The sequence below is a fragment of the Arachis hypogaea genome, chromosome 1 (genome assembly GCF_003086295.3).
Source record: "Arachis hypogaea cultivar Tifrunner chromosome 1, arahy.Tifrunner.gnm2.J5K5, whole genome shotgun sequence".
Taxonomy (NCBI): domain Eukaryota; kingdom Viridiplantae; phylum Streptophyta; class Magnoliopsida; order Fabales; family Fabaceae; genus Arachis; species Arachis hypogaea.
The window spans coordinates 49,933,700-50,005,788 of NC_092036.1; the positions used below are offsets into that span (position 1 = coordinate 49,933,700).

Sequence of the window (72,089 nt, forward strand, 5' to 3'; positions counted from 1 at the left end):
TCCTAGCAATTGGACGAACCCTCATTGATGTCCAAAAAGAGGAGGTGACCCTGAGAGTCAATGAGGATGAGTTTAAGTTGAATGCTGTCAAAGCTATGCAGCATCCAGACACCCCAAACGACTACATGAGCGTTGATATTATTGACTCTCTGGTGGAAGAGGTCAATATGACTGAGAGTCTCGAATCAGAGCTAGAGGACATTTTTAGAGAAGTTCAGCCTGATCTGGAGGAACCAGAGAAAACAAAAGAACCTCTGAAAACTCCTCAGGAAGAGGAGAAACCTCATAAACCCGAGCTCAAACCACTACCACCATCCCTGAGATATGCATTTCTGAGAGAGGATGACACTTTTTCCGTGATCATAAGCTCTACTTTAGAGCCACAGGAAGAGAAAGCACTAATCCAGGTGCTAAGGACACACAAGATAGCTCTTGGGTGGTCCATAAGTGATCTTAAGGGCATTAGTCCAGCCAGATGCATGCACAAGATCCTATTGGAGGATGATGCTAAGCCAGTGGTTCAACCATAGAGGCGGCTAAATCCAGCCATGAAGGAGGTAGTGCAGAAAGATGTCACTAAATTACTAGAGGCTGGGATTATTTATCCTATTTCTGATAGCCCCTGGGTGAGTCTTGTCCTAGTTGTCCCCAAGAAGGGAGGAATGACAGTGGTTCATAATGAAAAGAATGAACTGGTTCCTATAAGAACAGTTACAGGGTGGCGTATGTGTATTGACTACAGAAGGCTCAATACAGCCACCAGAAAGGATCATTTTCCTTTACCATTCATAGACCAGATGCTAGAGAGGCTAGCAGGTCATAAATACTACTACTTTTTGTATGGCTATTCAGGTTACAACCAAATTACAGTAGATCCTCAAGATCAAGAGAAAACAGTATTCACATGTCCATCTGGAGTATTCGCCTACAGGAGAATGCCATTTGGTCTGTGCAATGTACCTGCAACCTTTCAGAGGTGCATACTCTCCATCTTTCTGATATGGTAGAAAAATTTCTGGAAGTCTTCATGGATGACTTCTAAGTGTTTGGAGACTCATTCAACTTTTGTCTTGACCATCTAGCACTTGTTCTGAAAAGGTGCCAAGAGACTAACCTGGTTTTAAATTGAGAGAAATTTCACTTCATGGTGACTGAAGGAATTGTCCTTGGGCACAAAATTTCAAACAAGGGAATAGAGGTGGATCAAACTAAGGTAGAGGTAATTGAAAAATTACCACCACCTGCCAATGTTAAGGCAATCAGAAGTTTTCTGGGGCACGCAGGATTCTATAGGAGGTTTATAAAGGATTTTTAAAAAATTGCAAAACCTCTGAGCAATCTGCTAGCTGCTGACACACCATTTATCTTTGACACAGAGTATTTGCAGCCGTTTGAGACTTTGAAAGCTAAGCTGGTCACAGCACCAGTCATTTCTGCACCAAATTGTACATTACCATTCAAACTAATGTGTGATGCCAGTGACCATGCCATTAGTGTAGTATTGGAACAGAGGCATGACAAGCTTCTGCATGTCATTTATTATGCTAGCCATGTTTTAAATGACGCACAGAAGAATTACACATCCATAGAAAAGGAGTTGCTTGCAGTGGTTTATGCCATTGACAAGTTCAGATCCTATTTAGTAGGATCAAAAGTGATTGTGTACACTGACCATGCTGCTCTAAAATATCTCCTCACAAAGTAGGATTCAAAATCCAGACTCATAAGATGGGTGTTGCTTATGCAAGAGTTTGATATAGAAATAAGAGACAGAAAAGGGACAGAGAACCAAGTAGCTGATCACCTGTCCCGGATAGAACCGATAGCAGGAGCGTCCCTCCCTCCTACTGAGATCTCTGAAACCTTTCCGGATGAGCAACTCTTTGCCATTTAGGAAGTACCATGGTTTATAGACATTGCAAACTATAAAGCTGTGAGATTCATACCCAAAGAGTACAGCAAGCAGCAAACAAAAAAATTGATTTCTGATGCAAAGTACTACTTGTGGGATGAACCATATATCTTTAAGAGGTGTGCAGACGGAGTAATCCGTAGATGTATGCCTAGAGAAGAGGCACAAAAGATCCTATGGCATTGCCCTGGATCACAATATGGAGGACATTTCGGAGGTGAGCGAACAGCCACAAAAGTTCTCCAATGTGGCTTCTACTGGCCTACTCTCTATAGAGACTCCCGAGAGTTTGTACGTAATTGTGGCAGTTACTAGAGAGCTAGTAATCTGCCTCACGGTTATGCCATGCCTCAGCAAGAAATCTTAGAGATTGAGTTGTTTAATGTATGGGGTATTGACTTCATGGGCCTTTCCCACCATCATATTCAAACACTTATATTCTGGTGGCAGTAGACTATGTATCTAAATGGGTAGAGGCAATTGCAACACCCACTAATGATACTAAAATAGTGATGAAGTTCCTCCAGAAGCATATCTTCAGCAGGTTCGGTGCCCTAGGATACTGATCAGTGATGGAGGTACTCATTTCTGCAATAAACAGCTTGACTCTGCTCTTGTCCGATATGGAATTAACACAAAGTGGCAACTCCATATCATCCACAAATAAATGGGTAGGCTGAAGTCTCAAATAGAGAACTAAAACGAATCCTGGAATGGACTGTAAGTATCCGTAGAAAGGATTAGGCAAAAAGTCTGGATGATGCTCTGTGGGCATACAGAACTGCATTCAAGACTCCTATAGGGACCTCTCCATACCAGCTGGTGTATAGAAACGCCTGTCATCTACCAGTGGAACTGGAACACAGGGCCTACTGGGAAACCAGATTCCTAAACCTTGATGCTAAGGTAGCTAGAAAGAAGAGATTACTCCAGTTGAATGAGCTAGAGGAGTTCAGACTCAATGCTTTCGAAAATGCTAAAATTTACAAGGAAAAAGCAAAAAAGTGGCATGACAGAAAGCTGTCATCTAGAGTCTTTGAGCCAGGACAGAAGGTTCTGCTGTTTAACTCTAGGCTCAGATTGTTCCCTGGGAAATTGAAATCCAGGTGGAAGGGACCATATGTAATTACAAGTGTGTTACCATATGGATATGTAGAGCTTCAGGATATTGACTCTGACAAAAAGTTCATTGTTAATGGACAGAGAGTCAAACATTATCTTGAAGGCAACTTTGAGCAAGAGTGCTCAAAATTGAAACTAAATTAAAAGCTCAGTAAAAGTCCAGCTAAAGACAGTAAAGAAGCGCTTATTGGGAGGCAACCCAATCTTATTTATCTATGTTAATTACTTTTTCATTTCATGTCCCATTGTTAGTTTATGTTTTCTTTAGGTTGATGATCATGTGGAGTCATAAAAACAGCTGCAAAATTAAAGCGGAATCAAAAATAGCATCAAAAATAGCACACCCTGGAGAACAGGCTTACTAGCATTCAAATGCCAGTAAGGATAGCAGAATGGGTGTTTAACGCCCATACAGGCAGCATTCTGGGCGTTAAATGCCAGAATGGGCAGCATTCTAGGCGTTTAATGCTAGAAATGGTAGCATTCTAGGTGTTCAGAAAAATGCCCAGTAAAGAAGGATTCCTGGCGTTTAACGCCAGCCAAGGTATCTGGCTGGGGGTTAAACGCCCAAAGAGGTAGTCCAGTGGGTGTTAAACGCCAGAATGGATAGCATTCTGGGCGTTTAATGCCAGGATAACACAAGGGAGGTAATTTTGTTTCTAATTCGATTTTTTTTCAATTTTTCATATTTTAATTCATAATTTTTTTCATCAAACATATTTTAAACGTTCATCTTTCAATTTCTATTTTCAAAAATTAATAATCTTTCTAATTCTTTTTAATTCTTTTTTTTAATTCTTTTCAATTTCTTCCAAAACGTTTTCAAAACTTACATATCTTTTCAACTCTTTTTAATTTTTCTTGCATGAAATAATAAGTGTTCAAAATTATTTGCATCATTCTTCTTTTACTCCCTTCTATCTTATTTTGCTAGAGGACGAGCAAAGCTTTTAAGTTTGGTGTGGAAAAGCTCAGCTTTTTGCTTTCCATAACCATTAATGGCACCTATGGCCAGAGAAACCTCTTGGAAGAGGAGCAACAAAGGCAAGAACTCCATTGGTTCTTCAAGAGGAAGAAGAAGCCACCATCACTAAGGTGGACCCATTCTTTAATCTCCTTGTTTATTTTCTTTTCTGTTTCCGGTTTTTATGCTATGTTTTGACTATGTTTGTGTCTTCATTACATGATCATTAGTATTTAGTGTCTATGTCTTAAAGCTATGAATGTTCCATGAATCTTTCACTTTTCTTAAATGAAAAATGTTTTCTGAAAAAGAAAAAGAAGTACATGGATTTCGAATTCTATCTTGAAAATAGTTTAATTATTTTGATGTGGTGGAAATACTTTTTGTTTTCTGAATGAATGTGATGAGCGGATAATTTATACGCTTTTAGGCATTGTTTTTAGGTAGTTTTTAGTATGATTTGGTTAGTTTTTAGTATATAATTATTAGTTTTTATGCAAAAATCACATTTCTGGACTTTACTATGAGTTTGTGTGTTTTTCTGTGATTTCAAGAATTTTCTGGCTGAAATTGAGGGACCTGAGCAAAAATCTGATTCAGAGGCTGAAAAAGGACTGAAGATGCTGTTAGATTCTGACCTCCCTGCACTCGAAGTAGATTTTCTAGAGCTACAAAAGTCCAATTGGCGCGCTCTCAATTGCGTTGGAAAGTAAACATCTTGGGCTTTCCAGCAATGTATAATAGTTTATACTTTGACTGAGATTTGACGGCCCAAACTAGCGTTCTAAGTCAGCATAAAAATTCTAGCGTAAAACGCCCAAACTGGCACCAGAATTGGAGTTAAACGCCCAAACTGGCACCAAAGCTGGCGTTTAACTCCAGGAAAAGCCTATGCACATGAAAGCTTCAATGCTCAGCCCAAACAGACACCAAGTGGGCTCCGGAAGTGGATTTCCGCATCATTTACTTATTTCTGTAAACCCTAGGTTACTAGTTCACTATAAAAATGACCTTTTACTATAGTATTTTCATCTTTTTATCATCTTTGATCTTGGGATCAGGTCTTTGAACCCTTTTTCGTTTGTTTCATGTTATTTGGGAGGCATGGCCATTCGGCCATGTCTAGACCTTGTTCTTGTGTATTTTCAACGGTGGAATTTCTACACATCATAGATTAAGGTGTGGAGCTCTGCTGTTCCTCATGAACTAATGCAAAGTACTATTATTCTTCTATTCAATTCACACTTATTCTTGTTCCAACATATTCACTCGTACTTCAACCTGATGGATGTGATGATCCGTGACACTCATCATCATCCTCCCTTATGAACGCATGCTTGACAACCACTTCCGTTCTATCTGCGAGAGCTTGACTGTGTATCTCTTGGCCTCTTGGTTCACGACGCATGGTTGCCTCTCCTGACAACAGATTCTTCCATTCCGTGAGATCAAAGTCTTCATGGTATAAGCTAGAATCGATTGGCAGCATTCTTGAGATCCGGAAAGTCTAAACCTTGTCTGTGGTATTTCGAGTAGGATCTGGGATGGGATGGATGTGACGAGCTTCAAACTCGCGAGTGTTGGGTGCAGTGACAGTGCGCAAAAGGATCAATGGATCTTATTCCGACATGATCGAGAACCGATAGATGATTAGCCATGCGGGAAACCGTAGAAGACCATTTTCACTGAGAGGATGGATGGTAGCCATTGACAACGGTGATCCACCTACATACAGCTTGCCATGGAAAGGAGTATGAATGATTGGATGAAGGCAGTAGGAAAGCAGAGATTCAGGAGGAACAAAGCTTCTCCATACGCTTATCTGAAATTCCCACCAATGAATTGCATAAGTATCTCTATCTTATTTTATCTCTTATTCAGCTTTTAATTATTAAAATTCCATAACTATTTGAATCCGCCTGACTGAGATTTACAAGGTGACCATAGCTTGCTTCAAGCCGACAATCTCCGTGGGATCGACCCTTACTCACGTAAGGTATTACTTGGACGACCCAGTGCACTTGCTGGTCAGCTACACGGAGTTGTGTATCACGATTCCGTGTACCAAGTTTTTGGCGCCATTGCCGGGGATTGTTCGAGTTTGGACAACTGACGATTTATCTTGTTGCTTAGATTGGGTAATTTTATTTTATGTTTAAGCTTTTTTTATTTTCTTATTTTTGAAAAATAAAAAAAAACAATATTTTAGTTTGTTCTTCATAATTTTTAAGAATGAATTCTAGAGTTTCAAGATGATTTGTTGAAGTCTGGCTGGCTATTAAGCCATGTCTAATCTTTTGGACCAAGGCTTCAACTTATCATCACAAAGAGCTTGTTGATTTCTATCAATCTTGCTGTTGAATGTAATGATCTGCTAAAGCTTGGCTGGCCATTGGCCAGGTCTAGTGTTTTGGACCGAAGCTTTCACTTAAAGCTTGGCTGGCTAGTAAGCCATGTCTAATTCCTGGACCGGAGCTTTAGACTAACATTGCATGATTCCTGGAATTCTCATTAAGAATTTTGAATTCCTTATTTTCCTTTTCCCAAAATACTTTCAAAAAAAATACAAAAGAATTATAAAATCATAAAATCAAAAATATTTTTGTGTTTCTTATTTGAGTCTAGTGTCAATTTTTATGTTTGGTGTCAATTGCATGTTTTTATTTTTCTTGCAAATTTTCGAAAACTCATGCATGGTGTTCTTCATGATCTTCGAGTTGGTCTTCATGATTTTCTTTGTCTAATCTTTAAAGTCTCTTGTTGTGTGTCTTTTGTTGTTTCTCATGTGCATTTTCAATTTGTTAGTATCTCTAGTATGAAAATTTCTAAGTTTGGTGTCTTACACGTCTTTCTTTTCTTAAAAATTTTTAAAAATATGTTCTTGATGTTCGTCATGATCTTCAAAGTGTTCTGGGTGTTCATCTTGACATTCAAAGTGTTCTTGCATGCATTCTTTATTTTGATCTTAGTTTTTCATGTGTAATTTCATTCTGTTATTTTTTTCTCTCTCATCATTAAAAATTCAAAAAAAAATTCAAAATTATGTCTTTTCAAGTCAATAATACAGAGAATTGAAGATTCAGAACATACAGCAGAAGAATCACAGAGAAAAAGTTGGGCGTTCAAAATGCCCAGTAAGGAAGGATTTCTGGCGTTTAAATGCCAACCAGGGTACCTGGCTGGGCGTTTAACGCCCAAGGAGGTAGCCAAGTGGGCGTTAAATGCCAGAATGGATACCATTCTGGGCGTTTAACGCCAGGATAGCACCAAGGACGTAGTTTTGTTTTCAATTTAAATCTTTTTCAATTAAAATCTTTTTCAACCTTTCAAATTTTAAAATTAATTTTTCAAAATCCTATCTTTTTCATATCCTCTCTTATCAATCATATCTTTTTCAAAATCAAATTTTTTCCTTTTTCTTTTAATATTTTCGAAAATCCTTGCTAACAATTAATGTTGTGATTCAAAAATTTCAAGTTTGTTACTTTTTTGTTAAGAAATGTTCAATATTTGAATTTTAGAATTATATCTTTTAATTTCTTATTAGTCAAGTCATCAATTTTAAAAATCAAATCTTTTTTTAAATTGATTTTCAATCATATCTTTTCAAACAAAACTTTTTCAATCAAATCTTTTTCAAATCATATCTTTTTCAAATTTTGATTTGAAAAATCTTTTCTAACTTCTTATCTTTTCAAAAATTGATTTTCAAATCTTTTCACTATTTCTCATCTTTTTTAAAACCACCTAACTATCTTTCTCTCTCTAATTTTCGAAAATCACTAACCACTTTTTCAAAAATCTTTTTAATTAATTAATCATTTTAATTTTAATATTCGAATTTCTTCTCTCTCCCATCCCTTTCTATTTAATCACTAACACTTATCCTCCTTTGATAATTCGGACCCCTTCTCTCTCTCTATAAGTTCGAATTCTTCTTTATCTACCTCATCCTTCTTCTTTTCCTCTGACACATTAAGGAATCTCTATACTGTGAAATAGAGAATTCCATACTTTTTTTGTTTTCTTCTCTTTCATGAGTAGGAACAAAGATAAAGGCATTCTTGTTGAAGCTGATCCTTAACCTGAAAGAACTCTGAAGAGGAAGTTAAGAAAAGCTAAAGCACAACTCTCTGGAGAGGACTTGACAGAAATTTTTGAAAAAGAAGAAGACATGGCAGCCGAAAATAACAACAATGCCAACAATGCAAGGAAGGGCTTGGTGACTTTATTGCACCTACTCCCGACTTCTATGGGAGAAGCATCTCTATTCCTGCCATTGGAGCAAACAACTTTGAGCTTTAGCCTCAATTAGTTTCTCTGATGCAACAGAATTGTAAGTTTCATGGACTTCCATTAGAAGATCTTCATCAGTTCTTGGCTGAATTTTTGCAAACCTGTGACACTGTTAAGACCAATGGAGTTGATCCTAAGGTCTACAGACTTATGCTTTTCCCTTTTGCTATAAGAGACAGCCTGAACTCTTGGGAAAAGCTTGTCAATGCCTTCTTAGCTAAATTCTTTCCACCTCAAAAGATGAGTAAGCTTAGAGTGGAAGTTCAAACCTTCAAAAAGAAGGAAGGTGAATCCCTCTATGAATCTTGGGAAAGATACAAGCAATTGATTAGAAGGTGTCCTTCTGACATGCTTTCAGAATGGAGCATCGTAGGTATCTTCAATGATGGTCTGTCTGAGTTATCCAATATGTCATTGGACCATTCTGCAGGCAGATCTATTCATCTGAAGAAAACGTTTACAAAAGCCCAGGAACTCATTGAAATGATTACAAATAACCAGTTCATGTACACTTCTGAAAGAAATCCTATGAGCAATGGGATAACTCAAAAGAAAGGAGTTCTTGAGATTGATACTATGAATGCCATATTGGCTCAGAACAAAATATTGACTCAGCAAGTCAATATAATTTCTCAGAATCTGACTGGATTGCAAGCTGCATCCGGCAGGGCTAAAGAAGCATCCTCTGAAGGAGAAGTTTATGACCCTGAGAATCCTACAATGGAAGAGGTGAATTACATGGGAGAACCCTATGGAAACACCTACAATTCTTCATGGAGGAATCTCCCAAAATTCTCATGGAAGGATCAACAGAAGCCTCAACAAGGCTTCAATAACAATAATGGTAGGAGAAACAGGTTTGGCAATAGCAAACCTTTCCCATCATCTTCTCAGCAATAGATAGAGAATTCTGAGCAGAGCCTCTTTAGCTTAGCAAACATAGTCTCTGATCTATCTAAGACCACTGTCAGTTTCATGAATGAAACAAGGTCCTCTACAAGAAATTTGGAGGCACAAGTGGGTCAGCTGAGTAAAAGAGTTACTGAAACTCCTCCTAGCACTCTCCCAAGTAATACAGAAGAGAATCCAAAAAGAGAGTGCAAGGCCATAACCATGACCAACATGGCCAAACCTGTAAAGGAGGGAAAGGCAGTGATCCCAGTGAGGAAGACCTCATGGGACGTCCACTGACCACTAGGGAGTTCCCACTTGAAGAACCAAAGGAATCTGAGGCTCATCTAGAGACCATAGAGATTCCACTTAACTTTCTATTACCATTCATGAGCCCTGAAGAATATTCTTCTTCTGAAGAAGATGAAGTTACTACTGAAGAGCAAATTGCTCAGTATCTAGGAGCAATCATGAAGCTGAATGCCAAATTATTTGGTAATGAGATTTGGGAGGATGAACCTCCATTGCTCATTAATGAACTAAACGCCTTGGCTCAGGTGAAGATACCTCAAAAGAAAGAGGATCCTGGAAGGTTCTTAATACCCTGTACCATAGGCACCATGACCTTTGAGAAGGCTCTATGTTACCTGGGGTCAGGCATAAACCTCATGCCACTCTCTGTAATGGAGAAACTGGGAATCTTTGAGGTACAAGCTGTAAGAATCTCACTAGAGATGGCAGACAAATCAAAGAAACAGTCTTATGGACTTGTAGAGAATGTCTTGGTAAAGGTTGAAGGCCTTTACATCCCTGCTGACTTCATAATCCTGGACACTGGGAAAGATGAGGATGAATCCATCATCCTTGGCAGACCCTTCCTAGCCACAGCAAAAGCTGTGATTGATGTTGACAAAGGAGAGTTGGTCCTTTAAGTGAATGAGGACTACCTTGTGTTTAAGGCTCAATGATCTCCTTCTGTACACATAGAGAAGAAGCATAAAAAGCTTCTCTCAATACAGAGTCAAACAGAGCCCCAACATTCAAACTCTAAGTTTGGTGTTGGGAGGCCTCAACCATGCTCTGAATATCTGTGAGGCTCCATGAGAGCTCACTGTTAAGCTATTGATATTAAAGAAGCGCTTATTGGGAGGTAACCCAATCTTTATTTATCTATGTTAAATTTCCATTTTCCATTTATATTCTATGTTTTCTTTAAGTTGATGATCATGTAGAGTCACAAAAACAACTGCAAAAATCAAAGCAAACTCAAAAGTAACATTAAAAACAGCACACCCTGGAGAAGGAGCTTACTGGCATTTAAACGCTAGTAAGGGTAGCAGAATGGGCATTGGCACCATTCTAGGCATTTAACGCCAGAAAAGGGCACCAAGTTGGCATTCAACACCAGAAAGGGAAGAAAAGCTAGTGTTAAATGCCAGAAATGGGCAGCAACCTGGCGTTTAATGCCAGGATCAGCACTCAGAGGGCGTTTACACGCCAGAATGGTGCAGGGATGAGAAATTCTTGACACCTCAGGATCTGTGGACCCCACAGGATCCCCACCTACCTCAACTCACTCTCTCTCTTCTTCAAACATTCCAATAACACCCTTCCCCAAATACCCCTCACCAATTAGCTCCATCCACTCTTCCCCAAACACCCCACCTACCCCCTCCCCCAATTCAAAATTCAAAAACTTTCCCTCCAAACGCAACCCTCACACATGAACCCTACCCCTCTCTCCACTCCTATATAAACCCCTCATCCCTCCTTCATTTTTACACATCATAAACACTTCTTTCCCCCTTGGCCGAACCACTCTAACCTCTCCATCCCCTCCATTTTCTTCTTCTTCTCCTCCCTTCTTTCTTTTTTTGCTCAAGGACGAGCAAAAATTTTAATTTTGGTGTGGAAAAAGCATTGCTTTTTGTTTTTCCATAACCATTTATGGCACCTAAGGCCGGAGAAACCTCTAAAAAGAAGAAAAGAAAGGCAAAAGCTTCCACCTTTGAGTCATAGGAGATGGAGAGATTCATCTCAAAGGTCCATCAAGACCAATTCTATGAAGTTGTGACCAAGAAGAAGGTGATCCCTGAGGTCCCTTTTATGCTTAAAAGGAATGAGTATTCAGAGATCCGACATGAGATCCGAAGAAGAGGTTGGGAATTTCTCACCAACCCCATTCAACAAGTCAGAATCTTAATGGTTCAAGAGTTCTATGCTAATGCATGGATCACTAGAAACCATGATCAAAGTATGAACCCGAACCCAAAGAATTGGCTTACAATAGTTTGGGGGAAATACTTAGATTTCGGTCCAGAAAATGTAAGGTTGGCATTCAACTTGCCAATGATGCAAGGAGATGTACACCCCTACACTAGAAGGGTCAACTTTGATCAAAGGTTGGACCAAGTCCTCATGGATATATGTGTAGAAGAAGCTCAATGGAAGAGAGACTCCAAAGGCAAGCCGGTTCAACTAAGAAGGCTTGACCTTAAGCCCATGGCTAGAAGATGGTTGGAGTTCATCCAACGCTCTATCATTCCTACTAGAAACCGATCCGAAGTAACTGTGGATCGGGCTATCATGATCCATAGCATCATGATTGGAGAGGAAGTGGAAGTTCATGAGATCATACCTCTAGAACTATACAAGGTTGCTGACAAACCTTCCACTTTAGCAAGGTTAGCCTTCCCTCATCTCATCTGTCACCTATGCAATTTAGCTGGAATTGTCATAGAAGAAGACACCCTCATTGAAGAGGACAAGCCCATCACCAAAAAGAGGATGGAGCAAACAAGAGAGCCCACCTATGGACCTCAACAAGAGCATGAGGAAGTCCCTCATCAAGAAATCCCTGAGATACCTCAAGGGATACATTTTCCTCCACACAACTATTGGGAGCAACTCAACACCTATTTGGGAGATTTGAGTTCCAATATGGAGCAACTAAGGATGGAGCACCAAGAGCACTCCATTATTCTCCATGAAATTAGAGAGGATCAAATAGCCATGAGGGAAGAGCAACAAAGGCAAGGAAGAGACATAGAGGAGCTCAAGCGTTCCATTGGATCTTCAAGAGGAAGAACTAGCCGCCATCACTAAGGTGGACCCGTTCTTTGATTTCCTTGTTCTTATCTTTCTGTTTTTCAATTTTTATGCTTTATGCCTGTCTATATTTGTGTCTTTATTACATGATCATTAGTGTCTAGTGTCTATGCCTTGAAGCTATGAATGTCCTATGAACTCTTCACCTTTCTTAAATGAAAAATGTTCCTAATTACAAAAGAATAAGAAGTACATGAATTTCAAATTTTATCTTGAAATTAGTTTAATTATTTTGATGTAGTGGCAATACTTTTTGTTTTCTGAATGAATGCTTGAACAGTACATATTTTTTATAGTGAAGTTTATGAATATTAAAATTGTTGGCTCTTGAAAGAATGATGAACAAAGAGAAATGTTGTTGATAATCTGAAAAATCATGAAATTGATTCTTGAAGCAAGAAAAAGTAGTGAAAAAGAAAAAGTGAAAAAATAGGCAAAAAAAATAAAAGAAAAAGAAAAAGCAAGCAGAAAAAGCCAATAGCCCTTTAAACCAAAAGACAAGTGTAAAAAGGATCCAAGGCTTTGAGCATTAATGGATAGGAGGGCCCAAAAGAATAAAATCCTGGTCTAAGCGGCTAAACAAAGATGTCCCTAACCATGTGCTTGTGTCATGAAGGTCCAAGTGAAAAGCTTGAGACTGAGTGGTTAAAGTCGTGATCCAAAGCAGAAAGAGTGTGCTTAAGAACTCTGGACACTTCTAATTGGGGACTTTAGCAAAGCTGAGTCACAATCTGAAAAGGTTCACCCAGTTATGTGTCTGTGGCATATATGTATCCAGGGGTAATACTGGAAAACAAGATGCTTAGGGTCACGGCCAAGACTCATAAAGTAGCTGTGTTCAAGAATCAACATACTGAAATAGGAGAATCAATAACACTATCTAAATTCTGAGTTCCTATAGATGCTAATCATTCTGAATTTTAAAGGATAGAGTGAGATGCCAAAACTGTTTAGAAGCAAAAAGCTACTAGCCCCGCTCATCTAATTGGGACTAAGTTTCATTGATATTGTGAGATTCATTGTATATTCTCTTCTTTTTATTCTATTCTATTTTCAGTTGCTTGGGGACAAGCAACAATTTAAGTTTGGTGTTGTGATGAGCGGATAATTTATACGCTTTTTGGCATTATTTTTAGGTAGTTTTTAGTATGATTTAGTTAGTTTTTAGAATATAATTATTAGTTTTTATGCAAAAATCACATTTCAGACTTTACTATGAGTTTGTGTGTTTTTCTGTGATTTTAGGTATTTTCTGGCTGAAATTGAGGGACCTGAGCAAAAATTTGATTCAGAGGCTGAAAAAGGACTTAAGATGCTGTTGGATTCTGACCTCCCTGAACTCAAAGTAGATTTTCTGGAGCTACAGAAGCCCATTTGAGGCGGTCTCAATTGCATTGGAAAGTAGACATCTTGAGCTTTCCAGCAATGTATAATAGTCCATACTTTGCCTGAGATTTGATGGCCCAAACTGGCGTTCCAAGTCAGCATAAAATTTTTTGCGTAAAACGCCCAAACTGGCACCAGAATTGGTGTTAAACGCCCAAACTGGCATCAGAATTGGAGTTAAACGCCCAAACTGGCACCAAAGCTGGTGTTTAACTCCAAGAAAAGCCTATACACGTGAAAGCTTCAATGTTCAGCCCAAGCACACACCAAGTGGGCCCCAGAAGTGGATTTCTGCATCATTTACTTATTTCTGTAAACCCTAGGTTATTAGTTCACTATAAATAGGACCTTTTAATATTATATTTTCATCTTTTGATCATCTTTGATCTTGGGATCAGGTCTTTGAACCCTTTTTTTCGATTGTTTCACGTTATTTGGGAGGCATGGCCATTCGGCCATGTCTAGACCTTGTTCTTGTGTATTTTCAACGGTGGAGTTTCTATACATCATAGATTAAGGTGTGGAGCTCTGCTGTTTCTCATGAACTAATGCAAAGTACTATTGTTCTCTTATTCAATTCACGCTTATTATTGTTCTAAGATATTCACTCGTACTTCAACCTAATGGATGTGATGATCCGTGACACTCATCATCATCCTCCCTTATGAACGCGTGCCTGACAACCACTTCCGTTCTATCTGCAAGAGCTTGAGTGTGTATCTCTTGGCCTCTTGGTTCACGACGCATAGTTGCCTCTCCTGACAACAGAATCTTCCATTCCGTGAGATCAGAGTCTTCGAGGTATAAGCTAGAATCGATTGGAAGCATTCTTGAGATCCAAAAAGTCTAAACCTTGTCTGTGGTATTTCGAGTAGGATATGGGATGGGATGACTGTGACGAGCTTCAAACTCGCGAGTGTTGGGCGTAGTGACAGTGCGTAAAAGGATCAATGGATCTTATTCCGACATGATCAAGAACTGACAGATGATTAGCCATGCGAGAAACCGTAGAGGACCATTTTCACTGAGAGGATGGATGGTAGCCATTGACAACGGTGATCCAAAGGGTTTCTGTCTTTGGAACCGACAGGCCTGCCACGCTTCTGGCGTGAATTTGTTTCAGTGGCAATTTGTTCGATTGGGACATCAATTCGAATTGGGGCATTTTTTGCTGGTATATAAGATTTGGTTATCCTCTTCGTATCAGAAAATTCATCAGGCAATTCATTTGATATTCTTTGCAAATGTATAATCTTTTGAACTTCTAGTTCACATTGCCTTGATCGAGGATCCAAATGCATCAAGGATGATGTATTCCAATTAAGTTCCTTTTCAAGAAACTTATTCTCTCTCCCTAATGCTGGAAATTTTGATTCATCAAAATGACAATCTGCAAACCAAGCTTTAAATACATCTCTAGTTTGTATCTCAAGATACCTTACTATAGAGGGAGAATCATATCCAACATATATCTCCAATTTTCTTTAGGGTTCCATTTTGATATAATATAAAATAAGGAAGATATAATATAAAATAAAATGTAAATAGAAGACTCTAGTTTTAATATTCACTAATATAATTATCTCACTATAATAATAGAAATAACTTTATATATTTACTACTATTATATATTAACAACGTATGAAAAGAGAGGAGAAAAAATTTTATATATAAACAATATAGAGAGAGAAGGAATTGTTATTATTCATGTATTATTCACGGAGACTTAACTTCCTATTTATACACATAAAGAGACTTCATTTTTCAACTCTCAATTAATATAAATTCATCTTTAAAAAATATTATTCTTTCAATTAACTCCCAAATCATAAATAGACATCCACATATTTGTTTTTATCACAACAAAAGCAAATTAGAGGGGTTTATTTGCATTTTGCATCCACATGGTCGGCAAGAGGTTCAAGTTGACGCCGGAGGTAATCTTTGCCGAATGCCGCTTGAATTCGGACACAACAAGTGAGGACAGCCGACTTTCCATGGGAAAATCTAGGACAACCAATCATCGTCACCATTCACAATAATACGAAAAATACAGATAAGACTGAATATATTGTAAACAATTTCTGAAGCTAGCAATTTCCTAACGAGAAAGTTTGAGTGGTCAATCTATTTTTAGTTAATATGTGATTAACAAAGTTATTTTTACTCAATATTATTAATATATTCTTTTGGATAATAAATATATTTATCGTAGAATATTGAAAAAATTGAATAGAAAAGTAATAACAAATAGATAACATCTAACAAGAAGACATGATTATTTAATTATTTTACTATTTCTGATTTGGTTCATGATTATTGTAATTAAGGAGAAATGATAAGATATGATTACGGTACATCATCTCCTAGGAGTTCTTGAGTGCCGTCATTATTCATGAGGTGAGCCTCTACTATTTTATGATACGAGAAAAGAACGAAGATAAAATAATAATCTCTTATCTTGCACTCAGGTTTGATTTTAATTTTATGATTATGAAAAAAAATTCGTTTAAAATTTTATGACTAAGATAGAATTTTAAATAGTGTAAATTATCAAAATCATACCTAAATTTTTAAAACGTTAACAAAATTAACCCTATTTTTTTTAGCGACAAACATGTTCTCAAATTATAAAATGTGATAAAAAAATTAAAAAATATTTTTTTGTAAATAATAAACAATTTTTGTATTTGACAAATTATGTATAATTTGGTTCAAAATTTTATAAGAATATTTGGATAATTATTTAGAGAGCATATACTAAAAATCGGATAAATATTCGATCTCTATACATATTTTTTTTATTTTTTAAAAATATTCTTAGTCAATAATAAAAAAATTATAGAAAATCTATTCAACATAAAAATACTAAATTTTAAGGATAAAATTATCTCAGTTTTCTAATAATGATTGAAAAAAAGTATCAAAATCCAATATATAAAGTATGTTTTGAAATTATATGTTTAACGTTGCACTACAAGAAAAACAGTGAGTACCGCTAGATTTATCGGCAATAAAGGTGCCAAAATCCGTCAGGCTAAATTATTACCAATGGATTTACGTTTCTGACAGTAAATTCGCCGGTAATAATTGGAGGAAAACATAAAAAATATGCACGTAAGTTAGGATCGGATTTACCGTCGGATAAATTCACGGGTAAACTCATTTTGTGAGATGTTGTATTTTGGTGACCCACAATGATTTACCGTCAGATTTATCCCACAGTAAATTTGACGATAATTTTAATTTGTCCTAAATTTAAAGCGTGAATGCTCTCCCCCTTCATTTCGAGTCCGTCTCTCTCTACCCTTTCTTCTTCCACTCTCTCTCTAACCATCTCTCTCCCTGCCGCTCCATCAACCCCACCGTTAGCCCCACCGCTGTCTCCTCATTCTATCTCTCTCTCCCCTTTCTTCTTCTACTATCTCTCTAACCCTCTCCCTCCCCACCGCTCTGTCAGTCGTGCCGTGTGTCAGCCCTGCCGCTGCATCCTCTCCGGCAGCCCCTCTTCTTCTCGCTGCCATCCACTTTTGCCAACCGCTACCAACAACGCTGGCCACCACCAACATTCTCTCATCCACCTCTGTGCAAGTCTGTATTTTTCAGTGAATAAATTTCTATTTTTGTTTTCGTTAAATTTAGGATTAATTTAGGTTTTAGTTGTTAATTAGTATTATGATTTAATTAAAAATAATTTTTTGTTTAGAGAATTTATGTGGTTAAGATATGATTAGATTAGGTTATTAGACTTTTATGAGTTATAATGCTATAATGATGTGATATTGATGTTGTTGTGCTGTTGGTTTTGAATTGAAATTGAATTTAGTAAATTGGTGATGCTCAAACTTAAATGCATATATTTCACATAGTTTAAGTTATTTTGTTCAAATATGCACATTGCTAAATATTTGTAAAGTTAGAATGTGCACTTACCTCTTTTATTTTATTTAATTTCAACGGATAATGTATTTCAATAGATCAACTTGTAAAATGAGCCACATTCATTTTACAAGTTGATTAAACTTACTTTTATACGGGTTAATTTTTGGTCTATAACTAATTTTATCTATGTAATTAAATAATTATTTCTCTATCATTCTAGTAGTTCTTTATTTTATGCATAGTCAGTACAATTAATTATATTATATTATTCGTTATAATGTATATTACATTTTATTGTGTTAAGGTGTTATTATTATTATTATTATTATTATTTCTTGCATGAGTCAATAGTCAACAAGTTGATTAAAGACTCCGATAACAAGTTACATTAATTTTCAATATGTTTTAAGAGTGAAAATGACAGTATATTAAAAAAAATCAAATATGAGATCATTTTAAATGATTTATGGATGACTTCTTATTTGCATACGGAAAAAATTATACATGTGATTTATATATTGCTAAATTTTGTGAAGTTGGAATGTGTACTCACCTCTTTAGTTTTATTTAATCTCAACGAATAATGTATTTCTTTAACTAAGTTTAATGTAGTTTATTTTGATTAAACATTTTGAATGATGTTGTGAATATGTTTAGCACATTTTTAATTGGTATGCTCTTTGCAGACATGACGATAGGTAGATGTGTTGTGGATCAGCCTAGTGGTCATGTTTGTGGTCGTAGTAGAGAGAAGGTTTCCGCTGGTACCCCTGGGAACTCTGGATCCTCTCCCTTTACTTGACTACCTGCAACAACGCCATTAATTTGATAGCCAAGAATTGCGTTGGTTAGGAATTTCTTCTTAAAGAAAGGAATTACTTCGTTGTTAGTATAGCTCCAAACCAACAAACAACTCTCGCATCAAATTAAAATTTATGGTTTTGTCACACGTACAAACCCCAAATAAGAATTAACCGGAGTATTTGGACTCCGGGTCGTCTCACGAGGATTGCAATAAAGTGAATGCTTATTGACTATGAGGTATGTTTTGGGATTTTTGGAATAAGAGACATGAAAAGTAAATGATAAGGAAATTCAAATAACATAAAGGCCTTGGCAAGGGTTGGTGGTCAAGGATCTCTATCCTTATCACTAACCACAACATGAGAATTGGCAAGGATCAACCCCATTAAGTCATCCTCTCACTAATAAAGGAAAGTCAAATGAGCTATGTCAACCCAAGTCCATAAGTCCTAGTTCTCCACCAATTCAATTAGTGAGATCTAAGGTCAATGGCTCCCAATCTTCAATCACTTGGGCACTAGCAACTCAAGAGTTCCTAAGTTACCTTTCCAAGTCAAGAGCAATAAATTCTACTCTAAAGCCCAACCAAACATTTTGTCAAACACTTAGAAGGCATAAATGGAAAGCATGGTAAATGAGCAAGAATAATAAAATCTACCAACTATCAATTGCAATTAAACAAGATCAACAACACAAATCAACAATAAAGAGAACATCAAACATCAATTGCATTAAAGAAAAATCCAAATCCAACAAGTGTTCATCAATCATAAACAAAGAGGCATAAAAGTAAGATTACCATAACAAACTAAGAGAATGAAGGTGTAGAAGCAAGAGTTCATAAAAGAAATAAGATGAAAACATGAAATTAGACCTAGATCTATGATGAAATTAACCTAACCTACCCTAATTCTAGAGAGAAGAGGGAGCTTCTCTCTCTAGAAATTACACTACATGATGCTAATGCTACAATCAATTGCTCTCCCCTTTGCTTGGGCTTTAATTCTGCATGAAATACACTCAGAAACAGGATGGAATTGGGCCTGGGCTGCTCAGAAATCGTCCCCAGTATTTTGCCCTTAAGTGAGTCACGTCCGAGTATCGGTGCATGCGCGCCATGTACGTGTGCGCATCGATTGGCTATTTCTCCATCCGCGCGGACGCGTCATGTATGCGTGCGCGTCTCTATGCGAGATCACTTTTGCACGTGTGCGGCTTGTACGCGTGCACGCCCATTGATGCATTTCCAATTCTTGTTTCCTCATGCATTCTCCACTTTGCATGCTTTTCTCCTCATTTCTTCCATCCAATACTTGCCTTATGAACCTGAAATCACTCAACAAACACATCAAGGCATCGAATGGAATTAAAGTGAGTTAAAATCACCAATTTAAGGGCCTAAAAAGCATGTTTTTACACTTAAGCACAATTCAAGGGAGAATTACAAAATCATGCTATTTTATTGAATAAATGTGGGAAAAGGTGATAAAATCCCCCAAATTAAGCATAAAATAAACCACGAAATCGGGGTTTATCACTACCCTGGTGACGTCACAGGTTGCGGGTGCATCAAAACAGCCGTTCATCATGGTGCCTAACCCAAACTACGTCCCTGGTCTACAGCGATGCCACCGCCTCCATCCGCTCAATAGCCCACTGTCTGGGCGACACCGCCTCCAGCAACGAACACTGTGGTACCAGAATCCTCTCACGGAAGCCAGCCAGTTGATGCCCCCTCCACCACCTCCTATCATATGGATGACGATTTGGCCTGATGGCGGAACGGCGTAAGTACTACTTTAGGTCTTTTATATTCCGAAAGTGTTTGATAACTCATCATTAGTGATTCTTGATTATTGATTCTAGTTTTAGTTCCAGCTGGAGCGGCTTCAGCAGATGGAGCAACAGATGATAGTGTACTAGACTCAGATGTGCACCAGTAGCAGCGGCACCGCTGGATAGCGGTGTTGCTGGTGAAAGCAGTGTTGCTAGTGGGACACAGACATCACCACCTTCTCCGCCGCTTCAGCAAGAACACGAGAATGACGATTATGAATATTTCTTCAATTTTTTTATTACTAATATCTCCGTTACACTTTTATCGATCTATAACTTGGCCGTTCATACGTTATCATTCAAATTGATAATGCTATTACGTTACAGAATCACTTAAATGGGTAAATACATCTATTTTACATTATTAACATGATCATAACTGATAACGGTGATGATAAAATGTTTTACTTATAAAATGATAAATAGAAAAAGGAAACAAGTATGAGATACAGATCCATTCTTCATTTCTCTTGAACGATATACTTTCATACATTGACTTGAGTATCAGAGTACTTTGTGCAGGTATTCACCCTCTTTATTCACTGCTGGTCCATTCACTGCGGATGTTATAAATTTTCAATTACTAAGGAATTTCGCTTTGATGATAACTTTAACACCTTATGATGGCTTGTGATCCAAAAAAATACGTCAAAAAATTTGGTTTGATGATGCTTGTTAACAGTGCATTTAATCCTATTTTATGTCATTTCTTTCCTATTTTGTTAGATGGTCCTGTACTTGATTGGTTTTCTTTCTTATCTATAGAATCCATTTTATGCTTTCAGGAATTAGCTACACTTTTTGAGGATCAATTTGTAGCATCTTCCATTTACCTACATGATTCAAATTACTTGAGTATAATTAAGCAAGAAAAACATGAAAGTCTTCGTGATTATGTTACTTGATTTACTAAGATTGTTATGATTCCAGATCTTCATCTAGAAGTGCATTTTCATGCCTTAAAAAGTGGACTTCATCAAGAAAATTTTCAAAAAATAATTGTTGTTGCAAAGCCAAAGACTCTTGCCGAGTTTCATGAAAAGGCAAAAGGGAAGATGGAGATTGAAGAACTTCGGCAAGCTCGAAGTTTAGAAAGAAAAAGTAACACTAACAAAGACGATGATAAATGTCAAGATAATAAGAAGCCTTCTCAACTCACACCCAAATACGATTCCTACACAATTCAACACTAAAAGGGAAGAGATCATTACGGAGATTTGAATGCTAAGCTAATCAAACCTCCTCGTAAGGAAGGTATTTATCAAGATATATTAAATGTCGACAAATCAAAATATTGTGCTTTTCATAAAAAACATGGTCATACTACTGACGAGTGTGTTGTAGCAAAAGATCTGCTAGAACAGTTAGCTCGATAGGGTAATTTGGATAAGTACATCGATGGTCATATTCAGAAAAGAGCCGGACACTCTACTGATCATGCTCCTGCCGGACAGTATTCAAGACACAAAGATAAAGGTACCAATAATCAACCTACTCAACCATGGGGGAAGGGGTCATTAATTGCATATCTAGAGGGTTCGCTGGTGGTGGTAATACTAATTCTGCTAGAAAATACACATACCGAACTATGCTCTCGGTGGAAGGATCTCATGGTTCCACTCAACCTTTTCCTACAATTCCATGCATGGTTTTTCAACCATCCAACTTTAAGACAACAACCACAATTTTTGATGATGCTATAGTCATATCTATACAATTAGGGAATTTAATTATCCGTAAGGTCCTTTTGGATGCTAGGAGCAGTGTTGATGTTCTTTTCTACTCTACATTTCAAAAGATGAAACTAAGCAATCATATCCTGCAACCTTCTTCCAGTGTCTTAGTCAATTTCTCAGGTGAACATGTCCTTGTTATAGGGTCTGTGTAATTGCAAACCATATTGGGCGAGCATCCTTTAGTAAAAACTTTAGACATCCAATATCTTGTTGTTGACTATTCTAGTCCTTAAAATTTACTACTTGCTCGTCCCTTCTTAAACTTTTTACATCCAATATCTTCATGTATATTTTGGGAGAGATAGGAAATACTATTGTCAAACTGATTTTATTTCTATATCTTAGTCGGGCTACACTTATATATATATATATATATATATATATATATATATATATACACACACACACACTGTGTCTTTATTCTATTCTTCCTTATTATTTATACCTTATCCCGTTTCGTTATCCGAATATGTTTTATCTTCTGTTTATCGATAAGTGAGTGTTCCGTTTCGTGATTTTATTTTACTCCTTTTTCAGACTTCTCGTTTAGTACTTTCTTTCAACTAATATATATTTATGTATTATAATCCACCTTGAGTCGTACAATCTTATTATCATTACTTATGGCTCGAGTATAAGGATTTGAATATTATGGTGTTACAAATGCCCAGGAAAACAGGTGCCCAGTGCCCAAGAATCATCAAAATGGTGCCCAATGTTTGCAAAGGAAGAAAAAGGAGTGGCGTCTAACTTCATGATAGGGAGCCCAACTCTAGTAATTGTGCATAGTACTGGGCGGCCAATGCCCTTGCTTTTGGCACCCAACTCCAAATAATTTTTCACTTCCAGGGGTCCAAAGTCAAGCGTCAAACCTTGGTGCTCAACGTATTTGAAGAAAAATTGGACTAACTCTCGACACCCAGAGTTCAAAATGCATTGGTGCTCAATGCCAGAGGCTAGCATCAAGCGCTCAAAAGGCCAAAGAAGTGGGAGCCCGCTGCTAGCAATCAAAGTTTAGCGCCAGCAAAGGAGATAGAAGACTAGCGCCTAGTGCCAAGTTCGAAGCACAACACTAGTGTCCAAAATCACTTCCAGGACAATTTTTATTCAGCCCATACACTCCAAAGATTTAAGATTTGAATGATCTAAAGGCAACTAGTTATTGTTAGCTTCTTCTAAAAAAATAAGAGTTGGTTTTTAGTTTAAATTTGAATTATTGTTTTAGTTATCTTATTATTCACGAAGATAAGACTAGGATTAGTTTAAGTTCAAAAGTTAGGTAAGAATTTAGAGCATAAATAAGCGAGCGATGATTCATCGAGTATCATTCAGCATCTATATCATTCATTAATATAGTATAGTTTAGCTTTTATTTTTCCATGAGTCACTAACTCCTTCGTGGTAGGGTTAGGAGCTCTATTTGATTTTATGGATTAGTAATTTGATTGTTTATTTTATTTTGATTAATTCATTAATTTTTTCAAGAATGGAGTTTCGTTCTTATTCTTAATTATTAGAAGTATTGAAAAATATTCTAACTCTATTTTGGATTCTTTTATTAACTTGGAAAATTTAATATTGGGATTAACCTGAAACTCATTCTCATAATTTTTCAAACTAACTAGTGATAACTTTTGAAAGGTTGTGCAACTTTAAATCAGATTTGTGCTTAAGCTCTTTTTCTTAATTAATTGACCAACGAATTGGCGATTAAATAAGATAAATGGAAATTGAATTGCCTAAGAATCGGAGTTTGATTATATATGATTTGTTGTGAAATTTTTATTGCGTGAATCAAAGTAAATAAACATAAAAGTTTCATTTCCTAAAAAATTAAACATTTTTGATACCTTAACATCTCCATTCATTGTTTATTTCTCTAATCATTCATAAGCATCCAGTCACACTATTACATTACTATTATTATTTCTAGATCGTTCGTTGATCTAATTAGAGATTTGATTAGAAATTGCTTGCAATTCTTTAAACCTCGTAAGAACAATATCCACTCATTGTGATATTACTCAAAACGATTTGGTGTACTTGCCAAAATTAGTCCATCAAGTTTTTGGCTTATCACAAGATAACTTTTAGCTTCTTGATATTTTTTGTTTGTAATTTTCTATGTGTAATTAATTTACAATATCTTTTTTAAAAAATCTTTATATAAAATAGAAAGGGATAAGTATTGTTTTGGTCCCTAATGTTTAGGGTCAGAATTGAAACTGTCTCCAACATAATTTTTTATTTAGAATAATCTTTAATGTTTTTTTGTATTAAAATCGTCATTTTTAATAAAATTTTTTATTTTATTACTAAATTACCTCTATCCTAATAAAAAATTATAAAATTTAAAAAAAAAGAAAAAGTCGGGAGGGGAGAGGGGAGAAAGGAAAGGGGAAAGGACGCCGGGGGGAAGGGGAAGGGGAAGGGGGAGCCCCGGCATCCCAGCGCTGTCGTCGTGAATCCTAGTGCCGTCGCCGCCACCTTTGGGTCATTCGCCACCGAACACGAGCCGGCGAGAGAGGAGATCCAAGAAAGAAAGAGAGCACCAGTGGACGGGAGGAGGTCGCTGCCAAAGCCGCCGCCACCATCGCGACACCTGCATCGTCGCCGGTCCTCCCATGAGCCGCCGCCAGCAGAACCGCGTATAGAGGAAGACGTCGCCGCCTTTCACGTATGCTTCTGCCGTCATGTAGTGCGTTGCCGGGAAGGGGAGGCGGCGCGCGAAGGAGAGAGAGAGGGATCTGAGGCTGAGCTGGGTTCCTACCACTGCCAATCTGCCCAGTCGCCGCTGCCGCTACCGGATGCATCTGCTTCTTCTTCTACTTCTGTATCTATGTTTGTTTTTGCTTCTGCTTTGTTTCTGCTTTGCTTCTGCTTTTGATTTTGCTTCCGATTCAGATTTTGATTTATTATTTTTTGATTGATTTTACTGTTGGATTTGATGTTGTTGTTTCTGAATTTGAATAATGTGTTATTATTGGTGTTCTTGAATCTGATTATTATTATTTAATGGGAGTAAGGAAGGTGGTGGTGGTGGTGGAGTAAGGCAGGTGGTGGTGATGGTAAAGGTGCTGGTGGTGGTGGAGGGTATTTTTGTTCGTAAAAAGTTAAAAAGACGATTTTAATATAAAATAAAACGTTAAAGACGATTCTAAATAAAAAATTACGTTAGAGACAGTTTTGATTCTAACGCTAAACGTCAGAGACCAAAACAATATTTATCCCAAATAAAAACTATGTGTACAATTTTATTATGTGCCCTGTAGGTTTAGTTGATAATTCTTCTAATATTTGGGAACTTATAATTGACATATAATCATAGACAAGTCCCTTTATATCGAAACCCATATAATTCCATATACCAAGTCCTGTTAGTTAGTGTATTTGACCTTGGGTTGTATATGCTTCTAATGAAAAGGAATTTAACTATTCTTTAAATATTGTTTGTTCATTTTTTTACAAATTAGATCAAACATTTTTTCTTTTTTCTAAAAAATTTTGTGATTTTAGAATATATTTAGATGGTATTCTTTTATATTTTGAATTTTGATTTATAATATTTAAAAAATACTTTTCAAAATCAGTATCCCAACTATAATGAGGTTACTCTCTTCTTTTTGATGTTTCAACTTCGTCTTTTATTTGTATTGAAATTACTGGATGTTCTTCGCTTGAGTTATTATAATCTAATATCACTTCTTCTTTCTCAGTACTATTTATAAAATGTCAACCATTCTAAACGAGATATCAACCTTCAATTATGGAGCTCTTTTTTTTTATTTGCTTTTCTCTCTTTTGGTTTTGTTTAACATTGGTTATTTAGAACCTCAAACGACACATAATTCAATATTTGAGCATCTATTTTGCATGGTACATTATGTCAATTTACTTTCTTTCCAACCAATATAATGGAAGGCTTCTGATTTGGATTAATCCACCAATTCATTATAAACTGAGTATATAGATTATCATTAACCAGTGTAACTTCTTCAAATTATCAAAAAATAAGGTGATAAAATTTATTTGAGAGAATAAATGATAAAAATCTTGAAAGAGATCTCTGTATTATCTAACAGTTAAGTAATAATAGTTTGGGAGTGAAGAGTGAAACGAGGCAGTGACTAGCATCATAGTGTGTGATACGGCTGTTATAGCTCGGCTATATCTCATTACTCAACTATATACGTTATAAGTTGGTTATCAAATATATTCATTAAAGCAAATACCAAAATGCTCAAATATGATATTACTCTCTATTTAAAGCAAAATTCTTCGAAGACATAACCGTTACTCTTTGTTTTAGATATAAAAGAAAGGGTGAGAATGTTGTTCAGATGATTGTAATTGGCAAAGCCTATTATTCACTTACTGACTTGAGTGTCGGAGTGCCTTTTGTAGGTACTCACCCCCTTGTTCTCTCATCGACGAACTATACAGCGGTCAACCTCCACAAGAACAATTAACGCCCACCGCGGGGACGAGAAACAAAAACCCTTCTTTCTTTAGGTTCCAAAACTCCCATATCTGTTCATGGCTGACCAGCCTCCTCCACTACAAGAAAAAAGGCGTATGGCCACGCTTTTTTTCCACATTTTAAAAGCGTGGCCAAAAGTGGCCAATGGCCACGCTTTTGTGCAGGTGGCGATTGAATGGAGATTTGGCCACTTTTTTCTTGCCACGCTTCAAAAGCGTGACGAAAAGGGTCAACGACCACGCTCTTGGAAGGGTGGCAATTGATTAGAGACACGGCCATATTTTTTTTGTCACGCTTTTGGTAAACAGGGACATTTCAAAAGCGTGGCAACAGGATTTCATTACAGTAGCATTTATGAAGCGTGGCCATATTCTGGCACTCTTTTGGCACGCTTTAAAGCGTGACCAAAACGTTATTGAAAAATAAAATCCTAATAACCCAAACAAAGCTTCAGGACTACTCTTTCACTCTCATCAACTCTTACCGTCACTCTCAACTCTCAACTCAACTCCATGGCAACCTTGGAAGCAAGGTTCTAAAAACCGGTTCGAATTGGCCGGTCGAACCGATTAAACCGTGAACCGACACAAAAAACGAATCAATCAGATGTTAAAACCGTAGATTTTAAAAACCGCTTTTAAACCGTTGAACCGGTCGAAAATCGGTCGGTCGAACCGAGCCGTGACCCGGCTGGTTTATTGAATTTTGCTGAAACGCTGTCGTTTTTGTGGAGAGGAATCCCGAACCCTAACTTCAGAGTTCAGCCCTAACCAAAACGCGTTCTTTGCCTCTCTCACACTTAGCCACTGTCCAGAGCTTCTCTCATCGACCTCCTGCTCTTCCCTCACTCCCTCACTTCCGTCCAACCACCGCCTGCTACCGTCGCCGTCGCAACTTCCAACTTCGAACAGCCACCGTCGCAAACTTCCAACTTCGAACAGCCACCGCCTGCTCCCTCACTTCCCTTCCATCGCGCAGCAAACGTCGCAAACTTTCTTCCCTCCATCGCGCAACCCTCCCCCCTTCTTCCCCCAATCATTCGTGTACTCCCTCGAGACCTCTGAAGAAAAGAAAAACCCTAGCCCTTCATCGCCGCCGCCGTCCCCAGGTCCTCAGTGCTGCCGCTGCTTCCTCTTCCCCGTGTCGTTTTCATCTTCCTCTTCCCCAGGTAGCTCGGCCCGTCGTTTTCATCTTCGCTGGCTTCTTGGCACAGATCCCAGGTTAGTGGCCCTGCTTTCATTCTTCGCCTCCGCTTCTTCCTTTTAATTTCTGAATGTTCGGTCTTCTTCTTCGTTTGAAGTTCTGAAATTGTTGTTCAATTTTAGTTCCATTTTTCTTGTAATGTTTTGTAAATTGTAATTGCCTGCTGCTGATGGATCTGTCTTGTATTTGTTGGTTGCTGATGGCTGTAAAATTTTTTTTCAAATTTATTGATGGCTTGTTGGCTCTGTTAGTCTGTTGCTTTCAATTCTTTGCTCTGTTATTGATGGCTCGATGGCTCTGTTAGTTACTTATGGCTCTTAATTTTTTTGCTCAAATTTACTGATGGCTTTGTTTCTAGTTGCTGGTTTTGCTGGGTGAAGGTTTAGTGTTTTGGAATGTTTTATAATGTGCTAATGTTTGTAATTGATGGCTTTGTTTGTAATTGCTGGGTGAAGGTTTAGTGTTTTGTGATTATTGGTTAATGTTTTGGTTTAGTGTTCTCTCTTTTTCAGATTTCCCTTCTCCCTATATTTTTGCGTGTTGCTGAATTGGTAATCAATAAATTTGCCTTTTTGCTGTAAATCGGGACTTTACTAGGATTTGTTAAAATTGTTGCTGTAACTTGAATTTGTTGCTTCCCAGTCACAGAATCAGAACAGAATGCTCAGTCAGTGCTTGATTGATTGGCTTTGCTCACTGATTGTATTTGATGATAAATTTTAAATTGATAACTTTTAAATTTTAAATTTGCACTGCCTATGTTACTGATTTACTGTTCTTTCAGTGTTTTTTGTTGTTGTTAATCATTGTGATGTGCTTTGTTAAAATTTGCACTATCTATATTACTGATTCACTGTTCCTTCAGTGCTTTTTGTTGTTGTTAATCATTGTGATGAGCTTTGTTAAAATTTGCACTGCCTATGTTACTGATTCACGGATTCATCCCTCTTGTCATCATCATCGGCATAAACTCCGAACCGAAACCCCAACTCTCTGGATAAAATTGTAACGAAAGCTGATTGAACTTTTTCTTCTACTTGAGGTATGAATCAGAATGATGAGGCCAAGTTATGGCAAGTGTCAACAGACTATAATATATATTGAGTTTGTGACATTAGAAAGATATAATAATAACAATAATGGAGTCATGTTATTTGAATATTGAGGTTTAACATTTAAATTCTCAGCTTCTCAGCCATGTTTGATTCTTCTTCTCAGGCAATTGAATCGAATCAACCAGGCCTTCATTTTCTTTTTCTTTTAGTTGATTCTTAATTTTTCTAATATATGTAGCTTTCTGAATCAAGTGGATCAGATTATGTAGTTTTCTTGATTTGGGATATTTTCGGAGACGCATTAGAAGAGTTATTTTATTATTATGTTTGCTATAAAAATATTCACATGTTGTGTATTCTTGTGATTGTTTCGGTGTTTACATTTTCTTTCCAAGTCACTTGCTATGGTTGTTCTTTGAGTTAAGGCTTTGTATGTATGTGTGAGAACATGTGATAATGTTGAATGCTGTTGCATCTAATAGGAGTTTTTGGAGTACCCTCATCTGTGGTCCTTTGTAATTTATTTATTATTTTGTTCTATAACAATTTTTCCAGTTGAACCACCGGTTGGACCGGTTGAACCAATGAACCAGTGAACTAATGACTAAAGCGGTTTGATGACCGATCCGGTTTTCAGAACATTGCTGGAAGAGCTCAGATCACAGCTGCGCCATTAGCCTCCCCTCCGCCTCTTCTCCTCCTCGTCACTAGCGTCGTCCTCGTCACTGTAGTAGCGTCGTCCTCCTCGCCGATCTCCTCTGCATCGTCTCCATTACGCGCCAGTGTCGTCTTCTCTGCTCTCCTTCCCTGTCGTTTCGCCTTCCTTGTCATCTCCTTCCATCTTCCCTGCTCTGGCCACCATGCCCTAACCCTCACTGTTGCCTTCCTTGTCCGCGCTGCTACATCCCCTCCACCGCGCCTCCACCGCACCTCCGCCTCGCATCTGCTACATCCTTCGTTCGTGTTTGCCTCGCCGTTTCTGCTTTGCTTGATTTTCCCTGCTGGTGCGTTCGTCTCTGCCATTCCCTACTCCTTCCGTGCTGGTTTATGTTGTGAAGTTAAAGATTTTCTCTCAACTAATTATTGTTACTTTGTTGCTGAATTAAATATCAGATTGGTATGTATGTGGCAAAATTTAAGCAGGGGTAAAATTTCTCAGGTCGTTATCAAATTGGTTGAATTTGTGCTGTAAACTTGGGAATGTTATCAAATAAAAACTAAATCAATGTGGTTTAAAATTAGGAATGCTATCAAATGGGTCATATCATTTTGTGGTTCTTATTTGACATGCATTTTGGTTAATTTCAGTTTTTTTTTTTTAAATTTCTTTTATTTTGTTTTTTTTTTTACTTTGATTCTTCACTTGATATTACTTAACGTTGGTTGTTACTGACAGCAGTAGATATTCAGAATGGTAAATGTTTGGGATTGGTATTAATTGAAGAAACTTTTAATTACCAATATTTCATTTTTGAATCATCATTAGTAGAAATTCATTGCCTGCTGCCTGGTGATGTGAATTTGATTTTCCTTCATGTTGGATTTGATTAGAGGACTTGTGATATTGTAGTTGGTTATGTTTCATATTGGCAGACAGCAACATTGTTAAAATTGGAATTGAATGCTTGGGTTTTGGGCTGAAAGTTAGGTATTTGTAGACAATACTTGAAGCATTTCTTGTTTTGGTTTTGATTGATTGATTTTAGAGGCTTTGGCTAGACTAAGCAGGAAAAAGTGCTATGGCAAAGCATTTTTTGTGCCAATAGTATTCTTGGTGCCTTGGATTGGTACAGGGTTTCCCATGGGAAGCTCTTACCCTCTTAGAGTTGATTCAGGGATAAGTTTGCTTCTAATGAGATAGAATGACACACTTTTTGGTATTGTTATTGTGTTTTGGTTGTGTCCTTTTCTCTGATCAGGCCTTTTCTTTAAATTACACGTACTTCTTGTTTTTCTTCTGTGTATACTGTTGCTTGATTCAAAGGAAAGTGTAATTAATTAACTGTTATCTTTTCCTCATAAAAATTTATCAATGTTTGTGGTATATAGGCATAAGGAGGAAGCAACTAATGGTAAAGTGAGCATGAGCATGTGTTATTGCTGGTTGTTGACTAAGGGTTGTTCTTATTCAGGTTACACACTTGATATTAATTTCTATAATTTAGCATGCACGGTGGATATAGCTAACGTCGTTTATTTGTTTATTTTTCCTGCTCCAAATTCCATGGTAACTACTACTGTTGTTTGTTGCTGCTGGCTTCAGGATATTGTTTGAAATGATTCTATATAGATCAGTGAATAGAAAGATCTTAAGCTTCATTCTTTGTCATATGGCATATGCTTTTTTATTGTAAGTTGTAACTCACTCAAGTCCATCCAGGTGGCTTCCTAATGTGCCATTCTTCCGGTCCACGAGAGTTTGGGTTTGAGAGCCTCTAGGTGTGGCAAGCGTATGGCGAGCAAGTATGGCAGCTGGCTGAGGTTGGAGAGACCATGGCAGGGCAGGCAACTCCGACGAGGAAGATTTTTTTCTAGCCTTGGTTGCAGCACACTTCTTTTGCCTGTTTTAGGAGGTAGTGTATTTTAATTTAATTTATGGAGAATTCCAAAAACATAATTAATTTAGCCATGAAAGAACAATAATTCCTTAAGAATGGTTGCACAAGCTAAAGTTGATATACAACCTCTTCTATATATCACTTGGAGTGGTTTATTTTCCCCTTCTTGGTAATTAAGATATCAATATAATTGTTCCATAAAAACAGCCATCAAAACGTAAATACATATTTGAATTTGATTTTTTATTATGCCCGCACATAACATACATCAGGGTAGATAGCCTTTGATCTGCAACATGTAATTGGCATTAATCCTGTTAACCACAGCTGTCCATATAAAATATTTTGCATTAGATGGGGCTTTGGAATTCCAAATGGGTTTGTTTAGATTGTGCTGGAGGATTGATTTGGGTTAAACATACTATACTATGCATCAGTTTAACTAATCTATGCTGTCATGCTTTTTTTTATTATAGCAATTCAAAATTAGAGGTTTCCGATAGTAAAGGAAATCAGACAAGTCCTCTTGTCATACATATTGCTATATTATTTATCTAAGACAACAATTGTATTGTTATAGGGATTTTTGAGGCAGAAGATATCAGGTCAAGGGCTTGCATCATACTTGCTGGTGGATCTGGTACAATTCTTCCCTGTTAGTCTGTTACAATGCTTAAAATGCTACTTATGGAAGAAATAAAATCAATTGCAACTGTTTCTTCCCTTTCCAATTTATCTTCGAACTTTTGTCTTCCAATTTGTATATCATAAATTGTTAGGAGTCGATCACCCTCTTTTTGTGTCCTCCCTATTTATATTTATAAATTGATTTTTCATTGTTAAATACTTAATTTGTGATTACTGGTTGGATATAACTTTTTCCATTTAATTTTCTTTATTTTTATATTAAAATTGATATGTCAGGAAAATGAACATGATTAAACTAACATTAGGTCCCTAGTGAGTGTTAACGTCTGAGATTTTTATTGGTTTACGTAGTCATGCAAATAATTTTAAATGATGAGGTATATATGACTTAAAAGCCAATTTTTTATAAAATATTAAACAGGAGCTGAGTGGATGAGTTGTCTCCACGTGACCTCAAGGTCACGGGTTCAAGCCGTGGAAACAGCCACTGATATAATTATCAGGTTAGGCTGCGTACATTACAACCTTGGTTGCGGCCCTTTCCCGGACCCTGCGTTAAACGCGGGACGCTTGTGCACCGGGTTGCCCTTTTTATTAAACAGGAGCTGAGTGAGCATTTTAATTATGATAGTATTTTGTATTTCATGACCTAATTGATTTCATCCTACATATTAAAAAAAGTATTTTAATTTAATAAAATAAAAAAAATTAAAACCAATATGCTCAATAGTTTCTCTGACAAGTTCCCTTTAAGAGTTATTTCACTATTTTGGTAACAAGATTTTTTTTAGATAGCAAGTGTTTTATTTAGGAATAAAGATTTTGACACTCTTTTTAGATAGGAATAATTACTATAAGATTACTTTATTGCTTATCTTGGTTATCCTTGGGTTTTGTTTATTGTTAGTTGTACAGAAAAATCTTGAGAGCGATGAAGTTTTAGCAGTTGATGTTTCATGCATTGTTGCTGTCTTAGTTTGATTAAGCATTTCTCTTCTGCTTTGTAAATATGATTAATTTCACCCCAACCTCAGGTTTTGCTGGTATTGAGCTTCTTCTGTATTTACATCTGTTGTTTTAGTCTGCCTATAGAAGTTGGTTAGCTGATATAATTCGAATTCTGGATTTTTGTGCAAATGTGAATCATATATAATTTGTGTGTTATGACCATTCTTCTTTTACCTCTTTTCAGTGGGATAAGAACATGTATGATCAATGTTTAATGCTTTTATTTTGCTTTTTCACTTGATTGCATGATATATAGTTCAGTACATTCATTTATCAGTTGTGTCAATTTAGAACTGAGTAGTAACACTTCGTTGCTGCATAGTTAAAAGATACAAATTTGACAATGTTATTTAAGCGTGGCGATAGCTCAAAAAGCGTGGCCAAAAGCTATCGCCACGCTTTTTTCAGCTTTTCGCCACGCTTTAAAAGCGTGGCAATAGAGCTGTTTTCTTGTAGTGCTCCCACATCATCTGAGCTTCTTCGGATGGTAACGGAGCTACAACAAGCTAATCAGCGTATGACTAAAGATAACCAACAAATGGTAAACCAGATAGCCAAGATAACTAATGTTCAGATTGCTTATAATGATGATCATAATGAAGGACAAGATGACGAGGAAGAAAACTCTGATCCAACACATATCTCTGAAACTCAACACCTTTAGGGAGACCAACAACAAAACGATGACGATGACAGATTGGACAACGCTGTTGGACCATTCACAGCCGACGTCATAAATTTCAAACTGCCTAGGAACTTCGCATTACCAATCACCTTGACTCCCTACGATGGCATGGGAGATCCGAAAAAACACGTTAAGAAATTCCGATCTATATGATGATAGTGAACGGTGCTTCTAATCCTATTTTATATCGTTGTTTTCTTACCTTTTCAGATGGTCTTGCACTTGGTTGGTTTTCATCTTTGCCTGCAGGTTCAATTTCACGCTTTCAGGAGCTCGCTAAACAATTTGAAGATCAGTTTGCTGCATCTTCCATCTATCTACATGATTTCGACTATCTGAACACTATCAAGCAAGGACAGCACAAAAGTTTAAGGGAATATGTGACCCACTTCACTAAAGTAGCGATGAGGATCCCAAACCTTCACCCTGAGGTACACCTGCATGCTATAAAGAATGGACTCCGCCCCGAAAAGTTCCAAGAGGCCATCACAGTGGTCAAACCCAAAACCTTGGCCGAGGGGTCAAATGGAGATTGAAGAGTTGCGCCAAGCTCGAAAATCCGAAAAGAATCAAACCAATAAGGATGACGATAAAGCTCCAAAAAACAAGAAACGAACTTTCCGATTGACACTGTGTTACGATTCTTATACCCAGTTCAACACCACAAGGGAGGAAATCATCAAGACAATACTGAATTCGAAACTAATCAAACCTCTACAGAAGGCTGGAACCTACCAAGATATGAAGAATGTAGACAAGACAAAGTACTGTGCTTTTCATCAGAAACACTGGCACAATACTGATGAGTGTGTTGTAGCCAAAGGACATCTGAATAAATACATCGGCCTTCCTATCCTTAAAAGCAAAACGCTTCTTCTTAGGGGCTGGTTGATTCACCACTTCCTCTCCATCCATATTTTTTTGGGATTAGAAGATGACCCCTCTTTCTCAAAATTCTTAGCCTTTAGATGAGCTCTCAAGCTCGTCGCTGATGCACCTGGATACTTTCCACCTATAAAATAATTCCACAATTTACAAATATAGCCAACTCTGACATCTTCAAAAAACAACATATCAACTCTCACCGAGATAGTTCACCATAGATGTTCTATCTTCTGACCATGAAAGCAAATCAAATACAGATATTAAGTTTTCTCTATGGACAACCTCTACCAAATACCCTATTATACACTCATTCTGAGGAGTGATCTCTTTTTGACCCAATATATATTATGGCTGCAAACACCAAAACAGGAAAAACTTCTCACATAAATGCTCGTCTAAATAGAAGAGAAAATCCTCGTCAACTGACTTTACTTTCAGAAACATTTTCTTGAAATCTTTGAAAGACGACTTATAGAGTTTGAAAATCGAAAAACCAGGAGCACTATTCAGATTCACCCAAACCCCTTCCAAATCCCTTTAGTTGAAATGAAGAGAAAAATAACTCAAGAGAAGGTTTTATTTTCAAAAACTCCATTAGAATTTCAAAACATCTTAGAAAAACCCAACAATTCGGATGGAGTTGAGACGGAACACAATTTAGTTGTTTCAAAACATCATTTCGAAACCAATAAAAAGTAGTTTCACATAAAGTTCTTCAAGAACATAGCTATGCATGTAAAAATATTTAAAATCCATTTTTCTATGAAAAACACGATCAGCCCTAGTGTATGGAAGCAACTTAACCCTCACCCCAGAACCTTTCCTAACTATTTTTGAAACATCAATCTCAGCCACACTACCCATGTCCACAAAAAGAGAACCTCGAATTTTAACATGCTGACTAACCCAATCGTAAGAACCATCATTACCATCTTTCAGTTTTTCCTTTCCCTTTTTCTCACCCATGATTTTTTTCAAAGAAAACTGGAAAACAAGAAAAAGGCGAAGGAATCAGAATCAAAAATGGAAGAGAAACTAACCTCTTTTACGCATGTTTTACTTTTGCCAAACGTCTTTAATCAAACTGAAGTTCCTTTAAAGAAGACCTTCAAGAATCTAAATACATATGCAAATCGGTTCAGTTCCATCTCTTTAATCACAACCATTGTTTCTATCAAAATCAACGGTACTCACTCACCTTAGAAACTGGAGCGCCAATGACTACCCATTTAATGATAAGACCACTTTTATTTTCATTTTCTTTTTCAAGAAAAACTTACATTTCTCCATTTAATTCTTCCAATCTTTATATTTTCTGATATTTATTTTGATCAAACAAGTTGAGTTGGGGGCTTCATATATCTATCAAAATACCAAGCTATAACTAATCAATAAAAACTCAACCTATTTCATCAAAATATCACTAAGCCAAACTTGGGGGCTATGATGCTGCCGTTATAGCTCGACTATACGTCATGACTCATCTATATACATTATAAGTCGGTTATCAAATACATTCATGAAAGCAAATACCAAAATGCTCAAATATGCTATTACTTTCCGTTTAAAGCAAAATTATTTAGAGACATAACTATTACGATTTGTTTCAGATATAAAAGAAAGGGTAAGAATGTTGTTTAGACTATTGCAATTGGCAAAGCCTATTATTCACTTATTGAATTGAGCATTGGAGTGTTTTTTTGCAAGTATCCACCCCGTATTCTGTAATTGACAGACAAGTTATACAGCGGTCAACATCTACAAAAACAATGTGTTTAAGGATAATTCTAGAATCAAATAATGTGACCAAAATACAACTTTTTTGCCCATCCACTTTGTATAGTATTACAAGATGACAAAATGTTATTCCTTGGTACAGTATTTGATGACAATGCATCGATTAATTCTATTTATAAAGATCTGGATTGGATAATCGTGGTATGGGAATGGCAGTTAGAGGTACTTTCTTCTTAAGAACAATACCAAATTTTTCAGATACATCAAACTTCTCTCTTTCGGTTACCCTCCAATCAAACGAATGTACAAGCGTGGCAAGGAAGTATAGTACTGTCCTCTCAGCCATTGCAATCCCAGCACATATTCTTCTTCCAGAACCAAATGGAAAGTAACTGAAATCACTCCCACTGAAATCCCATTTTGCTTCACCATCCTCCAAGAACCTAGTAGGATCGAACTCAAGGGGTTTGTCCCAAATAGAAGGGTCTCTGTGTATTGCCCACACGTTCACAAACACACGCGAACCCTTTGGAATTGTGTACCCACCCACAGTGGTGGTTTCACTGGGGCAGTGAGGGACTAAGAGTGGAAGTGCTGGGTGCAACCGAAGGGTTTCTTTCATTACTGCGCGCAAGTAAGGTAGCTTGTGAATGTGTGACTCTTCTACTATGTTGTCTCTGCCAACTACTGCTTCCAGTTCTTCTTGGACTATCTTCATTATCTCTGGCTTCTTTATCATTTCAGCCAAGGCAAATTCGATTGTGTTGGAGGATGTGTCGGATCCACCCACAACCATGTCCTGTTCAAGGCCCATCCAAAATTGAGGATTAATGGTACAGGATTAATATAATTTATTACTTTGCTGACTAAAAATACTGAGTAATATTAATTAAAATTAATGACTTTTAAAATTTTTTAATTAAAATAAATTAGTATATACATTAGTACTAATTAATATAATATATTCTTTACCTAAGATCTCCTAGATCTAAAAGGAGTGAGTTCATCTAGTCAAATAAAATACTTTAATCCCAATCACACACTTCCAACTTCCAAATATAAGGTATCCATTCCAAGAATATAAAAGAAACCGAACCATTTTTCACTATAAAAGAGTGTAGAAGAGCAAAGATTCAAGAATGAGATGGAACTAACGTACCATGAGCAGTGACTTGAGTTGAACCATGGTAAGTGGGGTCTTGGAGTCACCTTCGTCCTTCAAATCCAACAAAAATTGTAAGAAATCAGTGCTCTTCTTGTTCCCTTCTTCCACCCTCTTTCCAATCATCCTCTCGAAGATCCCATCGAACCGCGGCACCAGTGCGTGCATCTGCTTCTCCACACCCTGCAAGTCAAACCGTGCCAACGCGGGAAAAAAATCCGACACGTTCGGCTTCCCAAGCAGCGCCGTCATCTCCGCCACCACCTCCCTGAACTCCGCTCCCAACCCCTCCCTCTCCTTCCCCTCCACCGCCCCTCCCCACATCATCTCCGTTATCACGTTCAGCACCGTCAAGAACACCTGCTCGCCAACGTTCACCTCTGACCCGTCCCGATTACACAAGAACCCGACCGTTTTTCGCACCTCGTTGCGGCGGAGCTCATAGACGGAGTCCAGCGTGTGGTTGCTCAGCATCTTCATGACGCATACTTTCCTCAGCATCCGCCACTCGGGTCCGTATGGCGTCCAGACGATGTCGGATCCGCCGTAAGTGGCGGCTCTTCCGGCGGCGGGGACGTCGCGGTTGGCAAAAACGGTGTCGTGATCCTTGAGGACTTGGCAGGCCACGGTTGGGGAGGTGATGACGATGCCGAGCTTGCCGCCGAGCTGGAGCTTGAATATCGGGCCATAGGTGCGGGCCAGGCCCGCGAAATAGGTGTGGAGCTCGGGATCGAGGGAGAATAGGTTGCCGAAGATTGGGAGACCCGGTGGGCCTGGTGGGAGGTTTCCTTGGGCCTTGCTGGGCCTGAAAAAGAGGACCCACGTGATGATGGAGATGATGAAAAAAGCAATGATGAGGAGCATGGTGTTCGGGTTTCTTCTATTGTTAATTATTACCGGAGGGACAATGAAGTCTAGGAGGGAATAGGATGATGAAAGAAATGAAATAGAGTGAGAATTCAGAACTGAGAAGTAGAGGATATAGGTTTTCCTTTTCTTGACATGAGTAGAGGATATATCTATGTGAGTGAATTGTGGCTATGGTTGGTTGGCGGTGAAATACAAGCTAGATAAGTAGATATGGTAAAGGACAACGAAATACGGGTTAGAATGATTGTGTGAGGAAGATACTGAAATTCATAAGGAATCTTTTGCCGAAAGCCAATACAGTTTTGGCACGTTGGCAGCAAATGAGGATATTCATTTTCCGTAAGAGATAAAATTTAGGACCTCCAACCGTCCTAATTGACCTTGAAATATTGAGACCCCACAAGAGGAATTGTTAAGACTCCTTGATTTATCGTGAAACAAACTCAAAATTATTAATTTATTTATTAACAATGGACAAAATATCAAGTAAAACAAATGCACACATGGGGCTACATTCTCGATAGATTGTAGTTCTGTTGAAAGGGAAAAAAACGAACATTTCTCTTTGTATTATATTACCATGGTAGTACCCATTTTGCTACACCAAATTCTCGGTATTTTGGACATGTATATTACAAAAACAAGAGAACAGTTATCCTAATCTAACAAGTTTTTGCTAAATCTCTGCAGAATATATGTATGAAAGAAGGATAAACCTGAACAACTTGGAACATATTTTCCCTTGTGTGCATGTTCCTTGTAAGCATAAGTTGGAACCCAGTAATTGAAAATGTTAAAATTCCCAACACATTGCGTGTTACTTATTCTCATCTTAGAAACAGTTTTGGGAAAAACAAATCAAACAAAATTGGAGTAACAATAAGTATTTCATCAGTTTGTAGTTAAGGAGTTTTATTGCATATGGTTCATCCAATTTTTCTCCACCATTTCTCAGCGTATCTCACTTCTCGCTTAAACGACCAAACCTACGTAAGCAATCTGCAAAATTGGAAACAAAACTAGCACACTTCAAAGGATCCTTGATATTTTCCCTGTAACATGCTACAGTGGCAGCCCTCTCGGCCATGCAAGGTTCAGGCTTTGGGTTTGGAAGCTTATACTCCTTGTCACGGAGATCCTTTGCCTTTTGGGTTACTTCCTGCAACATTGTCTCCTCTTGCTTCTCCAATCTTTCCAAAACCTTCTCGCTTTCCTGCAACACAGACCGAATGCCTTCTAATTCTGAATGAAACGGATGCACGGGTACGGTTGGTGGTAGAAACATAGGGGGCTCCACTGGCCACCCTTGTGCAGCTTTAGTATCGGGCACTCCAGGTTCATCTAAAATTTGCTTTTGATTTTCATTAGATTGGGGCTTAACAGACTCTCGTTGAACCTTCCGCCTAACTCTTCTAGTTTTCTTCTTGGGCTCCACATCATCAACGAGCTGATTAACAAGGTCATTGCTAATCTGAATTGTAAACTCACCCATAGTATGATAACTCCTAGACAATGCACCAGAAAACCATCATAAAGTTTAAAATGCTATATACACCAAAAGAAGTAACAATGCTGAAGCTGGAAAAGAATAAAAATGTGAATAGTAACCAATTCCCCCTCTTGAATCTTAAAGAGTTGAATCAAAAGTAAATTACACATAAATTTAACAAGTTGGGAGCTGCCTAATGGAAATTAACAGATATATCCATGGTATAAAGCGAGACCTGAAAACAGGGATATATAATTGAGTGCAATCCATCATTTTAGGCCTTGTAAGTTTCTCTATATCACTAAAAATTTGAACTTAACATAAATTTGAACTCAATCGAAATTAAATATTGTTCACTTACAACAAGGACTAGTTCCCTCAACGCTTATTTGAAACCAAAACAAGGAATACGCTATAGCAATCTAACTTTCTGAAAAATTTAAGGGCAGTTACACTGGAATTTGTTAATTTTACAAACAATCTAACTTTATAAGAGTCATGTCCTTATATTAGCTACTGTTCATTATATTTTGGTCAATCTTTTTTGTCTCTGCATAAAGTGAGAAAGTTGGGAGATTAAGAAACTTTAAATTCAGATAGAAAGTGTATTGCATAACCAACTTAGCAACATTTCTCTTGAGATAATTTCAACAAAGAAGAATCAACCAAAACCGAGCTCTTCATATTAGAAGTGACTGCAAACCACACATTATTTTGAAACCAACCCGGGGTTTGAAGAAATATGAACTCCCATTACACTTTACTTATGGATCATTCATTGAAAATACACTACAAGTAACACCTCATGACCTCAAGCAAAATAATACAACAATAAAGTACATTATAGATCAGAGCAATCAGGACTATCATAAAAGAAAGCCAGAGAATCAATTATCTAAGTGCAGACATCTAATGTGCATGTGTAAGAATATGATAAGAAGAAAATAAAGCAGCATATCCAATATGAAACAACTATGCCAATTTATAAACACAATATCATGTACAAGCCAAGCAAGGCAGTTAACTAAATATTAAAAGAAAAAGGAACGATTAATTAAGGTATGTGATCTATGTTCGGACCTGTTAGAAAAAAAGGATCGATAACATAGCCTCCTAAAAGTCCTCCTAACACTTAAAGTAAAAAAGTACATTCATCCTATGTATTGAAATCTCGAAATGTAATCAATTCCTCCTTAATGTAGTAACCAATAGTTCAATAATCATGAAAGGAAAATGTGCATCTTGGTAGTGCCTAAAACTAAGATGATAGTGCATAATCCCAGTGATTGATTTGCTCCAAACAATCTGAAAGTTTCCTAAGGCAAAAACAATATCGGCACACTATGGCATACACTGCTGCAACAAGCGAAAATTGTGAAGTAATTTCATCCAATTCGCAATGTATTGAGAGTAGAGGATCCAGTGTTGATAAATATACACAACCAGCAACAAAAGGTTATTTCTACGGAAAAATTTTCCAATGCTGTATACACGCGCCTTCATCCAACAAAAACACCTAAACTGTGATACACAGTTACCGAACTAAAAGAAAGGATCAAATTTCAGGAATAACAACATGGAGAATGCAGATCAGGGATCATATAGAAGAGTAATTAAGGTACGAATCATAAATTAAAGTAATTGAAAGTACGAAGCAGCGAGAAGGAACTAGAAACAACCACAAAATCGAAGTATCCAATTCAACAGCATATAAGAGAGAGGAGCGAGAGGGAGGAGGAGGAGGAGGTGTACCCGCAGGCGGTGGCTGATGTGGCGGAGAGAGGCGGCTGTGCGCGGTGGGCGACCGGGCGGTAAGAGCGGTGGATTGGGAGGAGCAGCAGACGGCTTAGGGCATTCTCCGAAGTTCGAGCGAGATTGGGGCTTTTGCTTTTCTTTGGGGGAAAATTTTTCACAATTACTTCCACATAATTCTTCAATTTCTTTTAGTTTCTTTACCTGCTTCTCTCAAATATTATTATTTTCCCTAAAGATTTCTCTTGTTAACAAGAATTATATTAATTTTTTTAACTTTCTTTTTAATAAGAAAAAAATTCAATTTAATTTAATTTACAAATAAGTTAAAAACACTTATAAATCAAAGAGGATATATTAATCAAAAAACAAATATATTTTATTGTATATTTCAAACCACATATAATTTGTTGCTGTATAAAATAGTTGCTTTATTATAATTATAGAAATTTAGTTATGGTAACTTATAAGTACTTATAAACATTTAGATGAGATGAATAAATATTTATTTTTTTTGTTAAGGTGTTTATTCATATTTTAATCCACAACTTAGTCAAGTTTAAAATGATTAAAATTTTAGTCTATAAAGTAAGAATTCATATCACATATTGGGACCTATTTGACCACATAAAAGTCAGTCTACGTGGCCTCAACTTAGCCCGGCTTATTCAAAATAAGATGAATTTCAACAAACTTCTATTATCTCTCCTACTTATTTCGAAAGGAGATCTCAATAGCCTCTTTAACACAAGGAGTAACAAATCCACCATCAAAGGTGGAACTACTCTAAAATTGGTTATTGACTCTACATCTATACGTATAAATACCTTAATACCATCAGGTATTTTTTGAACTCTAAACTATTAAAAACTTGCCTAAAACTCATGCCAACATAAGCGTCAGAATCCCTTATAGGTACTACCCCCACCTTTATTACAAAGAACTCGGACAACTTCACCTTGTCGGAAAAGATGTCAAACCAATCCCTCATAGGAGTCTGGACCTCATTTTTAGACCCAAATCCATCTGTTTCAGGTAACCCTCAGAACATTGGCATCGTTGCCAAGAACCTAGTAATTGACATCGCACGATGGCAAATGACATTCTAGAAGACGAACATACGATTTTTGACTCAGAATCTTATGAAAAGGAGCAACGCAACAACAATCGCGCACTTGTCCTACCTCCTCGACCTGACAAAGGGAAAGGTGTTGCCGGAGAGACACATCCTGTAAATCAAAGAAGACAAAGAATAAGCTCAAAAATCCATAAATCAAGAAGATCGGGAAAAAGAGATCCAACAAAACTCATGGAACTAGTTCACGGATATCAAGGTCGGCTAGAGCAACTCGAGAACGAGTTAGAACGACAACGTGAATCAGAACGAGCTTTACGAAGAGAGGTACGACGACGAAGAGAATTGGAAGAAAAACTTGAGAATATGTAATCTGACTTCAAAGGTAGGAAATCCTGAGCTGATCGAGCAGAAACACCTTTGGGAGGTGAAGACCCATTTATGGAAGAGATCATGCAGGCTAAAGTTCCCAAAAACTCTAAAATCCCCGACATGGATCTCTCTGATGGAACGACTGCTCCAAAACACCACTTGAGCAACTTCAAGAGTCGCATGTACATGGCCGACGCATTGGACGTAACTTGATGCACAGTTTTCCCAACTACGCTAACCAAGGCGATAATAAAATGGTTTGATAGCTTACCACCCAGGTCGGTAACCTGCTTCGACAACTTGGCAAGGAGTTTTCTTACCTGAACCTCCATTCAGAAGGACAAGACCAAGCATGCCTCGAGCCTCTTGGGGGTAAAACAAGATGTTTTGAAGATCCAAAACCTACCTATGGAAGCGGTCATTATGGGACTAGTTAATAGCTTCAAAGAAGGTTTGTTCTCTCAATTCATATCAAAGAGACAACTAATATTTTTATATCTAGTTCAAGAGTGGGTGGAGAAATATATCAACATGAAGAGGATGACAAGACAAAGGGAACTCATCTTAAGATAGATCAACCAATATCAGGCTCGAAGTAAAGAAAAAGAATCAAAGAAAAAATAAGAGTACATCTCGAAAAAACTTTGAAGGTATCACTATTATCACTATTGCGGGTTTTTCTTGTTGAGGTTGGTGGACGAAATTGTGATCACATCAATGTAGTATTCTTTGTTGTTGTATGGAATCATTATTATGGCACTTATGTGTGGACACAACTCCGTTCAACTTAACCAGCAAGTGTACTGGGTCATCCAAGTAATACCTTACGTGAGTAAGGGTCGATCCCACAGAGATTGTTGGTATGAAGCAAGCTATGGTCACCTTGTAAATCTCAGTTAGGCAGATTAAATGGTTATGGGTTTTGAATAATTAATAATAAATAGAAAATAAAAAGGGATAGAAATACTTATGTAAATCAATAGTGGGAATTTCAGATAGGCGTGTGGAGATGCTAGAATCCTTTCGAATCTCTACTTTCTTATTGCTTTCATCCAATCCTTCTTACTCCTTTCCATGGCAAGCTGTATGTAGGGCATCACCATCATCAATGGCTACTTTTAATCCTCTCGGGAAAATGGTCCTATGCGCTGTCACTGCACGGCTAATCGTCTGGAGGCATCACCCTTGCTGATGGCTACATCCCATCCTCTCAGTGAAAACGGTCCAAATGCTCTGTCACAGCACGGCTAATCAGCTGTTGGTTCTCGATCATGTTGGAATAGGATCCATTGATCCTTTTGCGTTTGTCATCACGCCCAGCAATCGCGAGTTTGAAGCTCGTCACAGTCATTCAATACCGGAATCCTACTCGGAATACCACAGACAAGGTTAGACTTTCCGGATTCCCAGGATCCTACTCGGAATACCACAAACAAGGTTAGAATTTCCAGATCCCCATGAATGCCGCCATCTATCTAGCTTATACCACGAAGATTCTGTTGGGGAATCTAAAAGATATGCGCCCGGCCTAGAGTAGAACGGAAGTGGTTGTCAATCACGCGCGTTCATAGGTGAGAATGATGATGAGTGTCACGGATCATCACATTCATCAAAGTGTTGTGCAACGTATATCTTGGAATAAGAATAAAAGAGAATTGAATAGAAAGTAATAGTGATTGTATTGAAACTTGAGGTACAGCAGAGCTCCACACCCTTAATCTATGGTGTGCAGAAACTCCACCGTTGAAAATACAGAAGTGAAAGGTTCAGGCATGGCCGAATGGCCAGCCGCCTGAGTGATCAAAAGACCGAATGATCAAAGACTAAATAGTCAAAAGATTAAACTGTCAAAAGATTTCTAATACAATAGTAAATTATCCTATTTATACTAGACTAGCTACTAGGGTTTACATAAGTAAGTAATTGATGCATAAATCCACTTCCGGGGCCCACTTGGTGTATGCTTGGGCAGAGCTTGATCTATCCACGAGCTGAGGCTTCTCTTGGAGTTGAACTCCAAGTTATAACGTGTTTTGGGCGTTCAACTCCGGATCATGACGTGTTTCTGGCGTTTAACTCCAGATAGCAGCATGTACTTGGCGTTTAACGCCAAGTTACGTCATCAATTTCCGAATAAAGTATAAACTATTATATATTTCTGGAAAGCTCTGGATGTCTACTTTCCAACGCCGTTGAGAGCGCGCCATTTGGAGTTCCGTAGCTCCAGAAAATCTATTTCGAGTGCAGGGAGGTCAGATTCCAACAGCATCAGCAGTCCTTTTGTCAGCCTTTTTCAGAGTTTTGCTCAAGTCTCTCAATTTCAGCCAGAAATTACCTGAAATTACAGAAAAACACACAAACTTATAGTAAAGTCCAGAAATGTGAATTTAGCATAAAAACTAATGAAAACATCCCTAAAAGTAGCTTGAACTTACTAAAAACTACCTAAAAACAATGCCAAAAAGCGTATAAATTATCCGCTCATCACAACACCAAACTTAAATTGTTGCTTGTCCCCAAGCAACTGAAAATCAAATAGGATAAAAAGAAGAGAATATACTATAAATTCGAGAATATCAATGAATATTAATTTCAATTAGATGAGCGAGACTTGTAGCTTTTTGCTTCTGAACAGTTTTGGCATCTCACTTTTTCCTTTGAAGTTCATAATGATTGGCTTCTCTAGGAACTTAGGATTTTGGATAGTGTTATTGACTTTCCTAGTTAAGCATGTTGATTCTTGAACACAATTACTAATGAGTCTTGGCCGTGGCCCTAAGTACTTTGTTTTCCAGTATTACCACCGGATACATAAATGCCACAGACACATAACTGGGTGAACCTTTTCAGATTGTGACTCAGCTTTGCTAAAGTCCCCAGTTAGAGGTGTCCAGAGCTCTTAAGCACACTCTTTTTGCTTTGGATCACGACTTTAACCACTCAGTCTCAAGCTTTTCACTTGGACCTTCATGACACAAGCACATGGTTAGGGACAGTTTGATTTAGCCGCTTAGGCCTGGATTTTATTTCCTTGGGCCCTCCTATCCATTGATGCTCAAAGCCTTGGATCCTTTTTACCCTTGCCTTTTGGTTTTAAGGGCTATTGGCTTTTTCTGCTTGCTTTTTCTTTTTCTTTCTATTTTTTTCGCCATATTTTTTTTCGCAAGCTTCCTTTTTCACTGCTTTTTCTTGCTTCAAGAATCAATTTCATGATTTTTTCAGATCATCATTAATATTTCTCCTTGTTCATCATTCTTTCAAGAGCCAACAATTTTAACATTCATAAACAACAAGATCAAAAGACATATGCACTATTCAAGCATTCATTCAGAAAACAAAAGTATTGTCACCACATCAATATAATTAAATTAAATTCAAGGACAATTTTCGAAATTCATGTACTTCTTGTTCTTTTGAATTAAAGCATTTTTTCATTTAAGAGAGGTGAAGGATTAATGGATTTTATTCATAGCTTTAAGACATGGTTACTACATACTAATGATCATGAAGTAGAGACACAAAATATAGATAAACATAACATAGAAACCGAAAAACAGAAAGAATAAGAACAAGGAATGAATCCACCTTAGTGGCGTCTTCTTCTTGAAGGACCAACAATGTCCTTAAGCTCTTCTATGTCCCTTCCTTGCCTTTGTTGCTCCTCCCTCATTGCTCTTTGATCTTCTCTTATTTCTTGGAGAATGATGGAGTGCTCATGATGTTCCACCCTTAATTGTTCCACATTGTGGCTCAAATCTTCTAAGGAAGTGTTGAGTTGTTCCCAATAGTTGTTGGGAGGAAAGTGCATCCCTTGAGGCATCTCAGGGATTTCTTGATGATGAGCTTCCTCATGCATCTCTTGAGAACCGTGGAGGGTCTCTCTTGCTTGCTCCATCCTCTTCTTGGTGATGGGCTTATCCTCTTCAATGGAGATGTCTCCTTCTATGATAACTCCAGCTGAGTAACATAGATGGCAAATAAGGTGAGGAAAAGCTAGCCTTGCCATGGTGGAGGGCTTTTCGGCTATTTTGTAGAATTCATTGGAGATGACTTCATGAACTTCTACTTCCTCTCCAATCATGATGCTATGAATCATGATGGCCCGATCCACAGTAACTTCAGATCGGTTGCTAGTGGGAATGATGGAGCGTTGAATGAACTCCAACCATCCTCTAGCTATAGGCTTGAGGTTCAGTCTTCTTAGTTGGACTGGCTTGCCTTTGGGGTCTCTCTTCCATTGAGCTCCTTCCACACATATGTCCATTAGGACTTGGTCCAACCTTTGATTAAAGTTGACCCTTCTAGTGTAGGGGCGTTCATCTCCTTGCATCATTGGCAAGTGGAATGCCAACCTCACATTCTCCGGACTAAAATTTAAGTATTTCCCCCGAACCATTGTGAGATAATTCTTTGGACTCGGGTTCATACTTTGATCATGGTTCTTAGTGATTCATGCATTGGCATAGAACTCTTGAACCATTAAGATTCCGACTTGTTGCATGGGATTGGTTAGGACTTCCCAACCTCTTCTTCGGATTTCATGTCGGATCTCCGGATACTCATTTTTCTTGAGCTTGAAAGGAACCTCAGGGATCACCTTCTTCTTTGCCACAACATCATAGAAGTGGTCTTGATGGCTCTTGGAGATGAATCTTTCCATCTCCCATGACTCGGAGGTGGAAGCTTTTGTCTTCCCTTTTCCTTTCTTAGAGGATTCTCCGGCCTTAGGTGCCATTGATGGTAATGGAAAAACAAAAAAAGCTTATGCTTTTACCACACCAAACCTAAAATATTGCTCGTCCTCGAGCAAGAGAAGAAAGAAGAGAAGAAGAAGAAGAAGAAAATATGGAGGAGAAGGGTGAATGTGTATTCGGCCAAGGGGGAGAGAAGAGGGTTGTGTTGTGTGAAAATGAAGGAGAATGGAGGGGTTTATATAGGAAAAGGGGAGAGGGTAGGTTCAGCTATTTAGGGTGGGATTGGGTGGAAAAATGTTTTTGAATTTTGAAGGTAGGTAGGGTTTATGGGGAAGAGTGGATGGATGTAAGTGGTGAATAGGTGATTGGGAAGAGAGATTGAGGTGATTGGTGAAGGGTTTTTGGGAAGTGTGACATGGGGAAGAGTAAAATAGGATTAGGAGGTAAGGTGGGAATATAGTAGGTGGCGATCCTGTGGGGTCCACAGATCCTGAGGTGATCCTGTGGGGTCCACAGATCCTGAGGTGTCAAGGAATTCCATCCTTGCACCAAATAGGCATGTAAAATGCCTTTGCACACCATTCTGGCGTTTAAACGCCGTGTGGTGCAAGTTCTGGGCGTTCAACGCCCATGTAAAGCATGTTTCTGGCGTTGAACGCCAGTTTCATGCTTGTTACTGGCGTTCAGCGCCAGCCTTTCTTCTAGGCACATTCCTGGCGTTCAGCGCCAGAATGTTGCTTGTTTCTGGCGTTCAGCGCCAGTTTCATGCTCTGTTCTGGCGTTGAACGCCAGCCAGATGCTCCTTACTGGCGTTGAACGCCAGCCTGTGCTTCCTCCAGGGTGTGATTTTTCTTCTGCTGTTTTTTATTCTGTTTTTAATTTTTGTATTTATTTTTGTGACTCCACTTGATCATGTACCTAATAAAACACAAAATAACAATAAAATAAAATAAAATAAAAATTAGATAAATAAAATTGGGTTGCCTCCCAACAAGCGCTTCTTTAATGTCAATAGCTTGACAGTGGCTCTCATGGAGCCACAAGGTGATCAGGTCAATGTTGTATAGTCCCAACACCAAACTTAGAGTTTGGATATGGGGTCTTAACATCAAACTTAGAGTTTGGTTGTGGCCTCCCAACACCAAACTTAGAGTTTGACTGTGGGGGCTCTTCTTGACTCTGAACTAAGAGAAGCTCTTCATGCTTACTCTCTTTTGTCACAGAGGGATGGCCATGTGCCTTAAACACAAGGTAGTCCCCATTCAATTGAAGGACTAATTCACCTCTGTTGACATCTATCACAGCTCTTGCTGTGGCTAGGAAAGGTCTTCCAAGGATGATGCATTCATCCTCTTCCTTCCTAGTGTCTAAGATTATGAAATCAGCAGGGATGTAAAGGCCTTCAACCTTTACTAACACGTCCTCTACTATTCCATAAGCTTGTCTCAATGATTGTCTGCCAATTGTAATGAGAACAAGGCAGGTTGCACCTCAATGATCCCTTGCTTCTCCATTACAGAGAGTGGCATAAGATTTATCCCTGACCCCAGATCACATAGAGCTTTTTCAAAGGTCATGGTGCCTATGATACAAGGTATTAAGAACTTGCCAGGATCTTGTCTCTTTTGAGGTAAAATTTGCTGAATCCAGGTATCCAATTCACTAATGAGCAAAGAAGGTTCACTTTCCCAAGTCTCATTACCAAACAACTTGGCATTCAGCTTCATGATAGCTCCTAAATATTGAGCAACTTGCTCTCCAGTCACATCTTCATCCTCTTCAGAGGAAGAATAGTCTTCAGAGCTCATGAATGGCAGAAGGAGATTTAATGGAATCTCTATGGTCTCTATATGAGCCTCAGATTCCTTTGGATCCTTAATAGGAAACTCCTTCTTGCTTGAGGGACGTCCCAGGAGGTCTTCCTCACTAGGATTTTCGTCCTCCTCCTCCCTTGTGCATTCGGCCATATTGATTATATCAATGGCCTTGCACTCTCCTTTTGGATTCTCTTCTGTATTGCTTGGGAGAATACTGGGAGGAGTTTCAATGACTTTCTTACTCAGCTGGCCCACTTGTGCCTCCAGATTTCTAATGGAGGATCTTGTTTCACTCATGAAACTGAAAGTGGCCTTTGACAAATCAGAGACTAGATTGGCTAAATTAGAAGTGTTTTGTTCAGAATTCTCTGTCTGTTGCTGAGAAGATGATGGAAAAGGCTTGCTATTGCTCAGCCTATTGCGTCCACCATTGTTAAAGCCTTGTTGAGGCTTTTGTTGATCCTTCCATGAGAAATTTGGATGATTTCTCCATGATGAGTTATAGGTGTTTCCATAAGGTTCACTCATGTAATTAACCTCTGCCATGGCAGGGTTTTCAGGATCATAAGCTTCTTCAGAAGCTGCCTCTTTAGTACTGTTGGATGCATGTTGCCATCCATTCAGATTTTGGGAGATCATGTTGACCTGTTGAGTCAACACTTTGTTCTGAGCCAATATGGCATTCAGAGCATCTATTTCAAGAACTCCTTTCTTCTGAGGTATCCCATTATTCACGAAATTCCTCTCAGAAGTGTACATGAATTGGTTGTTTACAACCATATCAATGAGTTCTTGAGCCTCTTCAGGCGTTTTCTTTAGGTGAATAGATCCACCTGCAGAATGGTCCAATGACATTTTCGAAAATTCAGAGAGACCATAATAGAATATATCTAATATGGTCCATTCTGAAAACATGTCAGATGGACATCTTTTGGTCAGCTGCTTGTATCTTTCCCAAGCTTCATAGAGGGATTCACCATCTTTTTGTTTGAAGGTTTGAACATCCACTCTCAGCTTGCTCAGCTTTTGAGGAGGAAAGAATTTATCCAAGAAGGCTGTGACCAGCTTATCCCAGGAGTCCAGGCTATCCTTGGGTTGTGAATCCAACCATATTCTAACTCTGTCTCTTACAGCAAAAGGGAAAAGCATGAGTCTGTAGACTTCAGGATCAACTCCATTCGTCTTTACAGTCTTACAGATCTGCAAGAACTCAGTTAAAAACTGATAAGGATCTTCAGATGGAAGTCCATAAAACTTACAGTTTTGTTGCATTAAGGCAACTAGCTGAGGTTTTAGCTCAAAGTTATTGGCTCCAATGGCAGGAATGGAGATGCTTCTTCCATCAAATTTGGATGTTGGCTTTGTGAAGTCACCAAGCATTCTCCTTGCATTATTATTATTTTCGGCTGCCATCTCCTTCTCTTGTTCGAAAATTTCTGAAAGGTTGTTTCTGGATTATTGTAATTTAGTTTCTCTTAGTTTCCTTTTCAGAGTCCTTTCAGGTTCAGGATCAATTTCAACAAGAGTGCCTTTTTCCCTGTTCCTACTCATATGAAAGAAAAGAAAAACAAGAAAAGAAGAGGAATCCTCTATGTCACAGTATAGAGATTCCTTTATGTTAGTAGAAAAAGAAAGGGGAGAAGAATGTAGAAGAGTGGGTTCGGATATTTAGATGGAGAGAGGTGAAGAGAAGTGTTAGTAATTAAATAGAATAAGAAAAGAGAGGGAAAATTTCGAAAATAATTTTGAAAAAGGGATTAGCAATTTTCGAAAATTAGAGATAAGATGTAATTGAAATTAAAATTTAAAACAATTAATCAATTAAAAAGACTTTTTGAAAAAGAGAGAGGTATTTTCGAAAATTGAAGAGGGAAAAGTAGTTAGGTGGTTTTGAAAAAGATAAGAAACAAACAAAAAGTCAAATAGTTAGTTGAAAAGGATATTAAAATCAAATTTGAAAAAGATAAGAAGATAAGAAGTTAGATAAGATATTTTGAAATCAAATTTTGAAAAAGATAAAATTTTTGAAAAAGATATGATAAAAAGATAAGATAAAAATTTTAAGAAAAAGATATTTTGAAAAAGATTTAATTTTTAAAATGACTTAACTAACAAGAAACTACAAGATAAGATTCTAGAATTTAAAGATTGAACCTTTCTTAACAAGAAAGTAACAAACTTCAAATTTTTGAATCAATCGCATTAATTGTTAGCATATTTTTGAAAATATGATATAAAAGATAAGAAAAATATTTTGAAAATATTTTGAAAAAGATTTTTGAAATTTTCGAAAAAGAGGAAAAATTGGAAAGATATGATTTTTGAAAAAGATTTTGAAAAGATAAGATTTTTAAATTTTTGAAAATTTGACTTGACTTGTAAGAAACAACTAATTTTAAAAATTTTTGACCAAGTCAACCCAAAATTTCAAAAATTTGGAGGGAAACAAGGAAAAGATATTTTTTGATTTTTGAATTTTTAATTATGAGAGAGAAAAACAACAAAAATACTCAATGCATGAAATTTTTAGATCAAAACAATGAATGCATGCAAGAATGCTATGAATGTCAAGATGAACACCAAGAACACCTTTTTGAAAAATTTTTGATGCAAAGAAAACATGCAAGACACCAAACTTAGAAATCTTTAATGCATGGACTCTAACAAACAAAAAATGCATATGAAAAACAACAAACAACACAAAACAAGAAATCATCAAGATCAAACAAGAAGACTTGTCAAGAACAACATGAAGATCATGAAGAACACTATGAATGCATGAAATTTTCGAAAAATGCAAGAATTTTTTTTTAAAAATATGCAATTGACACCAAACTTAAAAATTGACTCAAGACTCAAACAAGAAACACAAAATATTTTTGGTTTTTATGATTTTATGATTTTTTTGTATTTTTATTAATTTTTTTCGAAAATATTTTTGGAAAAACGAAAAAGAAAAGAAAAATTTTGAAAAAGTTTTTGAAAAGAAAATTACCTAATCTGAGCAACAAGATGAACCGTCAGTTGTCCATACTCGAACAATCCCCGGCAACGGTGCCAAAAACTTGGTGGACGAAATTGTGATCACATCAATGTAGTATTCTTTGTTGTTGTATGGAATCATTATTATGGAACTTATGTGTGGACACAACTCCGTTCAACTTAACCAGCAAGTGTACTGGGTCATCCAAGTAATACCTTACGTGAGTAAGGGTCGATCCCACAGAGATTGTTGGTATGAAGCAAGCTATGGTCACCTTGTAAATCTCAGTTAGGCAGATTAAATGGTTATGGGTTTCGAATAATTAATAATAAATAGAAAATAAAAAGGGATAGAAATACTTATGTAAATCAATAGTGAGAATTTCAGATAGGCGTGTGGAGATGCTAGAATCCTTTCGAATCTCTACTTTCTTATTGCTTTCATCCAATCCTTCTTACTCCTTTCCATGGCAAGCTGTATGTAGGGCATCACCATCATCAATGGCTACTTTTAATCCTCTCGGGAAAATGGTCCTATGCGCTGTCACTGCACGGCTAATCGTCTGGAGGCATCACCCTTGCTGATGGCTACATCCCATCCTCTCAGTGAAAACGGTCCAAATACTCTGTCACAGCACGGCTAATCAGCTGTTGGTTCTCGATCATGTTGGAATAGGATCCATTGATCCTTTTGCGTTTGTCATCACGCCCAGCAATCGCGAGTTTGAAGCTCGTCACAGTCATTCAATACCGGAATCCTACTCGGAATACCACAGACAAGGTTAGACTTTCTGGATTCCCAGGATCCTACTCGGAATACCACAGACAAGGTTAGACTTTCCGGATCCCCATGAATGCTGCCATCTATCTAGCTTATACCACGAAGATTCTATTGGGGAATCTAAGAGATATGTGCCCGGCCTAGAGTAGAACGGAAGTGGTTGTCAATCACGCGCGTTCATAGGTGAGAATGATGATGAGTGTCACGGATCATCACATTCATCAAAGTGTTGTGCAACGTATATCTTGGAATAAGAATAAAAGAGAATTGAATAGAAAGTAATAGTGATTGTATTGAAACTTGAGGTACAGCAGAGCTCCACACCCTTAATCTATGGTGTGCAGAAACTCCACCGTTGAAAATACAGAAGTGAAAGGTTCAGGCATGACCGAATGGCCAGCCCCCTGAGTGATCAAAAGGCCGAATGATCAAAGACTAAACAGTCAAAAGATTAAACTGTCAAAAGATTTCTAATACAATTGTAAATTATCCTATTTATACTAGACTAGCTACTAGGGTTTACATAAGTAAGTAATTGATGCATAAATCCACTTCCGGGGCCCACATGGTGTATGCTTGGGCTGAGCTTGATCTATCCACGAGCTGAGGCTTCTCTTGGAGTTGAACTCCAAGTTATAACGTGTTTTGGGCGTTCAACTCCGAATCATGACGTGTTTCTGGCGTTTAACTCCTGACAGCAGCATGTACTTGGCGTTCAACGCCAAGTTACATCATCAATTTCCGAATAAAGTATGGACTATTATATATTGCTGGAAAGCTCTAGATGTCTACTTTCCAACGACATTGAGAACGCGCCATTTGGAGTTTTTTAGCTCCAGAAAATCCATTTCTAGTGCAGGGAGGTCAGATTCCAACAGCATTAGCAGTCCTTTTGTTAGCCTTTTTCAGCGTTTTGTTCAAGTCCCTCAATTTCAGCCAGAAATTACCTGAAATCACAGAAAAACACACAAACTCATAGTAAAGTCCAGAAATGTGAATTTAACATAAAAACTAATGAAAACATCCCTAAAAGTAGCTTGAACTTACTAAAAACTACCTAAAAATAATGCCAAAAAGCGTATAAATTATCTGCTCATCAGAGGTCTACAGAGAAATCTGCCATATAGAAAAGATTTTCCCTTCCAGACCAATTAAAAACAAAAAAGATGGACGTTGGTCAGAATACTATGAATACTATAAAATTTATGACCATTCCACCAATGATCGTTATGATTTAAATAATGTTATCAAAAAACTGGTTAGAGAAGGTCAGTTGGACAGATATCTAGTAGAAAGATTAGATGACCAAGGTAAAAGAAAAAGAGATGAAGAAGATAGGAATAGGCAAGATCGGCCATAACGAATCCCTGAAAGACATATCCACATGATTGCTGGAGGATTTGCAGGAGGAAGAGTAACAAAATCCTCCCACAAGAGACACTTGAAAGAAGTCTACCAGGTTAATGAGGAAGCTGAAACACCCGACCTACCTGCAATCACCTTTACAAAAGAAGTTGCCCAAGGGGTATCACTCAGACAAGATGACCCTATCGTGATCACGATGATACTTGCTAATGCAAACCTCCATAGAACCTTGGTAGATCAAGTAAGTTCAATCAACATCCTGTTTAAACCAACTTTTGACAAGCTGGGTTTAGAAGAAAAGGAGTTGATGACATACCTAGATACTCTCTTTGGTTTAGGCTGACACACCTATCCAAACTTTAGGCTTCATCTCTCTATACACCACCTTTGGTAAAGGTACAAAAGCAAAGACCTTGAGCATAGACTACATAATGATTGACGTGGCATTGACTTACCACGACTTGATAAGTTGGACAACGTTAAATTGACTTGCTATAATAGTCTCCACCCCTTACCTCTGCATGAAATTTTCTACTCTTGAGGGAATAGTCATTGTAAGAGGAGACTAGAAACTGGCAAGAAGGTGTTACAATGAAATCCTAAATCTATAAGGGTTTAAAAAAAAGCAAAGAGGTCAATACCATAAAACTCGGAGGTGTCCGAGTTTAGGAGGAACTGAGACCCCAACTTGAAGGAAAGATTGAAGAAGTCCAGTTTAGGGATAAGATGGTAAGACAACAAACATAGAGGCTAACCTAAAAGAGTAGCTACAACAAGAGCTCATTAAGCTCCTACAAGAAAATTCTAACCACTTTGCTTGGAAAGCCTCTGACATGCCTGGAATCCATCTCAACCTTAAGCCACAAGCTTACTGTTTATCCAGGTTCACGACCTATCCAGCAGAAACGACAAAAGGTTATCCCCAAAAGAGAAAAAGTCATAGAAGAGCAAGTCTAAGCCTTGTTAGAAGCCGAGTTCATAAGGGAGGTAAAATACTCGTTATGGCTTGTTAATGTGGTATTGTGAAGAAACTGAACAGTTAATGGAGGATGTGCATCAACTATACCTACCTCAATAAAGCCTATCTCAAAGATCCTTACCCTCTCCCCATCATTGATGCTCTAGTAGATTCAGCTTCAGGCTATAAATACCTCCCTTTTATGCATGCATACTCGGAAAATAATTAAATTTCGATGTATATTTCTGATCAGGAGAAAACATCCTTTATCACTCCTAAGGTAGACTACTGCTACGTGGTAATGCCATTTGGGTTGAAAAATGTTGTGACCACTTATCAACAGCTAATGAACAAGGTGTTCTCACCTCACCTTGGAAAATTGATGGAGTTTTACAAGGACAACATGCTTGTCAAGACCAAGGAAGAAACTAGCTTGCTGCTCAACCTCACAGAAGTATTTAGCACGATAAGACAGCGCGGGAAGAAACTAGCTTGTTGTCCAATCTCACAAAGTGCACCTTTGTAGTAGATGCGATTCATGCTCATCCAAAGAGGTATTGAAGCCAACTCGGAGTAAGGGTGGCAAACGGGAAAACTCACCCCGCCAAAAGTCTGCCATCTGGCGGGCTGGTCTGTCCCACCCCCCTAGTGAGGCGGTCCTGAATATCTCCCCCGCCCCGCCTAACATCGGGCTAGTGGGTTGGTGAGCTAAGCCCGTCAAATCTCTTTTGTTTTATAAACTATTTAATATTAAATAATATATAAAATTTCTCAACCATTTCAATAAATTTATAATTTCTAAATTCACAAACATTAAAGTCTTTATATTTATAATTATGTAATAAACATAATCATAAACCAAAGCCCACCAAAGCCCACAGATTAAGAAGTGCGGGTTAGACGGACTTTCTAAGTTTGGCAGTTTCAAATTTTTAGCCCAGCCCACCTTTCTTGGTGGGTTAGGTGGCTGGTCTAGCGAGTTTTAGCCCGTTTTCCACCCCTAAATACAGGGCAATCCTATAGATGAAAAGTTTGACATGTCTAAAAGAAGTTTAGCAGCTAAACGGTAAACTGTCGACCTTGTCTATATTCTTGGCGGGATCGGCCTTAAAATCTCTTTCCTTGTTTGCGATCCTCAAGAAAGGATATCAATTCTAGTGAACTTAAGAATGTGAACAAGCTTTTGAAGACTTCAAAAAATTCTTGAGCCAACCACCTATCCTCACCCGACCTGAAGAAGGGGAAAAGCTCGTATTATACCTAGCCATTAGAGACAAGATTATAGCCTCTGCCCTCGTCCGAGAAGATAAGGAGGAGCAGCGACCTGTCTACTTCAAGTGCAAGGCATTATAGGGGGAAAAATTGAATGGTGGATGAAATTAGAACTCGCATAACTTAACCGGCAAGTACACTGGATCATCCAAGTAATACCTCAGGTGAGTGAGGGTCGATCCTACGAGAATTTTCAGACTGAGCAAGCAATAGCTATCCTATTGGACTTCAAGCAAACAGTAAAAGGAATTGTTGTTGAAAACGCATAAACAAATAAATAAAAAAAGCAATTAAAAGGTTTGGTGTAAAACAATGATGAGAAAAAAGTTAAAGTCACGGAGATATTTATATTTTCGGATTAAAACTTCTTACTAACTATTTTAACAATGAATGATTCATTCTATGGAAAACTGTAAGTGATTAACCCTAATCCCTTAGTGATTAATCTCTTTTCCCCTTGCTGGCGTTGAACGTCAGGTTGGCGTTCAGCACCCAAGGGAGAGCTGTCAGCATCTTCCTTTCTTGCTCCAAGTTTCTCCAAACTGCTCTGAATTTCACCTAAAACTATAAAAACACAAGAAAAACTCAAAGTAGCATCCAAAGGTGATTTTTGCACTAAAATCAATTAAAAGTAATTAAAATCTAATTAAAAATAATATAAAAACAACTAGAAAAAGGGTATAAGATGCTCACACATCATTGAACTATCAAAAAATAGAAAAATTTGCACATGCCATCGTTCTAGCCTTCAGAAAATTGTGATATTATTTTCAAGCCCGCACCATTAAAGTCTGAAGTAACCAACCTATGAGGCATATTCTCCAAAAAATGGATATTGCAGGGTGAATGTTATAATGGGTCGTGGAGCTGTCTGAGTTTGATCTAAAGTATGAAACTCAGATAGCCATCAAGTCACAATACTTGGCCGATTTTTTAGTTGAATACACAGGAGAATTACAAGGAAGCTCTACCACCTGGCATCTATATGTGGTCAGATCATCAAATAAAGCTGGTAGCAGAGCGGGAATCATTTTTGAGAATGAAGGAGAAACTCGGGTAGAGCTTTCACTGAAATTCGAGTTTCTAGCTTTTAACAACCAGGCTGAATATGAAGCCATGCTCGCAGGCTTGAGGCTTGCCAGAGAAGTCGGTGCATCTAAAGTTATAGTGTTTAGCGACTCCCAAGCGATTACCTCTCAAATAAATATGGATTACCAAGCCAAAGATCTTAATATAAAGAGGTATTTGGAGAAAACACTAGAACAATTAGCCCAATTCCAAGAAGCAAAAGTCAGACATATAACTTGGGAGTTCAACTATCGAGTTGATGCTCTCTTCAAACTGGCCAGCACCAAACCAGGGGGCAATAATAGAAGTCTGATCCAGGAAACTCTCCATACACCATCAGTGGCCAAAGAAGCCGACAAGTCGAATGCTCTGACAATCTCCAATCCAAACTTGGGTTGGATGACTCCCATCATCGAATATATCAAATTTGATGATCATTCCAAATAAGAAAGGGAAGCAAGAAGACTTATAAGGAAAGCACAGAACTATACTCTAGTTTATAACATCCTCTATAAACTCCCTTACTAAATTGTGTTTTGACCTCGAAAATTGAAGAAGTCTTAGAAGAAATCCACAGTGGCATCTGTGAAGATCACCTGAGAGCAAGGTCACTAGCTAAGAAGGTGTTACGAACTGGTTTTTATTGGCTGACCTTAGAGAAGGAAGTGGCCGACTTCGTTAAGAAGTGCGCACCCTGTCAATTGCATGCCAATTTTCATGTGGCACCACTAGAAGAGCTCATCAGTATTTCTTCACCATGGTCTTTTGCAAAATGGGATTTGGACTTGCTTGGGCCGTTTCCTCCATTACATGGACAGGTGAAATACATCATAGTAGAGATTGACTACTTCACTAAGTGGATTGAGACAAAACCTTTGGCGTCCATCATAGCTCAAAGAAGTCAGAAATTCCTCTACAAAAATATTATCACCCAATTTGGTGTCCCATTCTGTATCACTACTGACAATGATACTTAGTTCACCAACTCGACCTTTAGAATCTTGGTGATAAGTCTTAAGATTAAACATCAATTTACATCAATAAAGCACCCCAAAATTAATGAATAAGCAGAAGCTGCAAACAAAATCATATTGGCCAGACTCAAGAGAAGGCTATAAGACATAAAAAGAGCATGAGATGAGGAGCTCCCCCAAGTTCTATGGGCATATCGGACAATTGCCATTCTACAACTGGAGAATCTCCGTTCCGACTTGCTTATGGCATAGAACCGATGTTCCCGTAGAAGTCAACGGAAAAAGTCCAAGGATGAGATTCTACAACAACGTAGGAAACATCCAAGCTCAAAAGAAAGAGCTCAACCTCACCTTAGAAGTCTGTGAACAAGCTCGGATATGAGAGGAAGCATTGAAACAAAGGATGTCCATAAGGTATAAAAAGAAAGTCATTAGGAGAAACTTTGCACAAATGACCTTGTTCTAATCAAGAATGATATCAGGGTACAGTGGTCGGGCAAAAGAAAGTTGGCTGCAAATTGGAAAGAACCTTACATGATCATTGAATTCTTGGAAAAAGGTTACTACAAGGTGGCCAATCTACAAGGGAACGAGCTCCCTAGGTCGTGGCATGCATGCAACATGAAGAGATACTACAACAAACCTTGCTCCCTGGTATCTCTTTTTTCCGACTTCATGATTTTTTTTCAAAAAGGGTTTTTTTGAAGGGAGTTTTAACGAGCCATCAATGCAAGATCTAGGAGTTGAAATAGGAAAACTCTTAATAGCAAATAGAGAATGCATTTGTAAATCATTTTTCATTAATGATATTCTTTATATACCATTTTCCATGATTATTCTACTATACGCACCAATTTAAGCTCGACAGAATGTAAAACTTATTGCCCGACCTTAGTGGTTGGAAAGATAAAGTGACAAGGTCATAATTGGTGTAAGAAGTTATATAAGCAGATCATGGACCAATCTTATCAAGCCACTCGATCTCTTAAGGTCGGATTTGAGTCTCGATATTAAGAGAACAAATTATTACTCGACCTTATAAAAGTTTGTTAAAAATGAACTGAGAAAAGGAGGGTAATCCAAATAAATGTCTGATCGTTATCAATTGACACAGTAAGAAGAAGCTATCTAACCTCATAAAATAGCTCGACCAAACGAGTTGTAAAGAGAGTCCGAAATAGCTTGTAAAAATATTACTAACTCTTAGAAATGTTTAGCATAGTGGATAATATCCTCAATCTATAAAATATTTGCTAAGTGATATTCAAAATTTACACAACAGCAAACAAAACTGCTACTATGCAAGCCAAAACTATAAACACTTATAAAATCACAACATAAGTGTGGAAAGTTTAAAGCTAAAGCATTCAAAAAGCCCTAAAATAGGGCATCAAGTATCCAAACTACTTAAATTATTACAAAAATAAACCCACAAACGGTCCAGCAAATATAGGAACAAAGTTCAGAAATAAAACTAAGAAACAGGAGGACCCTATGTTCATCAGTAATCATGTTGGCTGCTTCATCAACTCGAATGGAAAAAGAAGGGAGATTTTTGACAGTTGGAGTGAAGGAGTCCAGGAGAGTCTCATCAACTCGGGCACCAGAGATTTTTAGGTCCTCGGTAAGAATGGTCTCAGCCTCAAGAGAAACAATCTTTCAATCAACCACAACTTTGTCAAGATCAATAAGAGTGGAGTTGACCTGGAGCGCAAGAACCGAGAATTGAGCTTTCAAATTTTCAGCTATTTCATCCATCACCAAGGCCATCGATTCCTCTAAGCACCCATGATCCTTCTTCAGCCTGGTAAGTTCTTCGTTTAAATCCAACTTCTCCCCAAACATGTGAGTATAACTCTCCTCGGCCTTTATCAGTAATCTTTCTGCCATAGCACAAGCCACTTTAGATTGCTTCACCCTCTTGTGAAGTTTTAAAAGATCGGAAGTAAGAACCCTTTTCTCAGCCTGCAACCCCGACTTGGCCTCCCAAAGAGAAGTGACCTCAGCACGAAGGTCGGTCAACTCTTTCCGGATAGTACCAAGTAGAGTTTCCTCTAATTGCTTCACAAGGGCTGAACACAACCTTGCCGTCCGAATACTCCCTTGGGCCAGTACCTCCAACTGCCTTTTGAGGGAGACATCATCCATGCTTTTAGAACTATAGGAAAGGATATTTTCCGCACAAAAGGCGACGACATTGAAATCCTAGTCGTAAGCACTACCAAACTCAGAAGATGAAGTTTTTCGTTTTTGAGAACTTGAGTCGGTGATGGGGGCATAGGGGGAACAGTCCGGGGTAGAGGCTCTGTATTCAAAGGTGGAGAAGGAGGAAGGACAACTTTGGCCGACTGAGAAGAGGACGAATCCAACTTGGAAGGAGAAGAGATATCGCCTGACTTACTAGCCTCTTTCAATTGGATAGCCCGAGTAGCAGCATTATTCTTTGCTTGGCGCACTCTCTGTAATGCATCTAAACCGTTAGTCATCCTTGCTACAAAAACAAAAAATAAAACAAGGAAAGAGACTAAGGTTACATAAGTCAGACAAACATAAAAGAAGTGTTTGCAAAATAAAAAGCTAGCTACCTGGTTTGGTACGAACATAGCTCGGTTGCCTATCAAAAACTTCTTCGTGTCAAAATGAGGAGCTCGGCCCCAACACTCCTGAAATAAGGTTACTATACACTCTTTTACCTCATTTAAATTCTCAAGGTTGTACTTAATGACACTGGAAGCCTCCTCCAAGTACAAACAAAAAATGGGTTCATCTCTTTCATTGAAGTAAGAAGGTCGAACACCCTCTACAAGTTGGACCTTAAAGAAATAGTTTTTAAAATCATAAAAAGACTTATCAAAAATAGAAAAAAGTTTTCTCCCTTAAATAGGTCAGAAAGAAAGCCAGTGTTGTGTTTTAGAGCTGAAAGATTTGGAAAGCTAAAAAAGATAACAAAAAGTTTTGGAAGAAAAGGGAAGATCAAGCTCTCGGCTTATTAATTGATAAACTTTCATAAAGCCCTATGAGTTCGGATGGAGTTGAGAAGGAGCCACTTTATAGATACAAAAAATCTCGGTTTCAAAATCAGTAAAAGGGAGGGATACCCCCAGCCTGGTAAACAAATAGTCATACATGAAAAGAAATAACTTTTCGAGTTGTTAAGTCGGTGGAAACAAATTCTATCCTCAGTGTCAGGAGCTACCAGCTCATACTTCCTCTCATCATCTTGGTTCCTACAAATTCTATGTTATAAACAAAACTTTCCTACATACTCGTTGTCAACTATGGGGACGGTAAAAAGAACAGTAACATCTACCTAGTTCAAGTCAGAAGGTACTTTAGATGACATGTTGAGAACTACTGAACGAGACATAAAGGGTTATACCTACCAAAAAGTAATATGAAGCTGTCACTACAAAAACTAACAAGCTACAAATTGAGAACAACAACATGACATTCAATGTACACAAAAGAAGTTAGATTATCGTCAAGGATGGGACATTCAACCTGCTCTATTAGAATATGAAATGACGCCATTATTTAGGATGAAAATGGCACCATTTGGGATAAGATGAAACCCCAGAATGAACATAAACCTAGAATCTATAATTTTTGCAAATAATAGTAAAATCCATAACAAAGGGATAACAAACAGAAATTATAAAAGAAAATCTACCAGAGCAACCAAAAGACCGTTGTAATGATAGCAAACAAGAAAATCTCTACAAGCAAGTAGCAAGAGGCCAATTTTTGAAAAGACCATATTTTTAGAAGTCTAAAAGCTTCATCCATCAAGAAACATCAACTAGCAATGACAATGAAGAATAAAAGAAAAAGAAAAATCAACCTTAATAAAGAACAAAAGGAAAGAAAAAATACAGCAAAGCAAACAGACGATCTTAAAACGCCTCAAGAGTCATGAAGATTTAAAATAGAATCTCAAGGAGAGAAATCTTGAAGATCAACAAAAATGAAATCACAGTGAAGAAGTAAGCAAGTTTGAAAGAAATGAAGTGAAAGTTTCAAAAATTGAAACGAAAAAAGGAAAGAGAAAAAGAATTACGTTTATATAGCCACTAGGGGTAAAATGGTAATCTCATCCCGATTTAATGACATGCAAACGGTTACCAAGGTAACTGAAAAGACGCGCAAATGGTTATGAAAAGATGTGACGTTTAGATTCAAAAAACACGTCGAGTACCCGAGCGGATCCCAAAGAAGGCTGTAAACCCGACGTGATGGAACAAAAGGTACAAGAGATCAAGACCAACTTAAAAATGTTTGAGCGCGATCAAGTGAAACTCGGTCTCAAGTAAAGGCACTGTTTATACCTTAGCCTACAATTTAACCAGGCCCAAAATAATTAAAAAATCCAGTCTATAGAGTAAGAGTCCAAATCACACTCTGGGAACTATCCGACCTCATAAAGGTTAGCCTACGTGGCGCCGACTTAACCCGACTTATTCAAAATAAGATGAATCTCAACCAACTCTTACGATCACTCCTACTTATTTAGAAAGGAGATCTCAACAACCTCCATAATAAAAAGGAGTAACAAATCCACTTTCAAATGTGGAATTATTCCAAAGTTAGTTATTGACTCTGTATCTACACTTATAAATATCCTGACATCCTCATATAATTTTTGAACTCCAATCTACTAAATATCTGCCTAAAATCCATGCTAATTTAAGTATCGGAGTCCCTTATAGATACCACCACAACCTTTGCTTACAAAGAACTCGGACAACTTCACCTTATTAGAGAAGATGTTGGACCAATCCCTCATAAAAGTCTAGATCTCACGTTTAGCTCCAAATCTATCCTTTTCAAATAACCTTTGGAGCAGGGTTACCAACTCTCTATTTTGATTAATTCTCTAGACGGAGAGGAAGAGAAATTGAACAGGTTTCTTGTTTTTTCTTTTTATATTTTTTTTGGACCTGTCTTGTTTTTTCTATTAGCTTGTTCTTGGACAGGTCTGATAACTGATGAATGGGTCGAAGTCCAAAATAGTAGCCACAACAAGAACGACAACTGTTTGCAGAAATGTCATAGCAACTTTCTATGTTTTTTTCTTTGGGCATGTGGGTTTCATATTTGGGACTTGTAAAAGCCCTCTCATCACGACCCAAAAATGTTAGCAATCATTTCCTCCCAGAAAATAAAACCCTCTCCCAATACCAAAAACATAACCCTCTCCCCTCCAGAAATCGCTAATGATGGCATTATTAATTGATGATATATAGTTACTTAGAAAATTCAAAGTGGAACAGCGATGATATAATTACTTGGTGAAACGAGGAATGTGTAATGATTAAACTCTTAAATTTTGGACAACCATTACTTCATCATTTGATGAGATGTTACGTGCACATCTAAAATTGGTCTAACATAATTGATAAGATTAAATTCTAATGGCAATTAAATGCAAAGCAAGATCATCCCCTAAAACATCACCTAAATTGTATAATTCCAACAACAAAGAATCCTATGATCCAACATTCCACTTCAAAGAATCAATGCTTTTTCAACGACAAATTAGTTCGTCCAGATTAGGACATACACGAGTGCTCCTGCTCCAATACTCCTGTTCCGTTTGATAATGACATTCTATTTGCCACTTCAAAATTTGGAAGCCTAGCCTTGTTCGGATTTTCTCTCTTTCAATCATTTGATTTCAGCACTACTTCTGCTGATGCAATACGTGTTAACATTCTTAAGCATGCACATATGGGTAGTCGGCCATAGATTAATTAAGAAAAAGAAGGGCCCAAATAAGCAAGACAATGAATATCATGATCCGTCTAAAATGAATTAACAATTTTGTGTATATTTAGTATTTTATTTTTTATTAACCATTAAATTTTATTAAATAAAAAAAAAATAGAATAAACACATAATTCGGTCTTTGTCCATTTTTACGAAGGACAAAGCGATCTCTGTCAAAAAATAAGGGACACTTCGACCCTCAACTTTTTTATTTTGGGACAATACGATCTATCTATTAAAAAAATTATTTAAATAATAATAAAAATTGGTTTGTGGGAATTTTATTTGTATTTTGTGGGGATTTTAAACCTTCACAAAATTATTTTCAATAATATAGCTAATTACTACCACTACTACCACTATCTTCTTCATTCTCATTATTATAGCTCATACTTCTATTATTTTTATTGATTTATCATTATCATTATCTCGTCTACCATCATCATCACTAATACTAATATTATCAATATTAAAGTTCTCTTTTTTCATTTCTTATTCAATGTTATTTTTTTCTTTTAAAAAGTATTTGTACTACAATTACTATTTTTTTGTGGCATCATTTTTATTGATAGTTTTTCTTCACTTAACCACCATTGGTGAAGGAATTTTTCAAAAATAATCTTATTAATAGTTTGTAGAAGTTTAAAACCTTCACAAAATACAAATAAAACTCTCACAAAACTAATTTTTATTATTATTTAAATAATTTTTTTAACAGAAAGATCATATTGTTCCAAAATAAAAAGATTGAGAATCCAAGTGTCTCATTTTTTTGGGACAAGTATCGCTTTGTCTTTCGTAAAAATAGACAAAGATCGAGTTAGATATTTATTCTAAAAATTATTATAAAACAAATATCGATAGATTTGATGAATATTATTTTAATATAATCTCTTTTTAGTTATTGGTATAACTCCTCTTTCTAACGATCTTTTTTGTAATTTTTGTAGAGATGAATTATATCTCAAAAATTATAAAAAGACAGAATAAATATATGCACAAAATATTCTAACGCTCAAGTTAATATATGAGAACTAGTGTTTTTAATGAAAATGAAAAATAAATAATTTTTCATACCTCTTTTTCTTTGTTCGTTTGTTATTTATAAATAGAATACTTATTTTTTCCGTTTATCAGTTCTATTCTAAAGAATAAAAATATTTCACGACATCATAATGTGTCAGTTACACTAGGCGAGTTATAATGTTTTGTAATCAAATTATAGATCAATTATAACGGATATATTACTTTTAAATTTGACCTGTTTAATAAAGCAGGTTGAGCTTTTAATATTTTTGGAGCTATAACTCGATTATTTGTGGACATTGAATTCTAAAGGCCAACTTACTTTATTAAATAGAAAAAATAATTTGCAATTAATGGAAACAATAAAAAAATAAATAAAAGAAAACGAAAAGGTATAGCATTTAATAAACGGATGGGTTCCTTTGAATGTGGTGCCTTTCTTCTATGCGTTTCATTTTCTTAGAAAATGTCAACCATTCATTAAAAAGATGAAAAAAATGTATAGCTCTGATTTGCGGTGTATAGTTATTTAAACTGCTTAATGATTCTATGATAAGTGATGAACCATTGTACAAGGATATTTTGAAAAAGCTGAATATTTGAGATATACAGACTGTTCTCCCGTCAAAGAATCAAAGAGCACGAAATAATGAGTCAGAGAAGTTAGTTACCGTCTTTCGTTTTTCACTTGAGTTTTGTATATGCCTGTGAGTTATAAGGAATTAATAATGGGGGAGAAGAAGAAAAAAAAAAAGAAAAAAAGAAGAAGGATAACAAAGACCCATATTATTACTGGGTTGATGATAATGTGAAGATGAGAAGTTCTCTGTTCGTAGATGAAGAAACTATTTAAAAAATTGATAAGACCAGATTAATTAGGAAAAGTGTTCCAGTTAAGATAGAATTGCTCCTCTGTCATAGTGAAGAACGCGTTTATCATAGGAATTAAGAATAAAGATGCCATTAATTTTGAGTGCTCTATGTTAAAACAAATAAATTGTGCTCCACTCAAATTACATCCTAACAGTTGAGCGTTTTTGAAGTGTTTTAAAATTTTGATGGAATTTTTAAAATTTAAACTATTTTTAACAGTATTTTTTTCGCTATTTCAAGCTAAAGGAATATGAAAAGGGGGTAAATTTGAATAATTTAGTAGGTTGGTCTTCTTTTAAATTATACAAATCACCTTTTAAAGACATTAAAAAAATGTTCTTAAAAGTGAGAACGACTGAAGATGAGTTTTCTTTTTTATGTTGATGAAAACTTAGAAAAAAAATTTCTGCCTTTTTAGTGTTCTAAACCTCATGGGATATTAGGTTGTAAAGTAAGAACTGATATTAAAGATAGTTTGTTGGAGTATTTGGTTGAAAGAACTCCTAAAAATAGGTTAATGTCTGTTTCTGATCTACTACCTTGAGAGGATGATAAAAGTTTTATGTTGCAATACTTAGGTGAGATTTTACTAGTGTTAGGAAGATTTAATTTAGATAACAATGTAATGAATCTGACATCTTGTAAGTTTTTGCAGATAATAAGCTTATAAATATTTATACTACAAGATTAAGAACTCATATCAAGAAAAAGAATGCAAAAAAAAAAAAAAAATTATTATTGAATTCTGATAGAGCGGACGGAGGAATGGAAGTTAATCAACCTACTTCAAAAAAAATTAAAATATAAAAAAAAAAACTTGACTACGAAAAAAAGAATGCAATAAAAACTGTTGCAACTAAAAATAAAATTTTTTTTTTAGAAAGTTGAGCTCTTTTGTGAAAAATCAGAAGAAATTATATAAATTTATTAAACAGATATAAAATATATATTAGTACATACATATATAAATATATTTTAATATATAATATTTTAAAAGTGTCAAATATAATCTTTTACTTTAAAATAAATAAATATAAAGTATATAAATATATAAAAATATTTTTTATTCATTAAAATTAATTATATGCAATATTATTTATAATTACATAATATAAAATTTGACAATAATTAAATTATTTTACACTACTTAAAATAATTAGATTATTTGTTAAAAAATAAAGATTATTGTAATAATTAATTTTGTTAAAAATATATTATTATATAACATAATATTTTATTCAAATATTTGTAAACATGTATTTTATTTAAAATATTATATATAATATTATTTTAACAAAATTGACTGTTATATAACAATATATTTTTTAATGTAGACAATAGTTATTTTTTGATATTAATATATGTTTAAAATATTATATATAATACATAAAAATATTATTCTTTTAAAATTTTTTCACACTTTTAAAAAAATATTTTTAAATTTTTTATTTATATTTTTAAAAAATAAAAATTTATTTCTAAAGATTATATATATAAATACATTCACAGTTAAAAACGTTTACATATGTATACCCACTAGGTTGTAACTTTTATGGGTCTTTGTGCCATAATGAATAATATTTGTAACAAATAAAATAAAAAAAGACATTTAGGTAAACACATTTTTAATTATATAGAAATGTTAATTATAGTTATATAATTTTTATGTCATTTTATCGGTTTTGTTTATTGTAGAAATAAATTTTTATCTTTATTTAAAAAAGTGAAAATAATATTATTTATTTTCTATTTTTATTTTTTAAGAGTATAAATAAAAAAAATAAAAAATATTTATTTAAATGTGTAAAAAAAAAAGTTAACATTTTCATGTATTATATATAATATTTAAAATAAAAATAAATTCTATCCAACTCTTTTAATTTTAAAAGATAATTAAGTTATCCTTTGTGATAATATTATTATTGAATGAAATGGATTAGTTTATCATAGTTAACTTTAATCTTTTATCTAACTTAAGTTTTAATAACCTAATTAATTAACTATGGTATAATTCTTTTGGCATTTAAAGAATAACATGGTATAACACATAAATCAAATAGAAATCAATACATAAATCATAACTTGGTAAAACTTGGTATTATCACAATAATAAAACAGAAATTATACATATTGAATTTTAAGAAAGATCAAATAAATAATAGTGATACATATTTGAGAGGACAATTTGGACATTTTAAAATAAAAGGGTAAAATGAAGATTCTACATTTTCGAAAGGTCTCATTACTAGAACACATATAAAGAAGTCTGAGAATTTTGAAAACTTGGCAACATTCATATATTAGAAAATCTATCAACTGTTGACCGAAAAAAAAAAAAGACAAGACTCATTAGGCTAACTTAGGACAACAAAAAATTTGATAATGCTTTTTAAATTTAGTAGAAGATATAAGTTGTTATTTAATTTTTGAATTATTAGGTCTATATTTTAGTTTGTTTTGTTATTAAAGATTTGTTAGAAAATTTGATTTAGTTCTAATTTGCTTAATAGTTTTTTTAGAAATCTTAAATTTAAATTAAATCTCATAAATATCAAATAAGATCAAATATGATTTAAATTAGTTATCATATCTTTTAGTTATCTTATCCTTAATTTTAGAATCATATCTAGAAAAAATTGACCTACTTTTATACTATTTTGTTAGGGGTCTATTTAAGTACTTTTGTGAGTCATTCTAAATAACTTTTGATGTATAAATTTTATTATGTGTGATCAAGTGAAGTGAATGATTTGCTTCGCTTGTTGCATGAAAAAATTTGAAGGTAATTTTTAGTGCTAGTTCTTTCAATTTTCAACCATTTGATATAGGTTGTCAATGACAGATTTTTTGAAGGTCTAATTGAACAAACTCTTCCGAAGATCTAGGTTGCTAAGAATAAATTTTCTAGAGGTCTAATAAATTTTTTTTTATCTATCTTTCTATATTTTCACTCCGTTTTTTTTATTCCTTTCAATTTTGTCCGTGTCTTTTTTTATTTTTTTGTTTTTTTAGTCTTTTATTCTCTATCCGTATTATTCTTATCAGGCAACCACATGAGATTTCATAGCTTTTCTTCGTGAAACATATAAATTGCTGACACGGAAAAAAAAAGAAAAGATAGCTAAAATAATAGCATAGATTTTCCAAGATGAATGAACTTTTTTTTGAAAAGAATTATCAAGAAAGAGAATTATGAAATTTTTGGTTCTCTTAATTTTTTTCTTTTTTTTTAATTTTTTTAAATGGTTAAAAATGATTAATAGAAATGTGATTTAAGAAAAATGGTACTTCTCTAATTATTTTTATAAATTACAAAATAAATTATACTATGGTTAATTGTAGGGGTGGCAAAACGAGTTGGCCCGCCCCGTTCCGCCAAAGCTGGCCCAAATATGGGGTGGACCGGCTCCGCCAAACTAATATGGGTTTAACTTGCTAACCCGCCCCGCCAAAGGGCGGACTAGCGGGTTGGCAGGCCGGCCCGCCTATTTTTGTTTGAAATATTTTTTAACCAAATATTTTCTTTTATAATTAAATTCAATTTAACATACTAACTTACTAAGTACTAACGATTATTTTATATAATAAAATTATTTCATCGAATTAGTTATTTAACATATAAAGTAATATCTTAAATTAATTATTAATCCATAAAAAAATTATAATTAACCATTATAACTTTTTTCATTGAAAATAACATAATAAATAATAAGTATCAAAGTCTCAAACATAAGCGCATAACAATAATAAAACAAACACATAATCCATATATAAATTCTACTATAATTAAAACAAAACACACAACATAATTCATAAATCAACAAGACACCCAAAAAAATCCTTAAATCAACCCACATAAATCAATTATCAACTTCCAAATCAATAAAATTTGAATCTGATCCGGAAGTTGAAACACCGTCTCGCCTAGCACCTTGAGGATTCACATTTTCACCCTCACCTAGAATTAGAAGAATACCCAAATTTAGAACAAGATATAAATACTTAAATATTATATAAATATTAAATTAGTAACTAACAATCTAATTACCATCAACAAAGCCTTTATTCTAATTGCGAGTACAAATCACAACTTCAACATTTTCTAGCAACATTCAACTTCTATATTTGTTAATGACATGAGCTCCAATACTAAAGGCAGATTCCGATGCAACCGTAGTAATTGGAATACTCAATAAATCATGTGCCATGATTGATAACTTCGGATAATGACTCTCATATAATTTTCACCATTCCAAAACATCTAAATCTTTAAAGCAATTCTTTGACAAAAGTGGCTCCTCCAAGTATGTATCAAGTGGATTCTTTCCACTAGAGACCTCAGCTTGATGGTTACGTTTCATCAATTTCTAGCAAAATAGAAATAATCACATCTTGTTAGGATAGAATAATGACAATCAATAATATAAGAGAATTAAAATATGTTAAACATTACTTACGCCAACAATCGCAAGTCGCTTCTTGCTTGCACTTTCAGGGGTATGGGCCATGGATGAAGATTGAATACTAGGTCCTTGTGCTTCAACAGTTGGAGGAGAATTCTTGTCATATTTTTTAAAAAGCTTGTATAATTTCTTTTTCACCTGTTCCACCTTTTCTTTTGCAGTCTCAGCATCAATATCTTCATACATAAGCTCTAAAGTAGAAATCTTAAGCCTAGGATCAATAATAGCACCAAATGCAAGAATGACACTATACTTTTTTCAATACTTCTTAAATTTGTTTATCTTTTCTCCCATGCTCCTTAGAAGCTCATCTTCACTTCTCAAACTTCCCGTAAAAACAAATTGAATATGATAGATTTGTAGAAAATACAAATTTGAAGTAGGGTAAGATGTGCCAGAAATCAAATTAGTAGTTTCATAAAAGGGGTATAAAATTCACATATCCTTTCAGCTCTCCCCCATTCATCAACCGAAAGACAATACTTATAAGCATGATCGGTTGCCTTCAAATACTCAAAGGCCTTCCGATACTTGATAGCACTTTCGAGCATAATGTACATATAATTCCATCGAGTAGTAACATCTAGATGCAACCCACTTGTAAAATTTAAACCATGAATCGTAGAAACACATTCTTTAAAACCTTATCATTATATTTTCCGATCCCCTTACATATTTCACACTTTCCCTAATCTTATCCAATGTATCATGAGAAATTTTTAATCCATCTTGTATAATAAGATTCAAGATATGAGCAGAACAACGAATATGAAAGAACTTCCCATCACACAACAACCAATCATGCATATTTAATGTACTTTTCGAATGATCTTGGCATGCATCATTAGCAGATGCATTATCTAGTGTAAGAGTCATAATCTTCTTTTCAATTCCCCACTCATTTAAAAGCTCAAAAATCTTGGAAGACAATTCAAATCTCGTATGAGGAGGATGCATATAACAAAAACTCAAAATTTTACTTTGCAGTTTCCAATTTAAATCAAGAAAGTGAGAAGTTAAACATAAATAACCCTCTGTAGTGATGGATGTCCACAAATCAGAAATCAAACAAATTCTATTAGAAATGGCTACTAAAGTACTTTTAAGCTTTTCTTTTTTCCTTAAGTAAATTTT

The 72,089-nt window shown here is 36.4% G+C and overlaps 2 protein-coding genes and 1 long non-coding RNA gene across 9 annotated transcripts; 1 reads left to right on the forward strand and 2 right to left on the reverse strand.

The window, feature by feature from the left end:
• The first annotated feature begins 27,144 nt into the window (after positions 1-27,144).
• Positions 27,145-34,470, forward strand: LOC140173803 (uncharacterized). Of its 7 annotated transcripts, none has more exons than XR_011862950.1 (7): positions 27,173-27,637; positions 29,231-29,679; positions 30,725-30,807; positions 31,056-31,248; positions 31,814-31,873; positions 33,492-33,703; positions 33,785-34,470. It is a non-coding gene; the product is annotated as an uncharacterized lncRNA (long non-coding RNA). The 7 variants fall into 7 exon arrangements; XR_011862951.1 differs by having other exon boundaries at positions 33,824-33,954; XR_011862948.1 differs by lacking the exons at positions 33,492-33,703; positions 33,785-34,470 and adding an exon at positions 32,303-33,066.
• Positions 34,471-36,231: 1,761 nt separating this feature from the next.
• On the reverse strand, positions 36,232-38,702 carry LOC112803787 (flavonoid 3'-monooxygenase CYP75B137). Its single transcript, XM_025847252.3, has 2 exons — positions 37,356-38,702; positions 36,232-36,995 (listed from the first exon to the last, which is right to left on the reverse strand). Exons 1-2 carry the CDS (start codon positions 38,220-38,222, stop codon positions 36,366-36,368), a joined length of 1,497 nt encoding a protein of 498 aa, XP_025703037.1. The 5' UTR covers positions 38,223-38,702; the 3' UTR covers positions 36,232-36,365.
• A 310-nt stretch (positions 38,703-39,012) lies between these two features.
• Positions 39,013-41,703, reverse strand: LOC112803794 (uncharacterized). The gene is made up of 2 exons (XM_025847257.3): positions 41,470-41,703; positions 39,013-39,733 (listed from the first exon to the last, which is right to left on the reverse strand). The coding sequence occupies exon 2, from the start codon at positions 39,718-39,720 to the stop codon at positions 39,190-39,192; it is 531 nt and encodes a 176-aa protein (XP_025703042.1). The 5' UTR covers positions 39,721-39,733; positions 41,470-41,703; the 3' UTR covers positions 39,013-39,189.
• Between the last annotated feature and the right edge of the window lie 30,386 nt (positions 41,704-72,089).

Bases quoted from the DNA above. Each gene is read 5' to 3' on its own strand.
- LOC112803787 (XM_025847252.3), bottom strand. From the start codon at position 38,222: ATGCTCCTCATCATTGCTTTTTTCATCATCTCCATCATCACGTGGGTC. The intron at 36,996-37,355 runs GTACGTTAGTTC...GGCCTTGAACAG, and splicing joins AACTCAAGTCACTGCTCATG to GACATGGTTGTGGGTGGATC.
- LOC112803794 (XM_025847257.3), bottom strand. From the start codon at position 39,720: ATGGGTGAGTTTACAATTCAGATTAGCAATGACCTTGTTAATCAGCTC.